At 33.4% G+C, this 72,089-nt stretch overlaps 2 protein-coding genes and 1 long non-coding RNA gene across 8 annotated transcripts; all 3 read left to right on the top strand.

The window, feature by feature from the left end:
• The first annotated feature begins 24,563 nt into the window (after positions 1-24,563).
• Positions 24,564-30,210, top strand: LOC107422114 (uncharacterized). 4 transcript variants are annotated; one of them, XM_016031522.4, is made up of 10 exons: positions 24,564-24,639; positions 24,791-24,915; positions 25,583-26,140; positions 26,246-27,604; positions 27,686-28,010; positions 28,120-28,378; positions 28,478-28,694; positions 28,911-29,275; positions 29,422-29,563; positions 29,991-30,209. In XM_016031522.4, exons 2-9 carry the CDS (start codon positions 24,802-24,804, stop codon positions 29,531-29,533), a joined length of 3,309 nt encoding a protein of 1,102 aa, XP_015887008.3. In that variant the 5' UTR covers positions 24,564-24,639; positions 24,791-24,801; the 3' UTR covers positions 29,534-29,563; positions 29,991-30,209. The 4 variants fall into 4 exon arrangements, with proteins under 4 accessions (XP_015887008.3, XP_024931419.3, XP_048332703.2 ...); XM_048476746.2 differs by lacking the exon at positions 24,564-24,639 and having other exon boundaries at positions 24,715-24,915; positions 28,120-28,152; positions 28,258-28,378; XM_025075651.3 differs by lacking the exon at positions 24,564-24,639 and having other exon boundaries at positions 24,714-24,915; positions 29,988-30,210.
• Positions 30,211-33,390: 3,180 nt separating this feature from the next.
• Positions 33,391-35,494, top strand: LOC112489262 (uncharacterized). 2 transcript variants are annotated; one of them, XR_007241830.2, is made up of 3 exons: positions 33,391-34,007; positions 34,100-34,203; positions 34,786-35,494. It is a non-coding gene; the product is annotated as an uncharacterized LOC112489262 (long non-coding RNA). The 2 variants fall into 2 exon arrangements; XR_009638245.1 differs by having other exon boundaries at positions 34,100-35,494.
• A 21,936-nt stretch (positions 35,495-57,430) lies between these two features.
• LOC107434514 (uncharacterized) lies at positions 57,431-63,036 on the top strand. Of its 2 annotated transcripts, XM_060815502.1 has the most exons (10): positions 57,431-57,720; positions 58,449-59,006; positions 59,112-60,461; positions 60,549-60,873; positions 60,983-61,015; positions 61,121-61,241; positions 61,341-61,557; positions 61,774-62,138; positions 62,285-62,587; positions 62,853-63,036. In XM_060815502.1, exons 1-9 carry the CDS (start codon positions 57,607-57,609, stop codon positions 62,394-62,396), a joined length of 3,195 nt encoding a protein of 1,064 aa, XP_060671485.1. In that variant the 5' UTR covers positions 57,431-57,606; the 3' UTR covers positions 62,397-62,587; positions 62,853-63,036. The 2 variants fall into 2 exon arrangements, with proteins under 2 accessions (XP_060671485.1, XP_048333038.2); XM_048477081.2 differs by having other exon boundaries at positions 57,432-57,720; positions 60,983-61,241.
• The last annotated feature ends 9,053 nt before the right edge of the window (positions 63,037-72,089 follow it).

Below are 72,089 nucleotides of genomic sequence, written 5' to 3'. Positions count from 1 at the left end.
TGAAGCATGTTGGAGCTAATTTTGAATACTCGAAAAGCTACTTCAAAAAGGTAAAAAGAAGCTTTTAGGTGACCTTATAATAATTTAAACTCTTTTGAAGCTATAATCTTCAAGTAAGTACATCATTCTAGCTTTTTCTCTTGGAATTTTGGAGAATTTTGAAGAAATTTTGAGTAGGTTGATTGGAGTATATGCTAGCTTTGAAGTAAGGAATTTTTGTCTTATTTTTTGTTGTGTTTTGTTTGTAGAAGTCTTTTGAAGTAATTCGAACGATAAATTTTGAAAATTTTGGTTGATACTGGCATCTTAAGTTGTTGTGGAGCTAAATAGTGCTTGAGCTTGGATTGTGTAATGTAGTTAAGTCTAAACTTGTTGTTTGGAATCATTAAAAGCTAGGCAGAATTTTGTTAAAGTTGTTGCTTGATTTTGAAGTGTGGTTTTGCAAATTTTTAAGGAAATTTTGAAAATGGATTTGGGAAAATCAAGTTCTAAAAGGAGAACTATGTTAAGTTACCAAAAGGTACCTTATGTCCATATTCCTAACTTGTTTTTGACTGTTGAAGTATATGAAATATATGTGGAGCTTGGAAAGAAAAGTTTTGTAATAGAAAGAGGACTTAGATTGAGAGGTAATAAGCTTTGAATCTTGATTGCCAATTGATACGAACCTAGGATGACCTGATCCTAAATCCATATTATATTAGCCCGGATCTAATAATGTTCAAGTTCTAATGGTCACCTTGACCCCTAACCAACCTGTGATTAGAAATCTTGGTATATAATGAAACCGCTACAATAGGTGATGGAAGGCTTATTGATAAGTCAAACTAAAACACTCATTCACTAATAGTGTTTTAGGTGTTCAAAAGAACAAAGAGAATTCAATCTCATAAATAATTTTTTGTATAAAATTCAAGCTTAATTCTTATTGAAAAATAAGCATTTAAATAAGCTACAAAGTCATGAAATAAACCCTAAAAAACAAAGGGAAAACCGACCATACGAAGTGGTTTCCTATGGTGGCTGAAATTCTCATTCCTTTCCTAATCTAATTTGGATTAATTAATTCCTTTATTTTTAATTAGGAATTAATTAATTTACAATGAAAATAATAAAATAATAACTTTCCTAAACTTATTTCTCCAGAAAATAAATAAATAAAAACCAAAAAGTAATGGTGATTTCCTAAAACAAAAAGTAGAATTAAATGAGGAAACTAAATTACTAGCTTTTTGACTAAGTTGACTTTGACCAATCTTTAAACTCTTTGAGCTCCAAATCAGCTTCTATATACTTTTTAGGATGCCAAATAAGCTTATTATGGAGTCTAACACGTTGCCCTTGCTTGGAGGAAAGAGAAAAAACCAATTCAGCACAGTACAATAAAGCCAGCAAAAACAGGCAAAATTTACTAACTGTCCGTATAATCCCTTTTACGACTTTGAAGCTGCTTTGACTTGATTCCATATCCTCTTAGACATATCTAAACATTGGAACCATTTCATGCTTCCCGGCCTCTATAATTGCACCAAAACCGCCATCCGAGTCCGTACCAGCTTCCACCATTTGTATGCTCAAGATAGGTCTTGGATCTTTAGGAATAGACACACCCTCTTGAGAATGGATTATGCCCTGGATAAATGCAGCAAGGTGATCCCTAAACCTCTTATCTTGAGCTCTAGTGATTGGCCCGATCTTCATTCGAATCGGGTTAGCACCCCAGTAGGTTGTCGGTTGTGCGGGCTCGGGTGGAATCACATCACCAATTGAGAAGGAAATTTTGGCAAGGAGATGGGAGAAGTTGAAAACGCAACTGGAAATGATATAGAAGAAATAGTAAAAGAATTTTATGCTAATGCGGCCATTAATAAGGATAATGGCATGGTTGAAGTAAGAGAGAAAGTTGTGTCTTTTTGCTATCATGCTGCTCTTTCCATTCATCCCCCTCTTTCATTCTAATTTGATGATACCCACTCCTAAGATCAATTTTTTAAAACATACAAGTACCATGCAATTTATCAAACATATCATCTAATCTAGAAATTGGATGTCTATACTTAATGGTAATATCATTTATGGCTCTACAATCAACACACATGCACCATGATCCATCTTTCATAGGAACTAGCAAAACAAGAACAGCACATGGACTCATTCTCTCACGAATGTAACCTTTGTTAAGCAACTCACTTACCAGCCTTTATAGCTCCTTTGTCTCCTTGGGATTACTTCTATATGCAGGTCTATTAGGAATTATAGCTCCCAGGCATAAAATCAATTTGATGTTCAATCCCTCAGATAGGTGCTAAAACATTAGGAATCTCCTTCGGAAAGACATCATCAAATCCTATAAAAGAGAAGAGATAGAACTTGGCAATTCAAGTTCTTTAGGTTTAGCTTGATCATTTAAATATGTATCTTTATAAATCATGACCAGCAATGGTTTCTTATCCAAAATTGCTTTATTAACATCCCCAAAACTAAGATAGAAACTTTTATTTTTCTTCTCTTTCCTCTCTTTTTCTTTTTCTTTCACGGATTCCTTGAATTTAATCTCACTATTGGCATTTTTGTAATTTGCCCACTATTGGCTTTGTCTTTCTTTTTCCCTTAACCATTAAGTTCAGAATACTTACGTTGGACCGCAACCTCGACCTTGACCTCATGAATAGATGGTGAAACTGTGGGTTCCATACTAGACCTTTCCTTAAGCTTTTCAGCCTCCCTCCTTTGTTGCATTTGAAGTTGGTCTCTAAATACCTCTCTTAGAGTTAATGGCTCCAACTTTACCTTTTTCCCTTTAAATTTAAATACAATGGAATTCCCTCTCCCATAGTGTATGGCATCCTTATCAAATTGCCATGGCCTTCCCAAAAAAATATGACCAACATGCATAGGCACAAATCCCACAATACAACATCCACATATTTATCAATGCTAAATTTCACTTTGACTTGTTTGTTTACTTTCATCTCTCCACTATCATTAATCCATTGCAATCTATGTGGTTCTAGATGTTTAATGGTTGTTAAACCTAATTTATCAACTACCACATTACTAATTGCATTTGCACATCTTCCACTATCAACTATCGTACTACAAATGTTACTTTGAATTTCACATCGGGTGTGGAAGATATTCTCTCTTTGAATTTGATCCTCATCTTTGTACACAGTTGCACTCTTCTTGCACCAAACTCAATTCAGCCTTTGAAGCCTTGAGTGTTATGGATTCCTCATGCTCTTCATCTCCAATTTCTTCATCAATAAATTTGGTTTTAGCTTCAGTTTCTTCACTTTCAGATTCTAATTCTCCATTACCTTTCAGCACCATGATTCTCCTATTTGGGCATTAACTAGCAATGTGTCCTCATCCCTGGCCCTTAAAACACACAATGTCACAAGTTCTAGAAGGTTTAGGGTCAGATTGACCTTCATTCTGGTGCTTGGACATATTTGGCCTTGGCTTCCATTGTTGGCCGATTGGTGCTTTCCCCACCTAGTTTTGGTTTTGGCTTGTTGTCATATGTGGGATTGATTCTCCAAACACTTGGATTTGACTGATACGAACCTAGGACGACCTGCTCCTAAACTTGTATTATATTAGCCCGGATCTAATTATGTTCAAGTTCTAATGGTCACCTTGACCCCTAACAAACCTGTGATTAGAAACCTTGGTATATCATGAAAATGCCACAATAGGTTATGGAAGACCTATTGATAAGTCAAAACTAAAACACTCACTCTCTAATGGTGTTTTAGGTGTTCAAAGAGAACAAAGAGAATTCAATCTCACAAATTACTTTCTGTATAAAATTCAAGCTTCATTCTTATTGAAAAATAAGCCCTTAAATAGGCTACAAATTCATGAAATAAAACCCTAAAAACAAAGGGAAAATCGACCATACAAAGTAGTTTCCGATGGTGGCCGAAATTCTGACTCCTTTCCTAATCTAATTTGGATTAATTAATTCCTTCATTTTGAATTAGGAATTAGTTAATTTACAATGAAAATAATAAAATAATAACTTTTCTAAACTTATTTTTCCAGAAAATAAATAAATAAAACTAAAAAGTAATGGTAATTTCCTAAAACAAAAAGTAAAATCAAATTAGGAAACTATAATACTAGCTTTTTGACTAAGTTGACTTTGACCAATTTTTGACCTAATTGAGCTCCAAATCAGCTTCAATATGGTTTGTAGGATTCCAAATAAGCTGACCATGAAGTCCCACACGTTGCCCTTGCTTGGAAGAAAGATAAAAAGCCAACTCAGCAAAATACAGTAAAGCCAACACAAAATACAGTAAAAAATAGGCCAAATTTGAAGCTGTCCGTATGATGCGAACCCGCCTGAGCTCGCACCACCGACAACTCACTGGGGTACTGATCCGATAGGGATGAAGACTAAACCGATCACTAGGGCTCAAGCTAAGAGGTTTAAGGACAACCTTGCCGCCTTTATCCAGAAAGTAATTCATTCTCAAAAGGGTTTGTCCATACCTCAAGATAAAATACCTGTTTTAAGTATCAGAGTGGTGGAGGCTGATACATTGGACACCCATACATTGAACATTTTATATTAGACAACCATGTCTCGGATATATGACCTCGGACTTCAGACATCGGATGTAACTTAGCTCGGACAGACATCAGTTGTCTCGGACAGACATAAGTTAGCTCGGATAGACATCAGTTAGCTCGGACAGACATCTGTTAGCTCGGAAAGACCATAAGTTAGCTCGGACATCAGGCAAACATAAGTTAGCTCGGTTAAAGACATAATTCAGCCTAGATTGAAATTAAATTAATGTTTAGTACATTCAATTTTAGTAACGTTAATAATCCTCCCAACAAGGTTCTGTTAGTGTTATTAAAAGCCTAAAGATTATTGAAACAATTGTCGATTTCTAAAATTTAATTTTGAATGGTGTGTGTTTGTGTTACCTGAGAAGGCTTTCTCTAAAAAGGTAGGTTTCTAAGGAGCCTTTGACCCACCTCATTGATACGAACCTATGACAATCTATTCCTAAACCCATATTATATTAGCCCGGATCACGATTAAGCTCAAGTTCTAATGGATTGACCTCAATTCCTAACCAACATGTGGTTAAAAACCTTGATATAATGTAGACTCCACAATGGGTGATGGAAATCCTATTAATAAGTCAAACTAAAACACTCATTCACTAATGGTGTTTTAAGTGTTCAAAAGAACAAAGAGAAATTCAATCTCACAAAATAAATTCTAATTATTATCAATGGTATGTTCTTCCTAAAAGCAAGCCCTTATATAGGCTAAAAGAAAACAAAATAAACCCTAATTACAATAGGTAAAACCGGCCATGCAATGAAGATTCCTATTATGGCCGAAAGTCACCTCCTTTCCTCATCTAATTTGGATTAATTAATTCTTTTATTTTGAATTAGGAACTAAATAATTTACAATAAAAATAATAAAATAATAAATTTTCTAAACTTATTTATCCATCAAATAAATAAATAAAACCAAAAGTAAAGGTAATTTTCTAAAACAAAAAGTAGAAACCAAATTAGGAAAGTAGAATAGTATCTTTTTGACTAAGTTGATTTTGACCAATCTTTGACCAATTTAAGCTCCAAATCAGCTTCCATATGCTTTTTAGGATGCCAAATAGGATTATCATGGAGTCCCACATGTTTCCCTTGCTTGGAGGAAAGAAAAAAAGCCAACCCAGCAAAATACAATAAAGCTAGCAAGAAAAACAGTAAAAACCTGCCAATTTCCCTCTCATGTGTACAAGCCTTAAATGACCAGCTTAGCTTTTTCGGTCTTGACTAGTTACCATGACTTCTTAATGATATCAAGTGAATCCAAGAATATTTGAAACCATTTCCTGCTGCCCGAAATCCATAAATGCACCAAAACCGTTACCCGAGAAAGTATCGGCTTCTACCACTTGTATGCTCAAAACAGGCCTTCTATCTACGGGTATAGACAAGCCCTTTTGAGAATTAACTACTCCCTATATAAATGTTCCCACGTTGTTCTTAAACATCTTGGCTTCAGTTCTAGTGATCGGCCCAGTCTTCATCCGTATTGGGTCGGCACCCAGCGGGTTGTCAGTTGTTCGGGTTCTGGCAGATTTGCATCATTCCCATCCTCTTGAAAAGGATTTTCCTTCAAATCAAAATCATCATCAAGTCTGTAAGCATTTTCTCCAAAACTTGAAAAGGTTCGTCTCCACACGGCCTAAGCTTCGACTTTCTTTGTTTGGGAAACTTCTCCTTTCTTAAATGCAACCAAAAAAAATTCCCTGGGTCAAACACTATCATAACAAATACTAGAAATACAAGTTCATTTCGACAAAAATCACAATTTTTAATGTTAGCAAATAATCTCTTTCAATTTTTCAAATTTCCACTGAGTAAAGCTCTCAACAATGCAGATAAAGTTCTATACAACAAAAACATCTTTAAATAAGCATCTTTATAAATTATAGCCAGCAATGATTTCTTATTCAAAATTTCTTTATTAACATCACCAAAACTTAAATTAATTTTTTTATTTTTCCTTTCTTTACTTTCTTTTTCTTTTTTTCTCTTGAATTGGCCCCCACTCTTGGCTTTTTCAACCTCCCTCTCACTCTTGGGTTTCTCTTTATCTCTCACTCCACTCTAGTCCTTTTCTTGGTTTTTCCCCTCAGTTTGAGTCTTAGAATGCTTACCTTGAACACCAAACTCGGACTAACCCTCTGGGATGGATGGAGAAGCCGTAGGTGCCATATTAGATTTCTCCTTGAACTTTTCGGCCTCCCTCCTTTGTTGTATTTGTAGTTGATCTCTACACACCTCTTTGGGAGTTAATGGTTCTAGTTTGATCTTTTTACCTTTAAATCCAAAAATAATACAATTCTCTTGACCATAATGAATAGCATCTTTATCAAATGGCCATGGTCTACCTAATAAAATATGATACAAACCTAGGACCACCTGCGCCTAAACCCATATTATATTAGCTGGATCTAATTATGTTCAAGTTTTAATGGTCACCTCAACCCTTAACCAACCTGTGATTAGAAACCTTGGTGGAATGAAGATGCCACAATAGGGCATGGATATCCTATTGATAAGTCAAACTAAAACACTCATTTACTAATGGTGTTTTAGGTGTTCAAAAGAGCAAAGAGAAATTCAATCTCACAAAATAAATTCTTAATATTCTTAATGGTGTGTTCTTCCTCAAAACAAAAAAATACCTTTTATAGGATAAAAGAAAACAAAATAAAACCCTAAAAGCTAGAGGAAAAACCGGCCAATAGGATTAGGAAACTAAGCATGACCAAATCTTCTCTCTCCTTTCTTAAACTAATTTGGATTAATTAATTCCTTTACTTAAATTAGGAATTAATTAATTTACAATGAGAATAATAAAATAATAAGTTTCCTAAACTTATTTTTCCAGCAAATAAATAAAGAAAAACCAAAAAGTAAAGGTAATTTCTTAAAACAAAAAGTAGAAACCAAATTAGGAAACTAAAATACTATCTTTTTGACTAAGTTGACCTTGACCAATCTTTGACCAATTTAGGCTCCAAATCAGCTTCCATATGCTTTATAGGATGCCAAATAGGCTGATCATGAAGTCCCACATGTTTCCCTTGGTTGGAGGAAAGAGAAAAAGCCAACTCAGCAAAATATAGTAAAGCTAGCGGGAAATATAGCAAAACCGGCCAAATGGTCATTTGTGCGCACAACCCCTTTTGCATGCATTTGAAGCTACCTTGACTTGATTCCATGACCTCTTAGACATATGTATTGAATCCATGAAGCATTGGAAACATTTCATGCTTCCCGGACTCCATAAATGCACTAAAATGCTACCCGAGTCCGTATTGGCTTCCACCACTTGTATGCTCAAAATAGGTCTCAGATCTTCGAGAATGGACCCGCCTCTGGAGAATGAATTATTCCCTTGATAAATGCAGCAAGGTTGTCCCTAAACCTCTTAGCTGAGCCCTAGTGATCGGCCCTGTCTTTATCCGTATCAGGTCAGCACCCCAGCGGGTTGTCGGTTGTGTGGGCACGGACGGATTCGCATCATCCCCCTTCTCTTGAAAAGGATTTTCCCTCAAATCAAAATCATCACCTGCAGAAAAAGGAGACAAATCAGCAAAAAATGTAGCACTAACATTATACTCACCCGGCAAACCAAGTTTGTAAGCATTGTCATTTATCCTCTTCAAAACTTGAAAAGGTCCATCTCCACGTGGCATAAGGTTGGACTTCCTTTGCTCTAGGTTCAAAAACAACTTATTTTCAGCCTTGATTAGCATTCTTTACATATTGCTCGGTCCTCCTCTCAATAGTTGCCTTAGTCTTTTCATGAATCTGGTTCGCAAAATCAGCTTTTTATTTTCCATCTAGATTAGAATGCTCACTTAAAGGTAAAGGTCTTAAATCTAATGGAGTCAAATGATTAAAACCATAAACAATTTCAAGAGGAGTAAATTTAGTCACTGAATGCAAAGACTTATTATAAGCAAATTCAACATGTGACAAATATTCCTCCCAAGTTCTCAAATTTCTACTAATTAATGCTCTCAACAATGCAGACAAAGTGCTATTCACCACTTCGGTTTGTCCATTGGTTTGTGGATGACAAGTAGTTGAAAATAAAATCTTAGTACCTAACTTATCCCACAAAGTTTTCCAAAAATAACTTAAGAACTTAGCATCCCTATCCAAAACAATAGTCCTAGGCATTCCATGCAATCTCACAATTTCTTTGAAAAATAAATTAGCAACATTAGATGCATCATCAATTTTATTACATGCAATAAAATGTGGCATCTTAGAAAATCTTTCCACAATATCTAATATTGAATCCTTACCTGTCCTTGACCTAGGCAAACCAAGAATAAAATCCATAGACAAATCTACCCAAGGATAGGAAGGAATATGCTATGGATGGTACAACCCATGCGGCTTCAATGTGAACTTGGTCTTTCGGCATTTCAAGCATCTTTCACATATTTTCTCCACATCCCTCTTCATGTTAGGCCAATAAAGGATAAAATTTTAAACACACCAAAATGGCCCATTAAACCACCCCCATGACTTTCTTGAACTAGTAACTCCAAAATGCTACAATTAGGCACACAAAGTTTATTTTCCCTAAACAAATACCCTTCAAATATGTAAACTTTATTAAATCCATGTTTCAAACAGGTTCTAAATATTTCTCCAAAGTCACTATCATGCTCATAAAGTTCCTTTAATTGTTCAAAACCAAGCAATCTAGCATCTAAAGTAGAAAAGAGAACATACCTTCAGGACAATGCATCGGCAACCACATTTTACTTATCTTTCTTATAGCGGATCACATATGGAAAGGTCTTAATAAATTTAATCCACTTGGCATGCCTTCGGTTGAGCTTTCCTTGTCCTTTAATGTGCTTCAAAGATTCATGATCCATATGAATCATAAATTCTTTTGGCATGAGATAGTGCTGTCACATTTCCAAAGCCCTCACCAAAGCATACACCTCCTTGTCATATGTTGGGAAATTTAGTGTAGCTCCATTTAATTCTCACTAAAGTAGGCTATGGGCCTTCTTTCTTGCATTAATACAGCTCCAATACCTACAACCGAAGCGTCACATTCAATTTCAAAAGTCTTAGAAAAAATTGGTAAAACTAGTAAAGGTGCATTACAAAATTTTTCTTTCAACAAATTAAAAGATTTTTCTTGTACTTCCCCCATTTAAAACCAACATTCTTCTTTACATCTTCATTCAAAGGTGCTGTGATGTTGCTAAAGTCATTGAAAAATCTTCGATAGAAACTTGCCAAACCATGAAAGCTCCTCACTTGAGTGATAGAGGTTGGTGTTGGCCAATCCTTGATTACTTGAACTTTAGATTGATCAACTTTGATTCCTACAGCACTTACTACAAATCCTAGGAAAACAAGCTCATCTTTGCAAAATTCATACTTTTTCATGTTAGCAAAGAGCCTTTCTTTCCTAAAAATATTTAAAACTTGCCTAAGATGTTCTACATGCTCATCTAAGTTTCGGCTATACACTAAAATATCATCAAAGTATATAACCACAAATTTACTAATAAATGGACACATAACATGATTCATAAGCCTCATGAAAGTACTAGGTGCATTAGTTAAACCAAAAGGCATGACCAACCATTCATACAGCCCATATTTAGCCTTAAATGTGGTCTTCCATTTATCACCTTCTTTCATCCTAATTTGATGGTATCCACTCCTAAGATCAATTTTAGTAAACATGCAAACACCATGCAATTCATCAAGCATATCATCTAATCTAGGAATTGGATGTCTGTATTTAATGGTGATATTATTTATAGCTATACAATCAACACACATTCTCTAAGAACCATCTTTTTTAGGCACTAATAAAACAGGAACAGCACATGGACTCATACTCTCACGAATGTAACCATTATCAAGTAACTCACTTACTTGTCTTTGTAGCTCCTTTGTTTCTGCAGGATTACTTCTATATGCAGGTCTATTTGGTATGGAAGCCCCTGGAACAAAGTCAATTTGATGTTCAATCCCTCTAATAAGTGGTAATGCATTTGGAATTTCATCCGGAAAGACATCTCTAAAATCTTGCAAAAGAGAAAGAATTGAACTTACAATTCAAGTTCTTCAAAGTTAGCTTGATCATTAAAATAATTATCTTTATAAATCATGACCAACAATGGTTTCTTACTCAAGATAGCTTTATTAACATCCCTAAAACTCAAATAAAAATTTTTATTTTTCGTTTCTTTTCTTTCTTTTTCTTTCTCTCTCTCTGCCACCACACTTTCTCCCTCTCTCTCAGGTTTCTCACCTTGTCTCTTGGCTTCCTCTCTTTTTCTCACTCCACTCTCATCTTTCTCATGATTTTTCCACTCAATTTGTGTTTCAGAATGCTTACCTTGGACAAAAAACTTGGACTTACCTTCTTGGATGGATGGTGAAGCCGTTGGTGCCATACTAGCTTTCTCCTTGAGTTTTTCGACCTCCCTCCTTTGCTGTATTTGTAATTGGTCTCTATACACTTCCTTGGGAGTTAATGGCTCTAGCTTGACCTTCTTACCTTTAAATCTAAAAACAATACAATTCTCCCAACCATAATGAGTAGCATCTTTATCAAATTACCATGGTCTACCTAATAGAATATATCCGCCATGCATAGGCACAGCGTCACACAAAACAACATCCATATATTTATCTATGCTAAATTTTACCTTAGCTTGTTTATTCACTTTCATTTCACCACTATCATTAAGCAATTGTAATCTATATCGTTTGGGATGTTTAATATTTATTAAGCCTGATTTATCAACCACAATGTTACTAATTACATTTGTATAACTTCCACTATCAATAATCATACTACGAATCTTACCTTTGATTTCGCATCGGGTGAGGAAGATATTTTCCGTTTGAACTTGATCCTCATCCTTGTATACAGCAAGTACTCTCGTAGAAGTCAAGTTTAATTCGGCATTGGATGCATGGAGTGTCTCGGCTACACCTTCAAGTTCTTCCTCTCCTTGTTCGGTCTCACACTCACGTTCTTCACTTTCCGATTCTAGCTCACCATTACCCTTTAACACTATGATTCTTCTATTCGAGCATTGGCTAGCGATGTGTCCTCATCCCTAGCACTTAAAACAAATAATTTCTCTAAATCTTGAAGGTTTAAGATCATATTTTACCTCATTTTTTAGTGCTTGGATAGATTCGGTTCTAACCTCTCTCTCTCTTTGGTCGATTTGAACTTTCTTCTCCAACTTTCGGCTTTGTCTTGTTTTCAAAGGTAGGATTGTTTCTCTAGCCACTTGGATTTGATCTTCTGTTGTTGCAAACACCTCCAAACTGTGAGCCTACACCCCTCCTCTTAGATTGATGCTCTAATTTAATAGCCACATGCAACATCTCCTCCAATTCCACATATTGTTGCAATTCTAGTTGATTGGCTATCTCACGATTTAAACCACCAAGAAACCTTGCCATGGTTGCTTCTCTATCTTCATTCATGCTTAACCTCAGCATAAGCATCTCCATCTCCTTGTAATAATCCTTCATGGACCTACTTCCTTGAGATAAAGATTGAAGCCTTTGATGAAGCTACCTATGATAGTGTGATGGCACAAATTGCTTCCTCATGGCTCCTTTCATTTGTCACCATGTAGTGATCAATTCATCACCTACTCTCCTTCGGGTATTTTGCTCATTAGTCCACCATTGGAGTGCATAATGTCCAAACTCCATTGCTACCAATTTAACTTTCTTGGCCTCCGAATAGTTGTGACGCTAAAAAATCATCTTCATATGCTCCTCCCATTCCAAAGTAAGTCTCCAGGTCACTTTTTCCCATGAAAGGTGGTATGTTTACCTTGATGTTGCCAAGATCATCATCTACCTCCTCTCTGCTATGCCTCCCACAGTCTAGCCTCCCTTGGACAGCAAATGTTTCATCCATTCCTTCCTTGAAATCATCTCCAAAATTTCCCTCTTCAAACTCCTCTCTAGGTCGTCCACGGCCTCCTCGACCTCGACCTTGACCTCCATAGAACTCTTGCCTCAAATTTGCCACTATGAGATGTTTCTATTCATCCACCTTTGATTTATGTTGTCAAATTGAGCATTTATTCACTTCAATTGTTCCAAGACAGCCCTCATTTCTGTTTGATCACCACTCCTCATAGCTCGGGAATCACCATGGAATCCTACCGATTCTTCTTCATTAATTCTTAGTGGTGGATCTCCTCTTCTCAACCTTGAATCTTCCATGTTAGTATAAATAATGCAAAATAAAATAAATTCTCACCAAAAATCACTCCTTCATGTGTTTCATTCAATCAAGGTATTGAAACTTGTGTTTTCACACTAGTTTCGGCTTTTACCCTCTTTTAAACTCACACACTCTTGCCTTTTTCCACTCGAAGAATTATCTTAAAGTTCTAACTAAAGCATCCACAAAATGACAATTAGATCACAAGTATGTTTTAATTAAACTTATCAGCAAAACAATAGCAAAAAGCAAACAATATTGAGTGAATTTTTAAACACATAATTCTCGGCTTTTCTAAGCAAAAACAAGGTAATTTAACAAAGCAAATTTTCGGAATAAATAAGACCTGGACTAGATGGTAAGAAATTTAGGATTCAAGAATAAAAATTTAGAAAAAAAAATTTCAAACACGAATAAGAATCAATTTGAACAAAATTAAAGAATAGTGTTGGTTGTTGTTCTTGTGATTCTAGTTTTGTATCAATTTCTTTAACTAATTTTAATCCAAATAATTTAAACACCCAAAGTTCAAATATCTAGCAACAAAATAACTCTCCAGTAACTCCAAATATTGAACAAATAATCAACAAAACAGTAGTTCCAAGAAATTTCTAGTAACAAATTTCAACACCAATTTTTTTTTTTTATTTTGCTTTTTCTTCTTCTTCTTTTTTTTTTTTTTTTTTTTTTTTTACTTACAGAACATAAGACAACTGCAGTAGAAAAATACAAATTGTGTAGTTTCTTTTTTTATCTGTTCGGCTTTTTTTTTTTTTTTGAATGCAAATATTTGAGACTAAAACAGCAAATAAAAATCAACAAAAACCAAAATTAACAAAATCAATGATGAAAAAAGATAACCAACAACTAGGAAGCAAAAATACAGTAGCACGAGGAAATCCTAATTTGACTAGGAATGAATTTTTTCTTTTTTAAATATGCAGAACATGTATGATGATGGAAGCAACCTTAACCTAATGCTAAAATTGCAGATTAACACAAAAACAAATAAAGCAAATAAAGATAGATTAAACCTGAACAAAATTCGGCTTTGATACCAAATGATACGAACCTAGGATGACCTGCACCTAAACCCATATTATATTAGCCCATATCTAATTATGTTCAAGTTCTAATGGTCACTTCAACCCCTAACCAACCTGTGATTAGAAACCTTGGCATAATGAAAATGCCACAATAGGGGATGGATATCCTATTGATAAGTAAAACTAAAACACTCATTCACTAACGGCGTTTTAGGTGTTCAAAAGAACAAAGAGAAATTCAATCTCACAAAATAAATTCTGAATATTATTAATGGTGTGTTCTTTCTAAAAAACAAGCCCTTTTATAGGCTAAAAGAAAACAAAATAAAACCCTAGAAGCTAAAGGAAAAATCGGCCAATAGGATTAGGAAACTGGGCATGGCCAAATTTTCTCTCTCCTTTCCTCAACTAATTTGGATTAATTAATTCCTTTATTTGAATTAGGAATTAATTAATTTACAATGAAAATAATAAAATAATAACTTTCCTAAACTTATTATTCCAGCAAATAAATAAATAAAAACCAAAAATTAAAGGTAATTTCCTAAACCAAAAAGTCAAAACCAAATTAGGAAACTAAAATACCATCTTTTTGACTAAGTTGACTTTGACCAATTTAGGCTCCAAATGTGCTTCCATATGCTTTTTAGGATGCCAAATAGACTGATCATGAAGTCCCACACGTTACCTTGTTTGGAGGAAAGAGAAAAAGCCAACTCAGCAAAATACAGTAAAGCCAGCGGGAAATACAGCAAAACCGGCCAAATGGTCATGTTGTGCACATAGCCCCTTTTTGGATGCATTTAAAGCTTCCTTGACTTGATTCCATGACCTCTTAGACATATGTACTGAACCCATGAAGCATTGGAAACATTTCATGCTGCCCGGACTCCATAAATACACCAAACTGCTATTTGGGTCCGTATCAGCTTCCACCACTTGTACGCTCAAAACAGAGCTTATATCTTCGGGTATGGACAAGCCCTCTTGAGAATGAATTAGTCCCTAGATAAAGGCAGTAAGGTTTTCCCTAAACCTCTTGGCTTGAGCCCTAGTGATCGGCCCAGTTTTTATCCGTATCAGGTCAGCACCTCAGCGGGTTATCAGTTGTGCGGGCACAGGTGGAATATGTCAGGCATGCATAGGCACAACATCACACAAAACAACATCCACATATTTATCTATGCTAAATTTTACCTTAGCTTGTTTATTCACTTTCATTTCACCACTATCATTAAGCCATTGTAATCTATATAGTTCTGGATGTTTAATAGTTTTTAAACCTAATTTATCCACCACAATGTTACTAATTACATTTGTACAGCTTCCACTATCAATAATCATACTACAAATCTAACCTTGGATCTCACATCAAGTGTGGAAGATATTTTCTCTTTGAACTTGATCCCTATCCTTGTAAACAGCCAACATTCTCTTAGAAACCAAATTTAGTTCGGCATTGGATGCATGCAAGGTTTCGGCTTCATCCTCAAAGTCTTCCTCTCCTTTCTCAATTTCATCTCCACTTTTCTCACTTTCAGACTTCTGCTCACCATTACCCTTTAAGACCATGATTCTTCTATTCGAGCATTGGCTAGCAATGTGTCCTCATCCTTGGCACTTAAAACAAACAATTTCTCTAGATTTTAAAGGTTTAGGATCAGATTTTACCTCATTCTTTGGTGCTTGGACAGATTCGATTTTTACATCCTTCCTTGGCCGATTGGAGCTTTTTTCACCTAGCTTTGGCTTTTACCTTGCTTTAAAGGTGCGATTGCTTCTCCAAGCACTTGGATTTGATCTTCCACTGTTGGAAACACCCCCAAATAGTGAGCCTACACCCTCCTCTTGAATTGATGCTCTAATTTAATAGCCACATGCAACATCTCCTCCAATTCCATATATTGTTGCAATTCTAGTTGATTGGCTATTTCATGATTCAAACCATGAAGAAACCTTGCCATGGTGGCTTCTCTATCTTCATTCATACTTAACCTTATCATAAGCATCTCCATCTCCTTGTAATAATCCTCCATGGACCTATTTCCTTGAGACAAAGATTGAAGCTGATGCAGCAACCTATGATAGTGTGATGGTACAAATCACTTCCTCATGGCTCCTTTCATTTGTCACCATGTAGTGATCAATTCATCACCTACTCTCCTTTGGGTATTTTGCTCATTAGTCCACCATTGGTGATACGAATCTAGGACGGCCTACTCCTAAACCTGTATTATATTAGTTCGGATCTTAATTAAGTTCAAGTTCTAATGGAATTGACCTCAACCCCTAACCAACCTATGGTTAGAAACCTTGGTATAATGTAGACACCACAATAGGGGATGGAAAACCTATTGATAAGTCAAGCTAAAACAACCAATTCTCTAATGGTGTTTTAGGTGTTCTCAAAGAACAAAGAGATAATTAATCTCAAAAGTATTTTCTCAATCAAATCAAGGTTGTATTCTTATTGAAAATAAGCCTTTAAATAGGCTTTGAAAGAAACAAAATAAACCCTAAAATCTCTAGGAAAAATCGGCCACACAATAAAAAGTTCTAGCTTGACCGAATCTTTCCTTTTCCTAATCTAATTAATTAATTCCTTTATTTTTAGTTAGGAATTAATTAATTTACAAACAAAATAATAAACTAAAAACTTACCTAAACTTATTTGTTCAATAAGTAAATAAATACAAATCCAAAATTAAAGATAGTTTCCTAAAATAAAAAGTAAAAACAAATTAGGAAACTAAATATGGTAATTTTCGGCTAGGTTGATAATGACCCTTCTTTGACCTAATTGGACTCCAAATTAGCTTCAATAGTCTTTGTGGAATGCCAAATAATATTATTATGAAGTTTCTCTCGTTGCCCTTGCTTAGAAATATGAGAAAAGGCTAATACAGTAAAATACAGTAAAGCCAGCAAAGAATACAGCAAATTTTGGCCTTTCTTCCCCTTGTGCGCAAACCACTATGTTATTCGGCTTTGAAGCTGATTTGGCTGGTTTCTATGACTCATCCACCATATTAATTGAACCAATAAGAATGGGGATCCAATTCATACAACCCGACCTCCATATTGGCACTAAAAACTTCACCCAGGCCTGTTTTGGCTTCTATTGCTTGTATGAGTAAAATAGGCCTTGGTTCTTTAGATATGGACAACCGCTCTTGATTATGAATTATTCCTTGGATAAATACAGCAAGATTTTCCTTGAACTTCTTGGCTTGGGCTCTAGCGATTGGCCCCACCTTCATCTGTATTGGATCAACACCCCAGCGGGTTGTCAGTTGAACGGTCTCGGGCGGATTCGCATCAATTGGAGTGCATAATGTCCAAACTCCATTGCTGCCAATTTAACTTTCTTGGCCTCCGAATAGTTATGACAATAAAAAATCATCTTCATTCGCTCCTCCCATTCTAAGTAAGCCTCCGGGTCACTTTTCCCCATGAAAGGTGGTATGTTTATCTTGATGTTGACAAGATCATCATCTACCTCCTCTCTGCTATGCCTCCCATGGTCTAGCCTCCCTTGGACAGCAAATGTTTCATCGATTCCTTCCTTGAAATCATCTCCAAAATTTTCCTCTTCAAACTCCTCTCTAGGTCGTCCACGGCCTCCTCGACCTCGACCTCCATGGAACTCTTGCCTCAAATTTGGGCCACCATAAGATGTGTCTGTTCTGTCCATCCTTTGGTTTATGGCCTCCTCGACCTCGATCTCAACCTCCATGTGCATCAATCCTTGTATTCGGCCCACCTTGAGTATTTTCCACTCTATCCAATCTTTGGAGTTATTCCAAGATCGCCATCATTTCGGTAGGTTCACCTCCATTTCCCAATGTTCGAGAATCTCCTTTGAACCCCACAGATTCCTCTTCATTAATTCTAAATGAACCATCTCCTTTCTTAATCCTTTAATATACCATGTTAATATAAAAAACACAAAAATCTCACCAAAAACACTCCCTCACGTGTTTGCACACTAGTTTTGGCTTTTACCCTCTTTTGAACTCTCTTGCCTTTTTCCACTTAAAGAATTATCTTAAAGTTCTAATTAAAACACACACAAAACAGCAGCTAGATCACAAGTATGCCTTAATTTAACTTATCAACAAAACAACAACTAAAACGAACAAATACCTAGTGAATTGTCAAAACCGAGTTTCGACCTAACTAACCAAAAATGAGGTCTAATATCAATGAAATTTTGGAATCAATAAATACTGGTCCAGAAGAAGCCAAAAATTTAAGGATAAAATTTAGGAAAAAGATTCAAAAAATGAACAAGAAACAATTCGAACAAATATGGAGTAGTTATTGGTTGTTGCTCTTGTAATTTAAGTCTTTATATCAAATCTTTCACCAATTTTAATCCAAACAATTTTAGCACTCAAAATTAAATTTTCCAACAACCAAATATTGAATAAATAGACAATAACTCAGCAACTCCAACAATTTTCCGGCAAACAAATTCAAACTTCAAACTTCAACCAAAACTGGCCTTTTACAAATTTTTTTAATCTTTGGCTTTTCTTTCTTTTCGTTTTTTTTTTTTTTTCTCAAACACTCACAGAATATAAACTCAACTCCTGTAGCAATAATCACACCAAAAATTGCAATTCCAAAGCCAAAAACTTCACCAAACCTGAGACCACACTTCAAACAAAATCAAATTGCACAACTTTTTAGGATTTATGCAATATGCTTTCAAATCTCTTCTTTCTTTCTTTTATTTTTTTTTGAATATATGAATTCAAATAATTAAGATTAAAACAGAAAATAAAAAAAATCAACAACAAACCCAATTAACAAGAGCAATGGTGAAAACAACCAACAAACTTGGAAGCAAAAATACGGTAAAACAAGGAAACCTAATATGACTAGGAATAATTTTTTTTTTACTGTAGAACATGTATGATCTAAGACCAATCTCAACCCAATGTTCAAATTTCAGAATAACACAAAAATAAATAAAACAAATAAGATAGATCAAACTTGAACAAAATCTTGGCTCTAATACCAAATGATACGAACCTAGGTCGACTCGTGCCTAAACCTATATTATATTAGCCCGGACCGAAAAATTAAGTTCAAGTTCTTATAGTCACCTCAACCCCTAATCAACCTATGACTAGAAATCTTGGTATATCCAAGATGCCACAATAGGTGATGGATGTCCTATTGATAAGTCAAACTAAAACACTCACTCTCTAATGATGTTTTAGGTATTCAAAAAGAACAAAAAAAATTATTTCTCACAAATATTTTTTTGTAAATTATGTAAGCTAATTTCTCATTAAAAATAAGCCTTAAATAGTCTTTGAAAGAACAAAATAACACCCTAATAGAATAGTCAAAACCGGCCATAAAGATTAGGAAACCAAGCTTGGCCTATTGTCACCTTCCTTTCCTAAACTAATTTGTATTAATTAATTCTTTTACTTTAAATTAGAAATTATTTAATTTACAATCAAAATAATAAAATTATAACTTTCCTAAGTTTATTTTTCCAGAAAATAAACAAGTAAAAATCAAAATAAAAGATAGTTTCCAAAAACAAAAAGTCAAATTCAAATTAGGAAACTAGTTAACTAGTTTGACCACTAAGCTATCTTTGACCAATGTCCAGCTTGTCAGGGCTCCAAATCAGATCCCATATGCCATGTAGGATGCCAAATAGTATTAACAATGATTCCCATATGTTTCCCTTGATTGGAACAAAGAGAAAATGCTTAATCACCAAAATACAGCAAAGTCAGCGACAAAGACAGTAAATTTGGCCAACAAGCCCTTCCATGCGCAAGTGGATTCTTTGGTTGCTTTTGATTCTACCTTGACTTCATTCCATTACCTTTTAGTGATATCAAGTGATTTCAAGAAGTGTTGAACCCATTCCTTGCTACCCGGAGTACACAAATGCACTAAAACACCTACCCGAGTCCATATTGGCCTCCACCATTTCGATGCTTAAAACAGTTTTTGAATCTTCAGGTATTGACAAGCCCTTTTGAGAATTGATAACTCCTTGTATAAACCCATCCAGGTTGTCCTTAAATCTCTCTTGGCTTGAGCTCTAGTGATTGGCTCGGTCTTCAACTGTATAGGATCAGCACCCCAGCGGGTTGTCAGTTGTACGGGTAGGGGCGGATTTTCATCATGGTGAGTGCCATGTGTCACCAATCAGTGGATTCCATGTGTCACCTTATAAAAATAATATTTTTTTTTCTTTTTCTTTTCTTTCTTTTTCTCTCTTTCTCCCCTCCTCTCTCCCACATGCAGAAAAGCCCCATTTCTCTCTCTCTCTCTCTCTCTCTCTCTCTCTCTCTCTCTCCTTCTCCCTTTTCCTTCCTTGGTAGGTACGACACCATTCTCTCCCTCTCTCCCTCCTTTTTGAGTCACCGAAACTTCCAAAGAAAAAGTGTCGCAGCACTTGTAGGCCTAAGCCTCACTGCCACTTGCAACCGATGACCCATCATGTTGGAGGCACAGTGACGCTATTTGTTCATCAATACATCTGAGCATGAGCAGAAAAAGGGCCATGGAAGCCGACGATGAGCTTACCATCCGCTCACCGAATTCTGGCCATTTTCAACCAATTTTTCCTCAATTCAAGCTCATTTGTGGTGTACAAAGAGATGAGTTTGGTAACAACTTCTAACGGGAAATCTAGCCACCACCGGTGATGTCGAGATCAACGGAGGTTAATTTTGTGTTCCTCATCCTTTTGGCTTTCCATTGGCACCTTATTTATGAATTATGTTGGTATATTTAGAAAATTGCCATTTTTGTACCTAGGAAAAATAAATTTAACTATTTTATTTTTGTATTGAGTCCTCTTGGTTGTATCAATCCTTGAAATATATATGTATGTATGTATATATGTGTATGTATATGCTTGTGTTTCGATAAATATATATATATATATTTGTGCTTATGTTTATATACATATAGAGTCCGTCTATGGTGCGGACGTCCACACGTTTTTATCATGTGGACCTCAGTATTGATGATGGTTTTTTAGACGAATATTGAAGACGGTTTCTTCATAAACTGTCATCAAGACATTGTCATTCTTGAAGTCTGCACCACAACACAATGCGGACCGTTCGCACCATAAAATTTCCTTATATATATGTATACATATGTGTGTGTGCACATATATATATATATATAGATATAGATGGAAACACATGTATATCTATTGCTAGAGGCATTGCGTTAACATATATATCTATATATAAATAATAAAAAGTGGTTTGAAAATCGTGACTTATCATGCGTTTTACTTTTGTCAAGTCATACTGAAATAGTATAACCTAGTTGTAGTGAGGATTATAGAATTGGTGTCTAGCTTAATAAAACCCAAGCTTGCGTTATAAATAAAATAGAAAGAATAATAATATTTTGTTTATTTATTTTATTTTATTTGCTTAGTTGTTTACTTGTTTACTTGGTGAAGTTGTTATTTATTTATTTTGTTTAGTTATATACTTGGTTAAACTACTATCTATTTAATTATTTATTTATCTACCTAATTATTTACACTTCTATTTAAATTAATTTGTTAATTATTTAATTATTTGTTCATGGTAGTCTTGGTTTTAAATGTACTATTCAGTAAGGATGTTATACGATGCTTATCATCCAATTTGTGCGTAACGTAATAATATATCTATATATATATATATGTGTGTGTGTGTGTGTGTGTGTTTGTGTGTAAATATATATGTATAAATGCACATAGATATACACAGTATCAAGTTATATTTAATCATATGTACATATACCTATATGTATTATTCATAAGAATATTTGTTTATATTCACCTATATATGTATATTTATAAATATGTGTGTATGAATGTGTCTATGATTTAATATGTATATATACTTATATTATTATTATTATTATTATTATTATTATTATTATTATTAAAAGTTGTAAGCATATTTAATATTACAATAATATTAACATAGTATATTTTTCTAAAATTTTGTTTCTGGTTCTATGAATATTTATTTAAGTATTTATTCATTTATTTATTTATTTGTTTAAAATATTTAATTACATTTTAAAAATGTAATTATGGAGAGTTGAAATTTTTGTAATTATATATTTATATATTATACATGATTGGCTAGTCTGTAGATGTATCGTATAGTACTGTTATTCTATACTATTATATTATGGATTAACACACAGCTTATATTTAGTATTCCTTTGTTAGCTATAGTGAATGAGGATAAGCAAGTATTTTGTAGTGATATAGCATCAGTTACCCTTCCCATAGCCAGAAAATGACAGGTTTAGCCATTCTTATGAGAGCTACGGTGAGCGAAGATAGACAGGTATTTTGCGGTGATAATCTCATATTTCTACTGCCTACAAAACCAGCATGTTGGAGGGCCCTTATAGACAACCACATCAACATATTATATAATATATTAGGTGTATCTTTGCTACAAGTGTGCGAGCTATATAACATATTTATGAATTTGGGTTCTATTTTATCCATTTATATTTATGATTTTTTATCATTATTATTATTATTGTTATTATTATTTTATTATTATTATTATTATTATTGTTATTATTATTATCCTAATTATAATTATTATTATTTATTATTGTTATTATTGTTATTATTTGTTATTTTTATTGTAATTATTATTATTATTATTATTGTTATTATTAGTATTATTATGATTATTATCATTGTTCTTGTCGTTGTTGTTGTTACTATTGTCAACTGCACACTTATTGTATTTGTCTAAATGGATGAGTTAATGGATTTAGCAAGTATTATAGCCTTCGGATAAGTATGATAGCCTATAGACAGGTATCGGGTAGGTATCGTAGCCTTCGGACAAGTATAGTAGCCTTCGAAGAGGTATCGTAGCTTTCGGATAAGTATGGTAGCCTTCAGATAGGTGTTGTAGCCTTCGGCAGATATGGTAGCCTTCAAGCAGGTATTGTATCCTTTGAACAAGTTATCCAAATTTCTCAAGAGGTTGTAGTATTATTATTCTCATCATAATCATCATCATCTTCATCGTTTTTATTATCTTCTATCTGTATTTATGTGTTTAATATATTTGCGAGTGCTGTAAAAAATGTATGATTATAATAATTGAGTGGTGGAGGTGACCATTAGTTATAAAAATATGGATGTTCCGTGTTGAGTAAGGACTTGCAATAAGTTAGGGCTACTTGGGGTCCATGTACTAAACTCCAGAAGGGGTCCAGATACCTATAAAGGTATTTTCAATGTATTAATTATTTCCTGTATTTATATTCCTATGCTATTGTTATTAAAGTCCTGGAAATTTGTAAAGACTTATTGTAAGATGGAAGGAATAAGATGGATGTATATTTTTGAAGTAAGTTTGCTATTTAGGACATAGTTGGAGAGTCCAGTTTATAGGGGAGATGCTGCCGGATTTTCTGTAGAATTTTTGATAGTGTTTCCCCTAGTCAAAGCCATCTTGAGTTTTGGATAGACAACTCTAGAAGGGTCTTAATACTCATGTCATTGGTTTGTTTGTATCTCTTTACTATCTAGTGGTAGTTTGGGACACCTTACAATAACTGGCAGTGCTAGGTATTTCATAGATTATATTGTATGAGTTTCTTGCAGATATACATATATTGGTGATTTTACTACATTTTCATTATCACTTATATAATTATGATTGTATTGTTGATTGTTCAGCATTAAATTTATATTTCAGTTGTTTATTAATATTTCAAATTTCTTAATCATAAAATGTTCATTTTATGATATTAATTTTGGGTACAAGTTGGGTTTTATAAAAAAGATTTTTAAAATGAAAACTTTGCAAAAGAGTAAAGTTGAGGTCTTGAGAAAAAGGTTTTGAAATTAAATAACTATTTTCATATTATTATTTTATTCCACCCACTAAACCCGTTTCATAATTTTGTGTTTTTAACTATCATTTTATGTCTCAACTGACAGATTATGTTCATCACGTCCAGGCATCTTTGTTGTTTGTATGGTATTTCACTACTAATGTATTATTTCTTTTCCTTTGACCCTAATAATAGTACTTTTTTTTTTTTTTTACTGGATTCTTATGTATACATTATATTGAGCACTTTCAATATTTTGCATTTGTTCATTGTACATCTTAGATTATTCTGGTGGATTAACCTAATATATATAACTTCTATATTATTTTTTATCGATAATTTTGTGATAATTTCATAAAAAAAGTCCATATTAACTTATTTATACTGTTAGATTACATTCAATTTTATGAATGTTGTACTGGATTTTTGATAGGAAATCCGATAAAACTTCCTAAAACCATTTTAAATGTCCAAGAAGAATCCGGCAGCTGTCTTATCATGTTCGTATATCCTATGTAATAGAAGGCATGCAACTGGATACATCAAAGAAAAAGTCAAATTAATACTTTGCTTCATTGGTCGATGAAGCAATGGGAAAACATCAAAGCAAAAGTCAAAGTAATACTTTGCTTCATCGACCAAAGTAATACTTTGCTTCATTGGTCGATGAAGCAAGGGGAAAATATCAAAGCAAAAGTCAAAGTAATACTTTGCTTCATTGGTCGATGACTTCTCATTGACTGAAAAAAAAAAAAAAAAATCTTCTTTCATGGTACATTCGTTTACTACATTGACGACCTTTCAAGACTATCACTTTACCAAAGCATTTAAAAAAACAAAAAAGAAAATGCATCCCCAACAGGTATATTGGAGACTTTTTAAAAGTGAAAGGACTCTCAACAGGTATAATTGTACTATGATGTGTATTCTTTTTCAACACTGAATTGTCTTCCAATTGACTATTTATTGTACTTCCTTGGCTTCCTCTTTTCCTTTACTGGTAAGAAATTGAATTTGTTTTCCACTTTGCTCTCTCTTTCTCTCTCTCATTCAGAAGTTTGGAAAATGGAGACAGCTGAGGTGAAGAAGGAAAGAGTTGTTGCTGGTAGAGGCTTAATAGATTTTGTTTTCTCTTGGTCTCTCACGGATGTTCTTAATAGTAATTTCTATAAATACAAGGTACAATGCTCGCCGATACTGAAATCATGCATACATGAATATATCATGTTGATCATATTGCACGTTTCTTTTTATTTTTTCCCCTTATTTTTACTGTTTTTGGTAGCATTCGATCCCTAATTCGTTTGAACGAATAATATGTTTATAACATATAACAAAGTATAGAACATTGAATTTTAGTGATTGAATAATATAATCTTAGAAAGTTCTTTTTTCGTTTTTTTTCTTAATTGGAAAATGGTATGAAAGTAAGATGGTTATTTCTCTTATACATGTTATGCATCAAACTTGCTTGTTCTTCCCAAAATTGATACTATTCCATGTAGAAGGAGAAGTATGGATCAAACTTGATGTGGAAATTTAATATTGTTTTGAAAATAGTAAATAGTTTTTTGTGTGCTTATGTGAATTCCAAATAAGAAATTGAAATCATCTACATGTGATTTTCTGCATAAATTTCAGTGGACAGGAAGTTGTTTTTTTTTAAAAAAAAAATTAATTTTAGGTATTTGATTAAATGGAGTTGGTTCATATCAGTTTATGTGATCTTCTTAATCATGTTTCTCATTTTTAGAATCATGATGCAAAGTTGTATATATGTAATTAACCATAAAATCTTCATGAAAATCCACCCAAAAACATTCTGAAAACTATTGCTCCTGAACAGGTGTGGAAGATCCCAATGACATTTTCGACAGTAACAGAATACAAAAGGTCATTCATCCTCCCTCTTTTGGAGGAAACTCATGCTGATCTTTTATCATGCATGGCATCGCTCCCTCAAGCACCTTCATGTGAAATAATCTCTGTCAAAAGAATTACTAAAGATTATAAACTCCCAAAAGATTTCTTTTACAGCATTGTACTGAAACTGAGCAAGGTAAAGAAAAGTGATGCAGAAGGAACATATAAGCCTCAATGTGGAGACGTCATTGCCATAACAGATGCGAAACCAAAATCTGCTGGAGATCTCGGCAGGTCTAAAATATCCTATGTCATTGCAATTGTCCTGGGAGTGCAAGATAATCTTACTAGACTCTCAATACTATCCTCAAAGCCTATCTTGTTAGTTGAAGACAAAATGAAAGATATCAAAAGTGGAACTCTGTTTGCGATTAATTTGATAAACTTGACAACGAATATTCGTATATGGGAAGAATTGAAAACTAATGTGAAAGATCATAATCTCAATATTATTCAGCAAGTTCTTCAAACCAATTTTGTTGTAAGCCATGATCTTCTTTCTTCTTTTCTTTTTCGGAGCAATACTTAGCTAGCTCATATATGGTCGTTTTAAAGTATATTGATATGTTATACATACTGCTTGCAGGATGTAGAAAACTGTAGTATATGTCAACACCATTTGAAAAAAAAACACAGTTCAGCGTACTCAAACATTATAGCAAGAATCCGCTCTTCAGAGTTAAATGAATCCCAAAAATCCGCGGTTTTACGATGCATAGATACAAGGGAATGTCATCACCAGAATTCTGTGAAAATGATATGGGGTCCTCCAGGGACAGGGAAAACAAAGACAGTCGGTTTTCTGTTACATTCTCTTCTTAAGATGAACTGTAGAACACTCACTTGTGCTCCAACTAACACTGCAGTGTTGGAAGTGACAGAGAGGCTTCTAAAGACAGCTAAAGAGTCAATGGAGTATGATACATATAGTCTTGCAGACATAGTTTTGTTTGGGAATGGGGAGAAAATGAAGATCAAAGATCATGATGAACTTCTTGATGTGTTTCTTGATCATCGTGTTGATTTTCTCGAAAAGTTTTTTTTTTCATCATCTGTGTGGGAAGATAGTTTGATATCCACAATTAGTTTCCTTGAGCACCCGGAGAGGCAGTATGGATTATACCTGACAAATCGAAGAGTGAAAGACTATGAGGAGAACAAGGATAAGAAGAATGAAGTGTTGGGTAAGGGGGAAACAAACAGAAATCAAAGTGAAGGAACCAGTGATAAAAGCTCCAGGGACAAGAAAGACAAGAAAGGCAATAAGGTATCGAACAGTGTTATTGTTGAAATCTTAAAAGAAAAGGAGGAGAAGAAAAAAGTGGAGGATATGTTATCTTTGAAGGCTGAAAAAAAACAACCGAAGCACGAAAAAGAAAAGGAAAAGGAACAGGCAGAGGGGGACAAGAAGTGTGATGATTTTTTGACATATGAGGAGTTTATGAAGAAGAGGTTTGGCTGCATCTCGAAACGGCTATCTTTTTATATTGTGAATTTGCACACGCATCTACCAACCTCTTTTGTTTCACAACAAACAGCTAAGAAAATGATTAGTGCTTTCGATTCACTCAAATCTTTTCAAAAGTTATTGGATGAAGTGGTAAGCAGAGATAAACCAGGTGGATGCTTAAAGTTCAGTGTTGCAAGAACAGAGTGCCTTGAAGTACTAAAATCACTGCCTCAAAAATTTCCTGTTCCGGAATTTCACGACAGATGGGATATAAAAAAATTCTGCTTGGAAAATGCATGCCTGATTTTCTGTACTGTATCAAGTTCTGCGAAGTTACATGCAGGAGGAATGAGTAATGCATTAGAGCTAGTGGTTATAGACGAAGCTGCTCAGATTAAAGAATGTGAATCGGCCATTCCTTTACAACTTCCCGGTGTCCGACATGCTATACTCATAGGAGACGAGAAACAGCTGCCTGCAACGGTGAAAAGCAAGGTTTTTCAACTTTACCATAATGATTATTCTGTGTGATTTTTATTTGTTCGTTTGGTGAATAATGAAAAGATTTATTATCAGATATCTGAAGAAGCAGCATTTGGACGAAGTTTGTTTGAGAGATTGGCAATGCTGGGACACAAGAAACACCTTCTCAATGTCCAGCATAGAATGCATCCATCCATAAGCTTATTTCCAAATGGGGAATTCTATCAATATCAGATTTCGGACGGGCCGAATGTTAAAAAACAAAGTTATAACAGACGTTTCCTTCATGGAACGATGTACGATTCCTACTCTTTCATAAATATTGCACATGGAAAAGAGGAATTCGATAACAAGCATAGTCTAAAAAACATGGTTGAGGTTGCTGTGATATCTGAGATTGTTTCCAGCCTTCACAAAAGTATGTCTCTAGCAAACCAGTTGAAATTATTCATCGTAGAAATATTTTCAACTAGAAATTATTTTTACATAAAGGATACAGAATAATCATGATCTGTTTTCTGAACCAGATTTTATTGAAACAAAGGAGAATGTCACAATAGGTATCATCTCACCATACAAGGCTCAACTGTATGCAATTCAAGAGAATCTCAAAATATATAGTGATGACGACAGTAGTGATTTTACTGTAAGTGTTCGATCTGTAGATGGCTTCCAAGGAGGTGAGGAGGACGTGATAATCATGTCAACGGTGAGATGTAATGGGAATGGATCTGTTGGTTTTCTTTCCAATAGTCAAAGAGCAAATGCGGGACTAACACGTGCAAGGTAGTAGATACCTTGCACATACATAGAAAACTTTGCAGTTTTTACAGTATTTTTAGTTTTTTTGTTTTTTAATTGATAGCCAATGCTATTGCTGCACAGGTATTGCCTTTGGATATTAGGAAATGCAGAAACTTTAATAAGAAGTGGATCTATTTGGAAGAAACTTGTTCTTGATGCCAAGAAGCGACGGTGTTTCCACAATGCTGATGAGGACAAGAATTTGGCATATGCTATTGCAGCTGCGTTGGTGGATCTTAACCAGCTCAATATTTTACTCAACATAGATTCAATTTTGTTTAGAAATGCAAGATGGAAGGTATGCTCATGTTTTTGATCCTTTTTTCCTAGTTCTCGAAAGTCGAAACTTGTATTTTTTTACAACAAATTAAGTTGATAGAAAATTACAGTGTTAGCAATTAGTGAACTTATTAGCTTTTGAACGTCCATTCTGATCGAAAACACAATATTTAAAGTGATTCAAATTCGCTAATATTGATGACTGTTTTAACGTCATTTTTCATTTACAATGTAGGTGTGCTTCGATGATGCTTTCTGGAGATCTATGGTAAGAGTTAAAAACAATGAATTGTGCAAGCAAGTACTTTCTCTGCTAGAAAAGCTTTCAAATGGCTGGCGCCAACCTCAGAAGGGAAGAAACGTTATCATGCATGATAAGATTTCTTCGCAATTGTTGGAGTATTACAAGGTCAATGACCAGCTCTACCTTGTTTGGACTATAGATATTATTCAAGAAAATTCAAATCACATTCAGGTTTTGAAGGTTTTGGATATTCTGCCATTATCAAGTATAGCAGAACTTGAAAAGCAGCTCGAAATCTTATTCAAAAGCTATCAGTTGGATAAGATTAGTCGCTGCAAGTACAAATGTAATGATGGGTACGCATTGTCTGTCCTTTTCAGATTTTCACTTCCTTATTAAGAGAGAATTTTCGAAATTTTCCTTTCACAGCTTTCATAAAATATTTGTTCTTCATTTTCAAAGTGAACCTTTTGTTATTTACTGTCAAATTAAACATATGCAGGGATTTGATTGTTCCAATGAGATGGTCAATCTCGAATGGCACTGCTGAAGCCAATCGTGTGAAGGACTTAGTTTCAAAAGCACTGGCTGCACTTGGTCTTATTGATAATTAATGAAGAACACATCATCTACACCTAATAGGGGTGAGTAACTATATGAAATTTTCAAGTAAAATTTTCAATATTTCCAGGCCAGCTGTGGAAATTCGAAACTTGATATTATGGCAATTGGAATTTGAAACTCTGCCTCAATCCATACAACTTCTATCCCCTTACGTATTTCTGTATCTTTCGTTTGATTCAAGTAAGAGATTGTAAGGACTCAATAACTAGGATTATGAAAGGGTTTGTGATATATTTACAATAAAAAATACTCAAAAACTCCGAAATGAGCTTTCTCTGATATTTATGAAACCAAGATGGAAAATTTTCCACAGAATGACAATGAGTTATGATTTTCTTCTTCAAAAAATGAAATTTTAGCTCCCAATTCTTTTTTTTTTTTTTAAATAATTTGTCCTATCTCTAACTTAACATCCATTGCATTGTGGATTTTCATTTGATGCAGCAGGGGATAAAAGTTGGCAGCTATTCTGCCACTGAAAAGGAAGCTGTACGAACTGGTTGCGAGAATGTACTGCAACAAATTAAATTACTTACTATATCTTGTGAAAAATGCTATTTATTACCTTTTATAGCATTTTTAAGAGTGCTATCTTATCCATTGCTAATAAAAATTTCATCTCTATTATAGCAATTTATGAACGCTATATATTAATGCTACAAAATACTTTATGCTAGCATAATCTTTTATGTCATGATTTTAGTATTTGTAGTGTTATTTGACTGTTATGTTTACAGCTTCAATAGCATTCAGATATGCTATCTCATTTGTTTCATAGCACTCAGAAAATGCTATTTGCTATACAATCAAATTTGATAAATAAAAAATTATTATTAAAATTGGTTTAGAATGTATTTATTACATTTTTTAAATCTTATAAATTATATTGCACACTAAACTATACTGAACCGGCATAATTTAAGGACAAATTCCAAATTTTTGATTACTCTTAAAACACTAACATTTGTTCCAAACAACAATCTGTGTAAAAAGTGACATTGTTATTGGTTCCAAAAATTAAAAAAAAAAAAAAAATAGATGCTCATAAAAACTATCATTTGAACATCAACCTAACATCATCTCATAATGGTCCTTTGAAAAATCCAAGTCCTAAATGTGTCATTATCTATTTTCGATAAAATAAGAAAATTATATTGATGTGGTGGCGGAGGATATCATTATAAAATAGAGCATTAAATTGTTTTTTAGTTTTATTTTTGAATAAATAAAAAATATATACTAAAATGTAACATATTTGTTTATACCATAATCTAATTAATTTGAATATTCACTAAACAATAGATTTGTTGCAAAAAAAAATTCGAATTAAAATGAAAAAAAATATATTTTTGAACAAATTTTAAGGAACAATATAGTTTAAAAACTTGTGGAAATCGTAATAAATTGATTGCAATTGTATAGAACAATAAATAAATAAACATAATCCTTTAAGCAAAAAATAAAAATAAAAAAAATAAAAAAGAAAAATTTCATTTTGTTAGGATTAATCAACAATGTAAATTGAAAATTAGAAGAAAATGAATAGATAATAAAATAAGAAAATTATTGTTTTGTAATTATGCGATCATTTTTATTAACTAATTGTATTAAATAATTCTATTTAGAATTAAATATAAATCATAACTAAGTATTTTTTTTTTTGGCTGAAAATCATAACTAAGTATTATGTTACTAAAATTTGCAGATAAATATTTTGATTATATTAAATAAATTACTGTGGTATAAAAGTATGAAATTCAAAAGAAATAAATAAGTAGAAAATGTTAAGAATGGGGGAAATGAAAAGACATTGAAACAGCGGTTGGGTAAGAAATTCAGATGCACAAATAATCCTTTATTAGTCTTTCATTTAAAATAAAATAAAAAAAAAGGAGTAATCCTTTATTAGTGAAACACTAAAATAAAAGTGTAGGCCGGATCCATGTGTGGGCCATCTTTTTTAAAATTATATTTGAATCAATTCAGAAGTTAATCAAAAAAAAAAAAAAAGATTAGAAAATATTAAGAAAATTTGGGAGAAATTGAAAAAGTGATTGGTTAAGAAATTCAGATGGACAAGTAATCTTTTATTAGTCTTCCAAAAAAAAAAAAAATGAGTAATCCTTTATTAGTAAAATAATAAAGGTAGAAGTAAACTAAAATAAAATTGCAGGCCTAATCCATGTGTGGCCTCTGCCCTTTTAGGTCCCTTAGATCCTTTTTTAAAATTATATTTGGATTAATTTAGAAGTTAATTAATATGTTTATTTGGCATCCCTAAGTATAAATTACTAAACAAAGTTCCATGTAATCAATTATTACTATAAAAAAGTTTAATTTAAACATTTATTGCATCCACTTACAAAGAATGAATATTATTTATATCTTCAATATATAATAAGTTCTTTTTTTTTTTTTCTTTTCTGATAATCAAGTATTAGATAATATTTTAAGTTTTGCGTTGTTAATGTTTTTTAATAGAGTTTCTATTTATTAATTTTACTCAATAGCTAATTTCTTTAAGGAATCACATAAAACTTTTCTTAAAATATTAGCATTAGTTAAATTGGAACAAATTTGTCTATATATATATATATATATCCATATTTTCTATATCATATTTTTGCTTAGTAAAATCATTATTTTTTTTTAACAACATTTTTATCTAATAAATTGTTACTGATATAATATAAAAAGAAAATTTCAAAATTTGTATAATTATACATTATATTGTATTTAAAGTATGATATATGAAAGGAAAAATATATATACTATAATCTTTCTTCCTTTTTGAAAAAATGTTACATTAACATTGCCCCCCAAAACAAGGCATCTTGACTCCTCCCCTACCCTAACAATTATCACGTTATATTTATTATTATATACATATACACTATGTGTATATGTATGTAACTTGTAAGCCTATATTTAGCCCAAAAAATATGTATGTAACTTGTAAGCCTATATATTTAGCCTATATTTATAAAATATCTCATCAGAAATTATTTAAATAAACAAATTTGTCCAAAAATGTACTATAAAATGCCACCCTTTGAGAAAAAATATTATTTAATTTTCTTTATTTTAAGATATATTTATTTGTATACGTTAACTTAAGAGTAAATTATACAAACTCCTTTTATTTTTATTTTTTATTTTTTTATTTTTTATTTTTACTTTAATGCTCTACATCGGGGGACTTTTATCTTTATAAAAAAAATAAAACCTTTTTGACCATAAAATTTAAAACTTCAACTAAGAAGAGAGGATTCCGTTAAAAAAAAAAAAAAAAAAAAAAAAAAAGGGGAAAATTTTTCAAAAACAGAGAATGTGTGTGGGTGTTATTAAAAAGCTTTAAATTAAAAAGGAAGTTTGCATAATTTACCCAAATCTTTATTGCTTGTTAGCCATTATCAGTTTATCACCATCCTTTTATTTCCCCAAACCTTTTGTCCTAATATCTATCCAGTCAGGGGCCTATACTTATGCTGTTTGCGGGAATTTTTTTTCAAAAGAAAGAGAAAAAAATATGAGACATTATAAAAAGGAAAAGGAAAAGGAAAAACAAAAAGATATACAGATTGGACAATTGCTTGGTCGCACTAAATTTCTGAATCAACAATATATATATATATATATATGTATGTATGTATGCATATAAACATAATATAAAATTATAATATAAAATAAAATAAAAGTGGCGGGAACTCCATAGTTGATAATTTTCAAAACCTACATGTGCGTCACTTTTTGGCGCTCTCTCTCTTTTCCCAAAATCACCTTTTCTCTCTCTCTCTCTCTCTCTCTCTCTCACTCTCACACATCTGGAAACACCCCCCCCCCCACCCCAAAAAATAAAAAACCTCCAATTCGCGAAGAATCCATGGCGACTCGCTCCACCGACTCAGAAACCACCAACCAAACCGGTTCCGACTCGGACAAGGCTCGCCACCCACTCGCCATAGTCTTCTCAGTCGGCCGTCTGATCCGTCCTCCAAAGCTCGCTTCACGATGCACATCTTTCTCCATTTCTTCCGAGCTCATCCACTGCCTCTGCTCTATCCCCGAATTGCCTCTGTCCTTAACCGAAGATCTCTACTCTGCACGGTCTTCCGATGCCTTGAAACCTTTGGCTGACTCGACGGCGAATTCAAAAAGCAGAAGGAATGAAGAATCCACATGAGAATCCACAAATTTGATGGGCCAGAAACATGGAAATAGGGGGCATAGGGCAGAGTCCAGTATAGTGGTGGTGGGGTTTTACTGAGTTTTAGGGTTGGAAGTGCGAGAAACAATGGCAGCTCCAATTGCCGGAAGATCGACGGTGGTGGTGTGTACGCTGTTCAGAGCAACAACCACCAATCCAACAGCGTCGGCAAGTAGACCTTCATCGTCGCCTCTCTCTTCGATTCGCTCAGCTTTCAGGCCTCTTCAATCTCGAGTCTCTTCCCCTCCTTCTTCCAGGTACTTTTTATTCTTCTTCGATGACTATATTTCTCTATCTATATATGATTTTTTTTTTGTTGGCTTTATGAATTATGATTTGAATTTGGAAGGTTGGTATGACGAGAATTGGCTTCTCTTAGACCCATCCACACTGCCATTGCATAGGCTTGCCTTGTCTCCAAGCTCCCCGCCGATCCCACCACCTATATGGAAGGTCTTTCTCTCTCTCTTTTTACACATATGTCCAACTTTTGCTTTTGAATACAAATTGTTGCGCATTTTCTAATAATTTTCTGATATTTTAGTGAGTATGAAAAATTAAGGCTATAATCCTTGTCTTTGTGACCGTGCACAAATTCAAATTGAAATCTTTGCTAGGAACTTAGATATTCCTCAACCTTGAATCTGTTGCTTTTAACTTTCCCATTTTGGTTCACGGCTCTGGGGTAGTTTGACATTGCACTTGGGCTTTAGGAAGTTATAGTAGTAATATATATTTAACTCACGAAGTCGATAAATAACCATTCCCATTCTGGCATTGCTAAAGAAATTTTATTTTTCATTAACAAAGAATACCATCTCAATTGGAAATTATTCTCATCAAATATAGCAATGTTGCACTTTGTAAATCTTACGGATCTGAGCTGGATTTATTTATTTTAGTGGGAAGTATAAGGTTTAATTCACTGTTAGTTTAAATAGCCTTAAGAGTGTAGTGCAGACCTTAGTTTTTCTTGAATGATACTGATATATTTACTCCTTCCCCTTCCTCCTGCCTCCCGCTTCCTGCCCCTAGCACCCCCAAGACTTCTTCATTCCAGTTTTAATGTGTAGTACCGAAGCAGTCAGAATGTGGCTTAAGAAGCGGAAACGCCTCGTATGGTACTCTAAATTCATGCCTCCGGCCAAAAGAAGATTCATCTTTAGCCTTCGAGATTTTGATTTTTTTCTCTCTCTCTCTCTCTCTCTCTCTCTCTGTGGAAGTTCAAAACGCAGTAAGAAATGTGATTTCTCAAAGGTACTACTGAAGTGATTTGTGTATTTAATTATTTATTCTTTTTTTTTCTTAATTTTAAAAATTGTTTTGAAAATTGAGATCTGGAAATATTTTACTCATAGGTCAACTAGGTTGTAATTTGATTGTAGATCAATAATTTTTTGGGGGAATTGGCATGTTTGGCTTTGTATTTGATTTATGAAAGGAGCAAGGAAAGAATTATTTTTGGAACCCCTATATTAGAGAGCTTGATTGCCTCTGAGAGAGGGGCCAATTGGCCGTGAAATATTCTCTTTTATGGTTAGATGCTGAACTGGCTTATCTTACTGGCAGCCTTACAAATGTACTTTATGCTGTAAGATAGTTTTCTTCATGTATATTCATTTAGTTTAGACACTGTTAGATAGTTGAAATTATTTTAGTTATTTTATTATTTTTAGCCAATTGTTGTACTAGGTTGGTTTCATTTAATTTCAGTTATTATATTTTAGATTTAAAAATTTAAGGATGAAGTTCAAGTTTAATGCAATGGAGTACAAGCGCTTAAAATTATTACAGTGACAAGTTCAATGCAATATTTTCTTTCACAATTCCACCTACACTCCTACTTGCCACTGCCATCTATACAGTTAACTACACTTGTTTATAGATTTTATTATCTATATTTGGATACATTTAAATCATTGTATTATGTAATGATAATTATTTTTATGTAAAGTCAATTATAGTTTTTATAAATATTATTTAAATATTTTGATTTGTGAAAATTTAATAATTTGCTTTGCATATTGGTTATTTTTTGCATTACTTAATTAATTTAAGATTTATTAATATTAATATTAATGCAAAGAATTAAATGTTTTGCATTACTTGATTAATTTAAGTGATCATCAATGACCAAATAATTTGGTCTCAAAATGTTAGTTTCAAGGACTAAAATATCGGTCACTTATAATTGTGAAATTGGTTACTTATATAGTTTTATGTTATCAAAATGTTATTTTTTTAGAGATTTTCAGAAACTAAAATTTGGTCATCAAAACAAAAAAAAATCTGGTCGTTAAAACTGAAAAGTTTTAACGATCACATATCTATTGGTTATTAAAAATAATTTGTTATAACGTTTAAGTGACCATGCAGTAATTATGTTTTTCTGGCTGCTAAAAACTTTTAACGATTAATATATGGCTTTCTGCAACAAAAAGCAATGGTTGTTGAAAGGTTTTTTTAAAGTAGTGTTTATCGAAGACATCCCTTAAAACTCCAATGTGCTATTAGATCTTTTACATTAAATAAGACAAAAGTTAATTTCAATATTACACAACATAAGCAAAAAAATATATGAGAAAAGACTATTGCAAAGATCGAAAAGGTGGGATTAATGACTTCTTCATAACGCCTTAGCACCCTCAATTAACAGCAATTTAGTTTACACCCAATTTATACTAAATGTTTTGAGCTAGCAAATGATGCGTAAAGAAAGTCTAAAAACATAAAATTATTAATGTCTAAACCAGTTTTCGATTTTTATCCGTTAGTTATCCAAGGATCTCTATATACCTTGGAGAGCGTGCCTAACAAGAAAAGAAAATACAGAATTTCTGTTATGTCCTTGAAACCCCAGAACAAATGACCCATCACTTTCAATCGGGTCAGCCCAAGACCTAACCACCACCTCCATTGGATCTTCACCGAATCGACACCTCACTCGATGGAATCAGCTCATTTGTGTTTTGTCCTTCCAATTGCCCATTAAAAATCCGATCGACAGCAAAAATCCATGGCAAGCCATTGCCAGACACGTTTGGATTGTGCCTCAGATGCTAGCAAGTGCAACCCATGAAGTTTTTAGCAATTTGTCGAATTTTTAGCCATTCTGTCCAACCCATATCTCCCTCCCCCTTAATTTTGCACACTATGAACTCATTTTCAACTTCCATTTGTCAAAATTTTTTATGGGTTGGGAGATCCATTAATAATAAGTTTGGTTGAAACTTTTCTTGCATTTTGTTCACAATTGTTGGAGTATTACAAGGTCAATGACCAGCTCTACCTTGTTTAGACTATAGATATTATACAAAAAAACTCAAATCATATTTAGGTTTTGAAGGTTTTGGATATTCTACCATTATCAAATATAGCAGAACTTGAAAAGCAACTTGAAATCTTATTCGAAAGCTGTAAGTTGAATAAGATTAATCGCTGCAAGTACAAATGTAATGATGGCTATGCATTGTCTCTCCTTTTTAGATGTTTCACTTCCTTATTAAAAGAGAATTTTCAAGTTGTTCTTTTCACAGTTTACATAAAATATTTGTTCTTCATTTTCAAAGTCAACCTTTTGTTCTTTACTATCAAATTAAACATTTGTAGGAATTTGATTGTTCCAATGAGATGGTCAATCTCGAATGGCACTGCTAAAGCCAATCTTATGAAGGACTTAGCGTGAAAGCATTGGCTGCACTTGGTCTTATTTATGACCCTAAATTTTATCGAAACTTTTCTTGTATTTTTCAATCACTAATGACACTTTTGGACCAATGTGATTAGATCAATGTGTTACCCATCTCATGGGCTTTCCATTGATATATTACGTGATTTGATTAATTTTGTCCTTTTTTAGGTCATTTAGTTTAATACGGGATAAAATTGGAGTATGTTTTGATAATCTAGGATCAAATTGATGTTCAAAATGTATTCATAGGTGTTAATAGGACCCATTTAAAGGTTCAATTTCATAAAATTGGCATTCATGTTAAAAAGCTCAATTTTAGGTATCGAGTCCTAAGGCAATATAATTAGATCATTCAATATCCAATTTATATAATTTTAAAGTGGAATAAATTATTTCAAGACATGTGGTGTGTACCAATGATTTTAGTGTAGTGTTGGATTCTAAGAATATTATATTATATTAGAGGCACCCACACTGTGCTTGGAGGCAACCCTATGAAGGAGCAAGAATGAGTAACAACGATATGTGTAAGTAGTTTATATTTTAAATGGTTTTGGGCATATTAGAATGATAATTGCATATTAGAATGATAATTATATGGTTTGATTTTTAAATGATTATTTTATGCATATGTGAATATCTACTTTTACATATATGTGTTATCATTTCATGTGACTTTTAACAACATTTGAAATGTTTTCAAATTTTATTGAGCTTATAATGAACTTATGAATCTTGGTATTTAAACATCTTTGTATTAAAAGTTGATGTACTAGTCCTATTGAAAAATATTTGGTTTTGAGAAGCGGATTGGAGCCTGTATCTATATATATATATATATATATATTTGTTTTTTTTTTTAAGCATATTTATGCATTTTAATTTCCAAAGTGCTAATAAATGGTTTATGGTCATATATAATTCATCATTGCTATTTATATTATGTACTCACGTATAATGTCAGGACCCGTCCAGAATTCCTCCTTCGGAACCCTAGACAGCCCTGATCCCAGGGAAATACCACCGAACCTTCCAACGGAAAATCCGGCAGCACCTCCCCTAAGGGATTTACTTACCACAAATTTACCTGCACTGAAAACACACTTCAAAAATATCCCCTTATTCCTCCCACAAACTACAAATTGGTTCCACAAATTTCAGCACTTCAAAACAAAAATACAGTAATCCAGTGCAAGATAAATACAACAAGAGCGAAAGAAATAGTACAACTGCAATAAAGAAGAACAGGGTACTTCACGAAGTAAAACAGCGATGAAGATCGAGTCCGCTCCGAATGAACACTGACAACCTGGTACCTAGAGGAACGGAATTTAAGAGTGTGAGATGCTAATCATCTCAGTGAGCGACCCTACTACTATACAATATAATACCATGGTAATAGGTATATAAATAATAATTATTTGGAAATAATATTTTCTCTCAAAACCCTTACAATTCTCTCAGTTGGAAAGGTTCCCCTTTTAAAACATTTTCACAAAACCCTTTATCCATATTCCCCGAAAACCAAGACATCAATTAAATACCAGAAGCGGTAACAATTATATTTTTAATTCCAATTCAGTTTCCAAACATTTTATTTTTAAAACACAGTTCTGAAAATCATTTGATGCACCCACTATATACCAGTGGCGCCAGAGTACCCAGCGTCCCGAGGTACTGCCAGACAGGAGGTTATAGAGAGAAACCGGCATACGGTCGCGTGGCGTCCCACTGCGCCGCTGCTAACCTGGTGTCCCGGCCAAAGGGGGGTGGCCGCCCTCTCCGATGGCATCCACAGGACACCCTCATAATATCAACCGCGCGCTACTCACACCCACCTGCGCGCTAATCACATCACCTGCGCGCTAATCACACCCACCTGCGCGCTAATCACAACCGTGTGCACACTAACCATATCACATATACCATATCACATAATCAGAACACCAGTACGTGCACGGTGCATCTAAAAATTATAAAATCCATAAATTTAAATCATAAAACAAATTTCACATTTTTCATAAGCATAGCGGGCATAATCCATCCGCTTGAACCGGGAAATTCTCCACAATTTCCTTATAATTCATACCATAAATTCCATGATTTTCAAATCCACCAACTCCCAAATCCATCAATTCAAATATCCACATTTTTTCCAAGCATAAATAATTTCTCGAAATATCATAATCAAATCCCATAATATTTTATGGGCATATTTCATAAAAATTGAAATCACCAACATAACCAAATATTTTCCTTGAAATATTTGAAAATCAAATCGTGCCCAATTTACCATTAAAACCACACCAATTTCAAAATCCTCAAAACCATAAAATAATTCCACACGGCATAAATTTGTAGAATTCGCATTTTCTTAAATCCAATAAATTCATAAATAATTCTACAATAAATCCAATAAATATTTGGCACATAGAAATTAAATTCCAAATATTTAATTCACACATAATATATTCATCAATTAAATTCCCCAAAATTAATTTGAAGGTGGGTCACTCACCTGGAGCACGCAATTAACCCACGATCCACTACGGGATCAATTCTACGACTCACCGGTGCTCCTAGAACAAAATTCACAGACAGTCAAATAAATTAATATTTTATTCGGGTAAATAATACCCGGTACTCGGGGGGTCAAAACACAAACGATATCTAGAATTTACGAGTTATATACCGAATCGAAGCTCGAGTGATGCTAATCACAGATCCGGTCTTAATTTTCGATGATCGTACCCGACGAGGGTTGAATTTCGTCGGGAAGCTTTCCGGGTTTCGGCTCTGCAATTCTCCCAAACCGTCGCGAATTGGCGGAAACGGAAGTCGGATTTGGGTTCAGGAGGTCGAACACTGCGGACTGGAGCTGGCCGGAATTTTCGGGTACTCGCCGGAACAGTATTTTCCGGCGGGCCGCCACGGTCACCGGCAACGGTCACCGGAACAGTATTTTCCGGCGGTGGCCGTTGGCTGTGAAATTTTGCAGATTTGTAGATCGTGAGGAGAGCAATCCAACGGGACCGACGGTGAGCAAAACGGAGGTCGGACGGCGGAGAAATCACAGTTTGAAGATTTCCGACCCCTCGCCGGAAAACGCTCCGATCCCGGCGCGTCGGTGGTCCGATGGCCGTGATTTTTGGTGGGTAGGCCGGACTTGAGGAGAGGATGATGGGTGTATGGCGCGTGTACTGTATATCGGTCGGAATAGTGCCGATTCGCGGTGGCCGGCGGTGGAGGGGGAAAAATCGCCGCCAAACTTCGGACGTCCGATCCGGGCGCGTCCGGCGGCCGTTCGCCTTGAAATTTGGAGGTTTTGCCGGAAATGAGGTGGGCAATCTGGCTGGCCGGTGCGTGTACAGTAACTAGGCCGGAAAACGTGAAAATGACCGGCGGCCGGTGACTCTCTCTCTCTCTCTCTCCTCTCTCTCTTTCTCTCTCTTCCCCGAGTGTTTTAACAAATAAAACCCCTGTGTGACACTGTTCATGCCACGTGGACCAATCAGAAGCTGACACGTGGCATTTTACTGTTCACCGACCCAAAAAACATTAAAATAATACGGTATCCGGTAAACTTCAAACGTCCATAACTTTTTAACCGGATGTCCGTTTTGAGCGTGCCGCTAGTCTGTGAACTCGTATCGACGAGCCCTTCACAACCATGCATGAGTCAAAGCTCAATTCCCCATAAACAAAAAGTCAACTCCGGCACCCCTTGGACAATTTAGACCGCAACTTGTTTCGTCCATAACTTTCAAACCGTAGCTCCGTTTTCGACGTGCTACCAGTCTACGAACTCGTGGCATCGTGCACTTCGCCACGGTACCCTAGTCAACTCAAAATTCGCACCGAGTCAAAAAGTCAACTTTTGACCCCCTTCGGTCAACGGTCAACGGTCAACCTCGGTCAACGTGCACGGATTCCGGTGCGATTTGGGACGGGGTGTTACATATAATGTTTTGGCATGAAATGTTAATTTGAAAGTTTTGAAATACTAGGTTTATAAAATCATTAGAGAAATAATTTAAATAAATAAATTTATTTTTGGATATTAAATTTCAACATATGGTATAGTATTTGTTTTTAAAATGGAAAAGCATGATCTTTCATGAATATTGTATTGTTAAGTTTTGATTGGATTAGTATGCTATGCAATGCAAGTGAATATACTATGTAACTCCCTGAACCAAAGTGTTCCTGAATTTTTTGCATATTGAACAAGTTTGACTGGAGTAGATCAAGATTGACAAAGTGGGTCTCATAGTTGACTTTTTATTATGGGAGGAATTTTGTTTTAACCAAAGCACCATTATGAAGTACGCATCATCCCTAATTCATAGACAGGTAGCACACCAAAATCAGAATTGAGATTAGACAGTTATTATCAGAATAATGTACGGACTAAACTCATCGAGTAAGCCTAAGGTTGACTTTTTGTTTTATGAATTATGGTTTTGACTTGTATACCTTTGTTTAGTGCTTGTCAACACAAGTTCATAGATTAGTAACACACTTAATTTAGACTTATGGTTAAAAAGTTATATACTTATAAAATTTTAATTATTTTTCTAGAATTGACTTTACCAGGTATTTTTGAACAACATGTGACATGTGCAAGTCAGCACCCCAACCATTACCATGGGTGCACGATGGCACCATGGATGGCTTTAATTAGGTCATGTGGCCTCTATGAGAGAATAGGAGATGTAAAGAGAGGGAGGGGTAAGAGAGAGAGAGAGAGAGAGAGAGAGAGAGAGAGAGAGAGAGAGAGAGAGAGAGAGAGAGAGGATAGTTTCTTTCTCCAGCCATATCATCCACCCCCGACCATCATCCAACTATACACACCAACCTATCAGACTTCCTACTCCCCAATGCATAGGCTTGCCAAATTTCACGACAACTTGGCTAGTGACGCGTGGGGATTGGAGCAACTTCTCAAGGCAATAGCCATTTGCTTTACTGACCAATTTCTCCCTTTCCAACCATTGCCTCGCCTCACCCTTAACACAGCCCTCTTTCCCACTAAAAAACAACCCAATCCCAAAATTTCAGGGTCGGAGGACCACCAATGCGCCAACACTAGTGACCTTTTTCGGCAATAGCAGTGGCTCATCAATCTCCCAACTTCGATGAGTTTCCTGCTAATCCACCATCCTATTCCACCATTTTTGACCCTCTTAAATCCAAATCCAAAATTCGTTTGACTCAATTTGAGCTTGTTTATGAGACTCATGAACATTAAGTTGACGAAGTCTTTCTAGCGAGATCTAGCCCCCCCAATTATAATCTTCGACAAGTAAGACCCAATCCGTGATTCTTATATCCTAAGCTTCTTTTTTGGTATCTACGTTCTAGTTTCAGTTAAGGTTTGTGTTTAAATCCCAGGATAAATTGTGTAAAATATCCAATAAAAATAATATTTGAACAGGTGTTATATTTTATGGATATTTTAGACACCCTGTATAAACCAAGGAACAAATCTCTTAGAAGATCTGAAGCAATCTGCATGTTTAGGTGAGTGATACATTTTTTGGAATTTATTTATGGGAAAAATTACATAAAATGTTGTATGAAGTATTGATTTATTTTGTGATATTTACATAAAAAGGAAATTAATATTTATGTGAGTTTTATGAATGTGTTTCTATATATATAATTTGAAAAATTGTTGGTTAAATATTTGTAATAAAAATTAGTTCTTATAGAAAATATATATACATGCATATATATTTTTGGTAAGGTATTTTTGGTAAAAGGCATGATTTTTGTAAATATGATTTAAAAAAATTAAATAATTTGTATGGGTTGATGTACTGAAAAATCCTAGTAAAATTTATAAATTGAAATTGTGGTAAAATTCGTACATCTATATTGTTTTTAGATGTACCATACAGTACTAGTATTCTGTACTTCCATTATTATTGATTAGCATGCAGGCATTGTTTAGTCATCCTATAGGAGTTAAATAAGAGAAGGTTGGCAAGAATTTTGCATTGGAAGTATTAGTCTCCTTCCCCTTAATCGCATGATGGTAGGTTATTAGCATCAATATCTTGGAACGCCAACATTTCTGATTGCAAGTATCTTCCTATATCTTTTTGTCAAAAGGTATTTAGAACACCTAGTGCCTCCTACATCACTTGGTATATAGCTTGATACATTACGTATACATGTGGTTTAGGTTTAAAATAATGTTTTTAATATATGTATATTTATTTATTTAATTTATGGTTTTTAAAATGTTTAATTAATCACTTACAAAATTTATTTAAATTTTTTTAATATAATATTTATTATATTATTTTATTTTCACCTAAATTTTACTTATTTACTTGAAAGGAGTATTTTAGGATATTTATCTAAATTAATTTTGTTTCATTGTAATTTTATTTTAATTTAATTTTTATTGGATTTTGTTTTATTTCCAATAATAATATTTAAATATTGTGAGACAAACAATTATGGGCTTTGTGAAAATAATTTTTAACAGGAATCCTTTTCAAATTGAGTAAATTAGTGATGGTTTCAAGAGAAATTTTTTTTTCAAAGTTTTATTTCTAATTAAAATTTTCTTAAAATTTCCTATTAATATTATTAACTTTAGTAATACTGCCATAAATGCAAATTTTACTTTCCATTCATCAAATTATTATTTTATTATTTTATTATTTTAATTAGTATTATTTTTATTGTTAATATTATTGTTATCATTAAATGGATATCACTCACTGGAATGATTTGTATCTCATTGGTTTTATTTGTTTTACAAACCTATTCCCTTATGTCCAAGAAACTAGTCGATTGAACCGCTTTACTATGATTTCCTTTTACTACCTCCTTATGTTGCTACATTTAAGTAGAAAATTTTCTTTTGATCTCTCTGTACTATTTTTGTTATTATTTCTCCTATTTCTATAACATTCATGTTTCTTAATTTAACCTTAGAATGCTTTGGTTTTGATTATGGAATTGGTGGCCTGTACGGTGCTATTTAAGTTTTTTTTTTAATTATTTTTGCATTTTGTTTCTTTTTTTTTTTTTTTTTCTTTATGGAGTGTTATAACTTTGTGGAATTTTTTGTAATAAAGGGAAAGGAATAAGATGATTGTAGCTTTTGGAGTTTGTTTTTTGTGCAAAGAAGTTTTGGGTAAGGTCCATTTCCAAAGGAGATGTTATTGGATTTTTTGTAAAGTTTTCGATAGGGTGTCCACTAGTCAGGGCTAGCCCTGGAATTCGGTAGGGAATCTAGGAGGTCCTTACAATTTTGGTATCAAAGCACTTGGTTCTTGAATGCCTAAAGGATTGTGCATTGTTGTGCATCCCATCTTCCAATTATTTTCTTATCCAACATTGCTGAAGCCTCTTTTTCTGAATCTTTGTTTTGTTTCTCTAGAATCTACCATGATGCACAAACTAAGCAGATGTGACTATCAAGAGGACTTGGCTGAGAGTTCTAGAAGTAGGTCAACTTTCAGAACTCTTGTCACATAATTGACTCGGGCGCTAGGAAATTCTAATACTACAGCATACACTGTGGATCTATCTAAGCATTTGGGAGCTATAAATTTCGATGGAACTGAAAGCCTAACAACGGCTATAGCATGGTTTGCCAATATGGATAAGATCCTACATGAATAGATGTAGTGTTATGATAAGGACCAAGTCAGGATAGTAGGCTTTATGTTGGAAGGAGATGCTAGAAAGTGGAGCATAAAAAAGACTAGGAGTGTCAAGACCCACTCAAGATTCCTTATCGGAACGCCAGTTAAGCCACGACTAGGGAAATCCTATAGGGCCGTTCTATGGAAAATCCAATAGCATTTCCCCTAAACGTTGAGCATGCTTTAAAAATTTTCTGCATAAAAAATGACCTTCACTATCATACCACCTTATTCCTCCCATCTTACTACAAGAGATTTCCACAACAGGCAACACTTTGAAACAAAGTATAAGAATACATACACTAGAAATAATTTAATGAATAAAGAATACCTTTAAATATTCATGTCTGCCCACGCCACCCGCTTATTACAATCATACGCCATAAAAGATAAATATAAAAACAATTATAATAATAATAATAATAATAGTACTAACAATTATAGTAGTGATACAGTCTCTCAAAACTTTGGGAAAGTTGTTCGAAGGTTACGATACTTGTTCGATGGGATAAATACAATAAGTATGCAATTGACAATAATGATGATAGTAATAATAGTGACAAATAATAATATTAATATTTGTAATAACAATAACAATAATAGTGATGATAATAATAATAACAGTACCAAATTCACAAGTAATAATAATAAAATAATAACAAATAATAATAACAGTGGTAACAACAATAGCAACAATATTTATAACAATTATAATAATCATAATAGATAATAATAACTACAATAATAATTAACCACAGCAACAATGATAAATAGTAATAATAATAAATAATAATAACAACAACAACAATAAATACTGATAATAATAGAAAATCATATTCATAAATAAATAAAATAATATTAAAATTAATAAATATGCTATGGATTCCACACATTCGCAGTGGAGGTACACCTAATGTATCATATAGCATGGTGATGCACGGTCTCATGATATCAACTGTCGCAGGTACACTACTACCAATATGGTCTAGGATGATTACCTATAGTGATACCAACCCACTAATCTTATAGATAACAGAGCTACGAGATAAAGTTATTCATCGGTTGAATCAAGTCGTTGTCTTATATAGTGATACACATGGACATAACCTAATATATATATATATAGTTGATGTACCATATAATATACTGGCGGTGTCAGATAGTACTCGGCATCCCAAGCACTATTCTGACAGAGAGGTTAAAGAGAAAAATTTGCAATCGATCACCTTGGCATCCCTCAGCACCAATTGCTAATAATTTACCAAACCAATCGTCCTTTGATTGAGAGGAGACTGGTTGATGCCTACTGAGCAAAATACGTGCCAATCCTCAAGTGCATAGCTCCCACAAGATGGCCATACATACATACATGGTAATGTAATAACCAGCCATCCTGCGACCAACGGGGGATTGATTGATGCTCTCTCTGCATAATACTTGCCTACCTCTCTCACCACAACTCACAAAGGACGAACATATATATAACTTGTGTACTAACCCATATAATAACCAGTCATCCTATGACCAAGAAGGGTGGGGTTGATACTCACTGTGCAAAAAAATTGTCAGCCCTCAAGTTCATGGCTTACACAGAATGACCATACATACTTGTGCACTAATAAACAATACTGAATAGAACACCAGTACTGTATGGTGCATTTAAATAGCATATAAAAATTTACAATATCATAAATACGAAAATTTGCTAAAATGTTATCGGGTTTGATACAGTTTTGCTAAACTCATAAAATTCCATATATCCTTTTAAAAAAAACCACATAAATTCAACAATTTTATAAAATTAATTATTATCATACTATTTTTTTTTTAAATCATAAATATAACTTTTATGTAACAAAAATATTTCAATCATATAAATTTACACAATAAAATTAAATGACAATTTCCTTAAATTTTAAAACATACACCATACTTTTTTGAAATTTTAAATAACACAAAATATATATATACACATCTATATGTACACAAATTTCAGATATAAAATATGAATAATTATATTTTAGAAAATACTAATTGGAAATAGATGATAAAACAAATTAAATACATTTAATTTAAATGTTGCTTTAAAACTTTAGGATATGAAATTTATATCTGAAAAATAGTACTTGACGCACCACACTATATACCAATGATGCCCTATGATACCCAGCGTCCCGAGCACGGTCTGGCGGGAGGTTAAAGAGAGAAACTTGCATACGGTCGCTTCGGCATCCCGACAGCGCCGCTGCTTAAACCGTCAACCCGGCCATGGAGGGGGGTGGCTTATGGCCAATATCAAACTTGCCTGCCCTCGGTCCAATGGCAACTCATGGGAGACATTATAATTTGCGCGCTCATCCACATACACAGTACAAAACACCAGTACTGTATGAGTGCGTCTAAAATAAATAATCATAATATTTTAAAAATAACAATTTTTCCAAAACTCACCGTGGGAATCATACCATTTTTCAAATTCACAATCCCACATTTTTTCTTTAATATCTCCAGTATAAATCCATCAATAACAATATACAAATAACTTTTCCCAAATTATAAAATCAATCAAATAATATTTCAAGGGCATAATTATATAATTTGAAAGCACCAAACTTAAACCAATATTTTTCTTGAAATATTTAAAATCGAATCATGCCCAAAACTAAAACTGAAATCCAAATACAATTAATTAAATGAAAACATCTTACTCATGTGTAATAAATTCAATTAAATCACAATAATAATAATAATCAAGATTTTCTTAATAAACCAAGCTTTCATTTAGCATCAATGGGCATATATATATATATATATATAAAATACAATTTTTCTACAGTTATAATTAAATTCCACCACATAAGCATATTTTCTAAATATTAAATTAACACAAAATAAATATAATTAATCACCCTAAAATAGTTTTAAAAGGTGGGTTACTCACCTCAAGCATGTGTATCAATCGAGATCCTCTGCAGGATCAACTCTACTACCCACACGTGCACCTAAAATATCCACAATACACAAAACTAATTATTTTAATATTTTAATCGGGTAACTCCCGAATGGATACCCAGGGAGCAAACACAAACGACAGCCAAAATTTATGAGTAATATACCAAATCGAAGTTTGTGAAACAAGGATTACGAATCTGGTCTTACTTTCCGGAGATCGGACTCGAGATGGCCGGAATCTCGGATTTTAGGCCTTCGATTCTCCCAATCCGTTAAGAATTCAGGAAACTGGACACCAGATTTGGATTTAGAGGGTCGGAATTAGTGGGAAAGGATGGGCGGTGAAACTGGCAACTAGCCGGAAAGTCGATTTCCTGACGAGCCGTCGTGATCACGTGAACTCATCACCGCCGACGGCGCGTCCGGTGGCCACTGGTCGTGATTTTTGGTGGGAAGATATATCGGGGAACGGTGACTCAATGGGACCGGTGGTGAGGTAAACGGAGGTCTGGTTTGGGAGAAATCGGCCGAAGAAGGAAACAAGCCGCTCGTCGGAAAACACCCCGATCCTAGCACGTCGCCAGCGATCTGGCCGTGATTTTTGGTTGGCCGGCAGGTTTTGATGGGTGGGTCATGGTGGTTAGGCACATGTACTGTTCTGGTGGCCGTAAATGGGTGAACGACGGTTGACCGATCCTTCCCCTTTTTCTCTCTTTCTCTCTCCTCCTTCTCCTTCTCTCTCCTCCCTCCCCTTCTCAACCAGTCAAAATGCCCGTGGGTGCCACTGTGCACTCACGGGTGGGTCCACTTTTTGTGAAACGTGGCATCACTGGTCACACACATACAAATACAAAAATAGTAAATGCTATCTCGGAAAAACTTCACAAGTCCATAACTTTCAAACCACATATCCAAATCGGGCTTGCCGCTAGTCTATGAACTCGTATTGATGAGTACTACACAACCATGCATGAGTCAAAACTCAACTTTGCACGAACAAAAAGTCACCTCTGTCACCCCTTGGACAGTTTGCACCTCAACTTGTTTTGATCATAACTTTCAAACGGTAGCTCCAATTTCGACGTGCTACTAGTCTACGAACTCGAGATGACATGTATTTTGCAATGGTGTCTCGGCCAACGCAAAATTCCATCCGAAACAAAAAGTCAAAATTTTGACCTTCGCGGTCAACGGTCAACCTTGGTCAATGTACAAAAATTCCGACATACTTTGGGACAGGGTGTTACACATATACATATTCATATATACGTATCTACTTATACATATATATCTATATTCATGTATATACACGCCTTTAACAAGTACATATATATTAACCCACCCACATATATAGTATTGACGACAGTTTTTTCAAAATCGTCATCTTTGTGTATAGTCTTGACGATAGTTTCTTAAAAAACCATTATCTTTAAGGAAGTCCGCACCATGACAAGATGCGGGTATCCATACCATAGACGGCCTCTATATATATATATATATATACTCACATTTACACCTATCTATATATACACATACATGCATATACGAAGTATATGTATCTACAAACATGCACACATACATATACAAAAATATGTATTTACAAATATATGTACACACAACTATGCATAAACATGTATACACATACACATTTTAACATGATTTCTATATTAAATACAATCTTTACTCAAAAATGACAAATTTTCAATATATCACCATCATTCACAAATAAGAAACCAATGGAAAGCTAAAGGAATGAGGAACACAACTCTAACCTCCGTTGAGCTCGACATCACTAATGGTGGTTGCAATTCTCTTTGGAAACTGCTACCAACTTGCCTTTTTCAAATGCCACAAATAAGCTTGAATTGGAGAGAGCGAAAGCCACCATCAGCTTTGAAAGGCTCGAACTAGGGAGACGTATCGAGAACACAACCTGAGATGGTTAAAATCCGATGGTCGGATGGTGTGTCCGCCTCCAGATTCCATGGCCATTTTCCGATACATCAATGGATTCCCGGGTGATCAAAGCATACCTCAGCAAGGTTGGCGTGATGGCTTGTTGAACAGTGGGGGCGATTCGGCCTAGGCACGCCAGAGCATGGCAGATTCACCGGAGGAAAAGAAACAACCACCGTCGGCTTCCCACACCTGATCTCGGCACGTTGTCGACCTGCTGGCAGGTCCTAAAATTTGGCAATTGAGCTCACCGGCAACTAGGCTGTGCTACCGATCGATGCATGTCACTAATTGGTGGTTGAAGGTTCATCAATTCCGACCAACTCGAGAAGGGGGGGGGGGGGAGATACAGAGTTTTTCACGTGTGGGAGGAGAAAGGGGGAAAGGAAAAAGAAAAAGAAAATATTTTTTATTAAGGATGACACATGGCCGTCTCTAGTTATGACATGTGGCATCTCTTTGAGAGTGACATGGCACCTTCCCTAACTCATGGCACAAGTCAGAGACTCCTTTAAATATTCTACTACCCAATAAAATCAATCTCGGAAAAGATAGTTGCGACTTTACAGACCCAAACTTTTGACCATAGGTTTAAATTAAGCATGCTACAAGTCTAGAAACTCGTAACGATGAGCACTATCACATGATACATGAGTTAACATCAAAATCTATATAGATAAAAAGTCAACCCGAGCTCACCGATCAGTTTGGGTTGCATTTTGTTTTGACCATAACTTTCTAATCTTAACTTCAATTTTGGCGTACTACTAGTTTATGAACTCGTTTTGATGAGTGCTTTGCCAAGATATCTCAATCAATACAAAATTTCTCTCACAGTAAAAGTCAACCATGGAAACCACTTGGCCAATCCTGGCAAACCTTGGTCAAACTTTGTCAAGAATGCAAATCCAACGTATTTTCTTGGATCGGGATGTTACAAGGAGACATCATACCTGGGAGCAATCTAAGAATGTATTCACCATGGAGTATTGCCTTCCTGCTTTTCGTGAGTTGAGAAAAAGAGAATTTAAAGGCTGTATCAAGGAAATATAATAGTCTCTAAGTATCAAAAGCAGTTTTGGTACTTGTATGAGTTCTGTACCACCTAATTTTGAACAATGAGAGTTAGAAGACAAGATTCATGGATGGCTTGATTGAGAATATAGCATCGAATATGTCTAAGATGGCATATATAACTTATCGAACTGTGTAAGATACTGCATTTGAAGTTAAAAGACCGAGTCTAATGAATAGATCAAGGCACAGGTCATTTGAAGGTACTTACTTGGAAGCCTTTAGTCAAGGGTCACCTAAGAGGAGCCACTGCACAAGGTCGGGCAATGTAGGATGAGATAGTGGCAAAACAAGTCCCTGAAGTAGCCTGATGCAAAGTGGTCGTCATTTTTCTCATTTAGCATGATACTTAATTAGCAGTGATACTAGCCCTTACCAAAGGTAATGTTCCACAAGAGTATAGGAGACCTTTACTAAGTTCAATTCCTGCACTTACTACTAGATGTTTGCTTAAAAACAAGCATAAAGGATACCTTGCTCATATGATCGATACCCAAATGGATAAAATAAGGTTAGAGGACGTGTCTATGATTAAAAAAAAAACAAAAAAACTTTTTGAAGGTATTCCTCGAAGAGTTACCAAGCTTACCATAAGAGAGGGAAATTAATTTTGCAGTTGATTTGGTTCAAGGCACTCTTCGTATTTCCTTACCACCATATTGAATGGCACCCACGAAGTTAAAGGAGTTAAAGGTTCAGTTGCCAAAATTACGTCGCGGTTTCACCCAACCAATTTTTACCTTTTCTAAACCAATTTTTACCCCTTTTTTTTTTTGCAATTTTTTATTTACACATGTACAAACCCATCAATTCCCAACCAATCAAAAAATAAAATAAAATCAGACAGGGCCATGCCAAGAATTGAACCTAGAACCTCTTACACTTTCAAGGAATCACCACACCATCAGACCAAATGCCTACGATGTAATAATATAACAAAAAAAAGTAATATAGGTTTAGGCTGCCTTTTTTAAAAAAAAGCGTCATCTTTTATCCTACATTTAGCGCCCCTGTTTAAAAGCATTGCCTATTCAAGTATTTAGCGATGCTTTTATAAAAAAGGGTCGCTTATTTGTGTATATAGTGATGCTTTTATTAAAAAAAGAGTTGTCTTTTTTTTTTTTTAATTTGAAAGTTGTTTTTTGTAATTTTTTTTTAATTTTGCAAATATGCTTTTTTTAATTTATAAATGAGCAATCAGAAAGACTTGTTAAAGATTAAAAAAAAAATTAAAACATGGAATAGGCGACGCTTTTTGGTGTAAAAGCATCGCCTTTTCCTTCATTTTTTTTTAAAAAAAACAAAGAGCAATTTAAGAGACTTTCAAATTTTAAAAATTGAGAGAAAAGACGATGCTTTTAATTGTAAATGAGTGGCTTGTTCTCTTAATTAAAAAAAAAATTAATACTTGCAACTTTTAAAAGCAAATAAACTACACTTAAAAGCAAATAAATAACTATTAAAAAAGGAAAAAATAAAATTTATTTGGTGACTCTTTTTGCTTTTTATGCATCATCTGTTCCATCAAATTAAGGAACAAAAAATAAAACTTCGAACAAACGACGCTTTCTGTTGTAAGTGAGTCGCTTATTCCCTTTCTAGAAAAAAAATTAGAGATTTACAAGATTTTAAAGTAAATAAATTGTACTTGGAAAACAAAATAACTAAACTACCACTTTGGTAATTTTGTTTCACATATTTTTTCTATTTATTTTTAGATGAAGAATAAAAAACTAATTAAAAAACAAAAAAAAAATAATGACATTGATGGAACAGGTGACGCTTTAAGATGTAAATGCTTTGCTTGTTCTCTTAATTTTAAAAGGAAAAAAAGAATCTTCAAAAGGATTGCCTTTTTGCCACTTTCTGAAAATTTTTGGCACGTTTGAAAATTTTTACGCAAGCCTTTGAATCCTTTTTTTTTTTTTCCCCCTAAAACTACATCAAGTACACTACCTAATAGATGTTAGATTTGGAAGCAATCTAAGAAATACTTGAAGAGTGGGATATTTTGGGTTTTATTTTTCATTTGCCTACATTGCCGTTGGGAAGCTAGGTTTTTCTGTATCGCACTCGTGGTTAGCTAGGTTTCTTCTTTCTTCATCTCTATCGTTTAGGTGAGTTTCTTTTTTCTTTGTGTTTGGAGGAGACATGTGGTGGGTTGTTTTTTTTTTTTTTCATTTTAACCGAATGTTAGGTTCGTTGGGTTTTCTTAATCTTGCTTTTGTAGATATTTTGTTTGTGATATTGCTTGACATTGTTTTGCTAAGTTCAATAAATATTTTATGTTGAAGATCAACTTGATTCGAGATGGTCTGTTATTTTAATTCACCACAACATCGTACTTTTATTGAAGAAAATGTTCTTGGCGATACTACGATGGCTCACAATCCATTTATCATACAGTTGTCAAGTGTCAATGAAAATGATAATAAGAATGAATGTAAGAATGGTTATGTTCGTAATGACTATGGAAGATATGGATAAAAAAATATCTTCCAAATAAATTGGTACGTAGATTTATTACTTATGCTTTAAGTAATATTTATGACATTTATTATTAATCATTTAATTAATTTTTTAATCTGCTTCATTATGAGTTTTCCATTTTTAATTAAAAGAAATGTGTCTCGCAAAATCTTAAGAACAATGGTAATAATCTTTAAATTTTCATTTACTAAATTACTTATTAATAATAATTAATATTTATTTATTTTGCATAAGCGTTAATAATTTTTAAAATTTTTCCATATGCAGTATGTGGCTGTAAAATCATCAACAAAAGGATGTCAACTTCCATCTCAATGACTATATATTCATGGAAGTTTAATTGATATTGCTTTTGCTTTTGCATATACAATAGTTTACCAAATTGTAAAAATATTTCATGAGATAATATTTAATATATTTGATAATGATTTTGTTGTGAAAATGTTTATTTTAAATTTTTGTATTCTAGTTATTTTAGATGAAGCTAGTTTTAATTTTTTTTTTTGTATTTTAGTTATTTTAATTATTTTGTATTTTTACTATTTTAATCAATTTTCACAAAATTAAAATAAGCAATTTTTTTTTTTTTTAAAAAGGCAACATATTACAAAAAGCTTCGCTAAAAATTAATATAAAAATTGCTAAAAACTCAAAAAATAGACGATACATTTCATAAAACATCACTAAAAACTCAAAAAATAGGTGACACATTTCGAAAAATTAATATAAAAGCCGATGCTTTTAACAAAAGCATCGCCAAAAACTCAAAAGATAGGCGACATATTTTTACTCTGTCGGTTTTTCTTTAAACTTTTAGCAACGCGTTTTATACAACGTAGGCTTTTATTTAAGATTAGGTGACACTATTAATGCGTCGCCTTCTGTTTTATGGTTTTAGCGACAGGACGTTAGGCAACACTTCATAAAACGTCGGTCTTTATTTTGTGCGACGCATTAATTGCATCATCTATCATGGTGATTCTTGTAGTGTATAGATCTTTTTGCCCTCATCATCTGAAATAAATTATCTCGGTTTTCAAAGATGGTACACAACGAAATAAAATATACCATGAAGATTTGTAAATGGTGAATTAAGTGCATTAACTTTTAGATCTGGCTTTATCTTCCATTATTATATTTGTCTATACTCCGTTACAAATTTTGACTTGCAGTGCTGTGAGCTTTTTTTTTTTTTTTTTTTTTTTTTTGTGAAAGCAGTGATGTGAAGTTAGATGGTAGGGTGCAATGGATATACGGCAGTGGACATGTTTCACGGCATTGATTTGAGAGGTTAACTATGACGTGGGAGAGGAAGAGATAGGGTTGGTGAGAAGCTATATTTTATTTTTGGTAATTGTGTTGGAAAAATGGGTCGATTTCACTTACACGGTGATATAATAGCAAAGTTAATAGGAATCTGAAATTTTTTGAAAAAAAAAATTATTTGGATGATTTTTAAAGTGAGAAATTTATGGGGTGCAGTAGAAAATAAATCTCACAATATGGAAAAATAAGATAAAAAGTTGATCCTCTCAAATATTGAGAAAATAAGATGGAAAGTGAATCCTCTCAAATAAATATCATTTTAAAATTCTCTAAATAAATTAATTTTACATATTTTTTTAAATACAATTTTACCCTTCAATTTTAATATACAAACTTATTCAATTACTTTTAAGTCATATATTCTTCTATTATTAACCAAACATTATAAAAATAATCTTAAAAAAATTTATTTACAAAAAGTTAAATCTTGGAAATCATTCAATACTTTCTCTTCTACTAAACAAGGCGTTTTCAATTGTGTTTTTCCCGTTTACTTTTTGTTTTTATTATTATTATTATTATCTAACTTATTCTTGCCTTGGGGACATTATGTAAAAAAGAAAAAAAAATTGTGGGATGGTTAAGATAATGATTAATGAGGAAAGAAGAACAAAAATAATTACTTTTGATTTATTAGACACAATAGAATATAAAATACCATTTCATTTTATAATAAATAAGAAAAGTATATCTTATCAAAAATAAAATAAAATAAAGTATATATTGAAAATAATAAAATATATGAATTTATATATTTATTTAAATAAATGAAATTAACAAAAAGGAATATAAAAACATAGGCTATGCACTAAAATTCATAATGTTAGAGTTGCAATTATTTTTATTTTTATTTTTATTTTTTTATTTTTTATTTTTCATCTTATTTTTTCGTGGCTATAAAAATAATTATACTTTTTTACAGATATTAATTAGTAAATACTCGAAAAGCTTACCCCTCATAGCCTTAGAGCTTCCTGCTAATCTCATGATAGATAAAACGTCTCGCCTTACACCTGTGCTATTTTTTTTTATTTTTTTTTTCCTTTTTGATAAGAAGGTAATGCCTTATACATAATCATGTTTAATTAAGAGGTTTATTTGATATTTTAATAGTTTAGTGGGTTATTTGTAAGTGTTAAATAGTTGTAGGAATTTATATAATTTAATAACCCTAATATTTTAATCTCCTCTATTTCTATATAGGAATGGAGAAGATCATGCCTAAGGCTAAAAGACAAATTCTAGTTGGACCTAATTGAGAATTGGTTATTTAGGTGTCAGTTTGTTAATATATTTTATTTAGTTTTTTTTATTTTTTATTTTTTATTTTTTCTACTAAATTGTATATAGTTTTCAAATCCAATTGTTTATTTGTAATAGCTGAATATTTCGACTAACTATAAGTTAATTGTTTATTTGTGATAGTTGAATATTTCAATTAAATATGAATTTAAGATAGATAACTGAAAATAAATAAATAAATAACAAACACACCAATGAAATTGTGTTTTTTTTTTTTTTCCTTTTATATTGGTAGTTAATTAATATGTATAGCAAACTCCAACTAATATTAACAAATAATTAAAATAAGCAAACTCATATAATTTAGTGCAAAAACAAAAACAAAAAGCAAAACCCAAACACATCAACAAACCCATCTTACCTTTTTTTTTTTTTAATTTAATTTTTTTTTTTTGTGTGTGTTTGCGAGGGGAGGGAGCAGAGCAATTTTGGGATGTACTTATAAACTTTTCCTTACCAGAGTGGTAAGCTCTTCATGGGGTCCATGTATAGTCTTGGTGAGACCATTTTTCACCCTCACAGGACTAGCTAATATCTCGCTCTTTAATATATGTGTGTAGTGTATATATATATATATAGATATAAATTCATTGTATGATGTAAATATCCATAATATAATTTTAGAATAGATATCAAGTAATATGTTTCTTGATGATTTTTACAAGCAACATATTGCCAGATATAAACATCGGTGATTTCTGCATTATAGAAAAATTATATACATAATAGGAAAACGAAGGAGTTCAAACTCAGATTTTGGTAGAGAAAACAGAGGTTTTAGTAATACATGTATAAATGTACGTATATTCCATGCAATAGAAGGCATGAAATGGGAAACATCAAAGAAAAAGGCAATGGAAAAACAACAAAGAAAAAGGCAAAGTAATACGTTGCTACACTGGTCGATGACTTCTCATTGACTTAAAAAAAAAAAAAAAAAAAAAAATCTTCGTTTTATGTGTTTTTCTCCAAGGAATCAATATTTTATAACCCATAATATTTGTCATTATGGTTATTTCATTTGTACATCTATTTTCTACATAGCCGACCTTTCATTCCAAAGTGACGTCTATTCATTTACAAAAGCATCGTAAAAAGAAAAATTAAAATTAAAAAGAAAAAAAGAAGCATCAGAATAATTGCATGCCTTTGCTAAAAATACCAATATATTGGAGATCTTGTAAAGTGAAAAGAGACTCAACATATATAATTGTTCTGTGGTGCGTATTCTTTTCTCACATTGAATTTTCTGCCGATTGGGTACTTATTCTACTTCTTTAGCTTCCTATTTTCCTTCACTGGTAAGGAATTTAACTGTTTTCCAGTTTGCTCTCTCTCTCTCTCTCTCTCTCTCTCTCTCTATCTCTCTCTCTCTCTCATACAGAAGTTTGGAAAATGGAGGCAACTGAGGTGAAGAAGGAAAGAGTGGTTGCCGGTAGAGGCTTAATAGATTTTGTTTTCTCTTGGTCTCTCAAGGATGTTCTTAATAGCAATTTCTATATGGGCAAGGTACAATGCTCACCAATAATAAGTCATGGATATGTGAATGTATTATGTTGATCATATTGCACTTTTTTCTTTTTTCTTTTTTTGTCTTTTTTTTCCCCTTCTTTTTGCTTTTTTGGGTAGAATTTGATTGCTAATTTGAGTATGAATGAAGAATATGCTTCTTCACATGTGATTAAGCATAGAACATTGAATTTTAGTGATTGAGTAATATAATTTTAGGAAAATTTTTTTTTTTTCCAAATTGGAAAATGATAAGAATGTAAGATGGTTATTTCTCTAATGTTCTGTGTCAAACTTGCTCTGTTCTCAAAAATTGATAGTATTCCATGTACATGGAGGACTATGGATCAACTTTGACTTGGAAATTTAATATCGTTTTTGAAAATAATGGGTAGATTTTTTTGTGCTTACTTGAATTCCACATAAGAAATTGAAATCATCCGAATTTGATTTGGAAATTTAATATTGTTTTTTTAAGTAATGGGTAGTTTTCTGTGCGCTTATTTGAATTCCAAATAACAAATTGAATTCTATGTGGTTTTCTGCATAACTTTGATTGGACAAGAAGTTGTTGGTTAATTGCAGTTGGTTCTTATGAGTTTATGTGATTTTCTTAATCATGTTTCTCATTTAAGAACCATGATGAAAAGTTCTAAATATGCAATTAACCTTAAAATCCTCATGAAAATCCACCCAAATACATACTGAAAATTATTGTTCGTGAACAGATGAGGGAGATCCCAATGACATTTTCGTCGGTAAAAGAATACAAAGAGTCATTCATCCTCCCTCTTTTGGAGGAAACTCATGCTGATCTTTTATTAAGCATGGAATCGCTCCCTCGAGCACCTTCATGTGAAATAATCTCGGTCAAAAGAATTACTCAAGATTATAAACTCCCAAAAGATTTCTTTTACAGCATTGTACTGAAACTGAGCAAGGTAAAGAAAAATGATGCAGAAGGAACATATGAGCCTCAATGTGGAGACGTCATTGCCATAACAGATGTGAAACCGAAATCTGCTGGAGATCTTGACAGGTCTAAAATGTCCTACGTCATTGCAATTGTCCTGGGAGTGCAATATAATCTTACTAGACTCTCAATACTATCCTCAAAGCCTATCCTGTTAGTTGAAGACAAAATGAAAGATATCAAGAGTGGAACTCTGTTTGCTATTAATTTGATAAACTTGACAACGAATATTCGAATATGGGAAGAATTGAAAACTAATGTGGAAGATCATAATCTCAATATTATTCAGCAAGTTCTTCAAACCAATTTTGTTGTAAGCCATGTTCTTCTTTCTCCTTTTCTTTTTCGGAGCAATACTTAGCTAGCTCATATATGGTCGTTTAAAAGTATATTGATATGTTATACATACTGCTTGCAGGATGTAGAAAACTGTAGTATATGTCAACACCATTTGAAAGAAAAACACAGTTCAGCGTACTCAAACATTATAGCAAGAATCCGCTCTTCAGAGTTAAATGAATCCCAAAAATCCGCAGTTTTAAGATGCATAGATACGAGGGAATGTCATCATCAGAATTCTGTGAAACTGATATGGGGTCCTCCAGGGACAGGGAAAACAAAGACAATCGGTTTTCTGTTACATTCTCTTCTTAAGATGAACTGTAGAACACTCACTTGTGCTCCAACTAACACTGCAGTGTTGGAAGTGACAGAGAGGCTTCTAAAGACAGCTAAAGAGTCAATGGAGTATGATACATATAGTCTTGCAGACATAGTTTTGTTTGGGAATGGGGAGAGAATGAAGATCAAAGATCATGATGAACTTCTTGATGTGTTTCTTGATTATCGTGTTGATTTTCTGGAAGCGTGTTTCTTTTCATCATCTGGGTGGGAAGATAGTTTGATATCCATGATTAGTTTCCTTGAGCACCCGGAGAGGCAGTATGGATTATACCTGACAAATCGAAGAGTGGAAGACTATGAGGAGGACAAGGATAAGAAGAATGAAGTGTTGGGTAAGGGGGAAACAAACAGAAATCAAAGTGAAGGAACCAGTGATAAAAGCTCCAGGGACAAGAAAGACAAGAAAGGCAATAAAGTGGAGGACAGTGTTATTGTTGAAATCTTAAAAGAAAAGGAGGAGAAGAAAAAAGTGGAGGATATGCTATCTTTGAAGGATGAAAAAAAACAACCAAAGCACGAAGAAGAAAAGGAAAAGGAACAAGCAGAGGAGGACAAGAAATGTGATGATTTTTTGACATATGAGGATTTTATGAAGAAGAGGTTCGGTTGCATCGCGAAACGGCTTTCTTTTTATATTGTCAATTTGCACACGCATCTACCAACCTCTTTTATTTCACAACAAACAGTTGAGAATGCTTTAGATTCACTCAATTCTTGTCAAAGGTTGTTGGATGAAGTGGTAAGCAGAGATGAACCAGGTGGATGCTTAAAGTTCAGTGTTGCAAGAACAGAGTGCCTTGAAGTACTAAAATCACTTCCTCAAAAATTTCCTGTTCCGGAATTTCACGACAGATGGGATATAAAAAAATTCTGCTTGGAAAATGCATGCCTGATTTTCTGCACTGTATCAAGTTCTGCGACGTTACATGCAGGAGGAATGAGTAATGCATTAGAGCTAGTGGTTATAGACGAAGCTGCTCAGCTTAAAGAATGTGAATCGGCCATTCCTTTACAACTTCCCGGTGTCCGACATGTTATACTCATAGGAGACGAGAAACAGCTGCCTGCAACGGTGAAAAGCAAGGTTTTTCAACTTTACCATAATGATTATTCTCAGTGAATTATGAAAAGATTTATTATCTATAGCATTCTTAGAACTTAGTATTTTCAGATATCTGAAGAAGCAGCGTTTGGACGAAGTTTGTTTGAGAGATTGGCAATGCTGGGACACAAGAAACACCTTCTCAATGTCCAGCATAGAATGCATCCATCCATAAGCTTATTTCCAAATGGGGAATTCTATCAATATCAGATTTCGGACGGGCCGAATGTTAAAAAACAAAGTTATAACAGACGTTTCCTTCATGGAACGATGTACGATTCCTACTCTTTCATAAATATTGCACATGGAAAAGAGGAATTCGATAACAAGCATAGTCTAAAAAACATGGTTGAGGTTGCTGTGATATCTGAGATTGTTTCCAGCCTTCACAAAAGTATGTCTCTAGCAAACCAGTTGAAATTATTCATCATAGAAATTTTTTCCGCTAGAAATGATTTTTACATAAAGGATACAGAATAATCATGATCTGTTTTCTGAACCAGATTTTATTGAAACAAAGGAGAATGTCACAATAGGTATCATCTCACCATACAAGGCTCAAGTGTATGCAATTCAAGAGAATCTCAAAATATATAGTGATGACGACAGTAGCGATTTTACTGTAAGTGTTCGATCTGTAGATGGCTTCCAAGGAGGTGAGGAGGACGTGATAATCATGTCAACGGTGAGATGTAATGGGAATGGATCTGTTGGTTTTCTTTCCAATAGTCAAAGAGCAAATGCGGGACTAACTCGTGCAAGGTAGTAGATACCTTGCACATACATAGAAAACTTTGCAGTTTTTACAGTATTTTTAGTTTTTTTGTTTTTTAATTGATAGCCAATGCTATTGCTGCACAGGTATTGCCTTTGGATATTAGGAAATGCAGAAACTTTAATAAGAAGTGGATCTATTTGGAACAAACTTGTTCTTGATGCCAAGAAGCGACGGTGTTTCCACAATGCTGAGGAGGACAAGAATTTGGCATATGCTATTGCAGCTGCGTTGGTTGATCTTAACCAGCTCAATATTTTACTCAACATAGATTCAATTTTGTTTAGAAATGCAAGATGGAAGGTATGCTTATGTTTTTTTATCCTTTTTTCCTAGTTCTCAAAAGCCGAAACTTGTAATTTTTACAGCAAATTAAGTTGATAGAAAATTACAGTGTTAGCAATTAGTGAATATATTAGCTTTTGAATGTCCATTCTGATCGAAAACACAATATATAAAGTGATTCAAATTCGATAATATCGATGACTGTTTTAACATCATTTTTCATTTACAATGTAGGTGTGCTTCGATGATGCTTTCTGGAGATCTATGGTAAGAGTTAAAAACAATGAATTGTGCAAGCAAGTACTTTCTCTGCTAGAAAAGCTTTCAAATGGCTGGCGCCAACCTCAGAAGGGAAGAAACCTTATAGTACATGATAAGATTTCTTCGCAATTGTTGGAGTATTACAAGGTCAATGACCAGCTCTACCTTGTTTGGACTATAGATATTATTCAAGAAAATTCAAATCACATTCAGGTTTTGAAGGTTTTGGATATTCTGCCATTATCAAGTATAGCAGAACTTGAAAAGCAGCTCGAAATCTTATTCGAAAGCTATCAGTTGGATAAGATTAATCGCTGCAAGTACAAATGTAGTGATGGGTACGCATTGTCTCTCCTTTTCAGATATTCACTTCCTTATTAAGAGAGAATTTTCAAATTGTTCCTTTCATAGATTTCATAAAATATTTGTTCTTCATTTTCAAAGTGAACCTTTTGTTATTTACTGCCAAATTAAACATTTGCAGGGATTTGATTGTTCCAATGAGATGGTCAATCTCGAATGGCACTGCTGAAGCCAATCTTGTGCAGGACTTAGTTTCAAAAGAACTGGCTGCACTTGATCTTACTGATGATTAATGAAGAACACAGCATCTACACCTAATTGGGGGGAGTAACTGTATGAAATTTTCAAGTAAAAATGACAATATTTCCATGGCAGCTGTAGAAATTCGAAACTCGATATTATGGCAATTGGAATTTGAAACTCTGTATCAATCCATACAACTTCCATCCCCTTACGTATTTCTCCATCTTTCGTTTGATTCATGGTAAGAGATTGTAAGGACTCAATAACTAGGATTTGAAAGGATTTGTGATATATTTACAATAAAAAAATCACTCAAAAATTCCGAAATGAGCTTTCTCTGATGTTTATGAAACCAAGATGGAAAAATTTCCACAGAATGAGCAATGAGGTTGATTTTCTTCCTCAAAAAATGAAATTTTAGCTCCCAATTTTTTTTTTTTTTTTTTAACAATTTGTCCTATCTCTAACTTAACATTCATTGCATTGTGGATTTTCATTTGATGCAGTAGGGGAGAAATGTTGGCAGCTATTCTGCCACTGAAAAGGAAGGTGTATGAACTGATTGCGAGTATGTACTACAACAAATAAACTTACTATGTCTTGTGAAAAATGCTATTTATTACCTTTTATAGCATTTTTAAGAATACTATCTTATCCAATGCTAAAAAAAATTTCATCTTTCTTATAGCATTTTATGACCGCTATCTATTAATGCTATAAAATACTTTATGCTAGCATATTCTTTTATGTCATGATTTTAGTATTTGTAGCATTATTTGACTGTTATGTTTACAGCTTCAATAGCATTAAAATATGCTATCTCATTTGTTTCATAGCACTCAGAAAATGCTATTAGTTATACAATCAAATTTGATAAATAAAAAATTATTATAAAAATTGCTTTAGAATGTATTTATTACATTTTTAAATCTCATAAATTATACTACACACTAAACTATACTGAATCGACATAATTTCAGGACAAATTTCAAATTTTTGATTACTCTTAAAACACTAACATTTGCTCCAAACAACAATCTTTGTAAAAAGTGACATTGTTATTCGATCCAAAAATTTAAAAAAAAAAAATTAGATGCTCATAAAAACTATCATTTTAACAGCAACACTAACATCATCTCACAATAGTCCTTTAAAAAATCCAAGTCCTAAATGTCTTATTCTCTATTTTATGGAAGACATCCCTTAAAACTCTAATGTGCTTCCATTAGATCCTTTACATTAAGTAAGACAAAAGTTAATTTCAATATTACACAACATAAGCAAAACAATATACAGAGAAAAGACTATTGCAAAGATCGGAAAGGTGGGATTAACGACTTCTTCATAACGCCTTAGCACCCTCAATTAACAGCAATTTAGTATACACCCAATTTATACTAAATGTTTTGAACAAGCAAATGATGTGTAAAGAAAGCCTAAAAACACAAAATTATTGATGTCTAAACTAGTTCTCGATTTTCATCCGTTAGTCATCCAAGGAACTATATATACCTTGGAGAGCATGCCCAACAAGAAAAGAAAACACTTTCTGTTGTGTCCCTAAAACCCCAGAACAAATGACCCGTCACCTTCAATCGGGTCAGCCCAAGACCCAACCACCACCTCCACTGGATCTTCACCGGATCAACACCTCTCTCGCCGGAATTAACTCATATGCGTTTGTCCTTCCAATTGCCCATAAAAAATCCGGCCGACAACAAAAATTCATGGCAAGCCATTGCCAGACACGCCTGGATTGTGCCTCAAACGCTAGCAAGGGTAACGCATGAATTTTTTTAGCAATTTGGCAAATTTTTAGCCATACCATCCAATCCATACCTCCCTCCCCCCTAATTTTGCACACTATGAACTCATTTTCAACTTCCATTTAGCAAAATTTTTTATGGTTTGGAGATCTATTAATAACAAGTTTGGCTAAAACTTTTCTTGCATTTTGTTCACAATTGTTGGAGTACTACAAGGTCAATGACCAGCTCTACCTTGTTTGGACTATAGATATTATACAAGAAAATTCAAATCACATTTAGATTTTGAAGGTTTTGGATATTCTACCATTATCAAATACGGCAGAACTTGAAAAGCAGCCTGAAATTTTATTCGAAAGTTGTAAGATGGATAAGATTAATCACTGCAAGTACAAATGTAGTGATGGGTATGCATTGTCTCTTCTTTTCAGATATTTCACTTCCTTATTAAAAGAGAATTTTCAAGTTGTTCCTTTCACAATTTACATAAAATATTTGTTCTTCATTTTCCAATTGAACCTTTTGTTCTTTACTATCAAATTAAACATTTGCAGGGATTGATTGTTCCAATGAGATGGCCAATCTCGAATGGCACTGCTGAAGCCAATCTTGTGAAGGACCTAGTGTAAAATTACTGCTACACTTGGTCTTACTGATGACCCTAAATTTTGTCGAAACTTTTCTTGTATTTTCCAATCACTGTGACACTTTTGGACCAATATGACTAGATCAATGTGTCACCCATCTCATAGGCTTTCCATTGATATATTATTTGCTAATTTTGGATGTGATTTGATTAATTTTGCCCCTTTTTAGGTCATCTAGTTTAATACTGAATAAAATTGGAGTATATTTGAATAATCTAGGATCAGATTGATGTTGGAAATGTATTCATAAGTGTTAATAGGACCCATTTAAAGGTTCAATTTCATAAAATTAGCCTTCGGGTTAAAAAGCCTAATTTTAGGTATCGAATCCTAAGGCGGTATAATTGAATCATTCCATATCCAATTTATATAATTTTACAGCGGAATAAGTTATTTTAGATAGATGATATGCACCAATGATTTTTGTGTAGTTTTTGGATCCTAAGAATATTATATTATATTATAGGCACCCACACTGTCCTTGAAGGCAACCCTACGAAGGCGTAGGAATGAGTATCAACAACATGTGTAAGCGGTTTATATTTTAAATGGTTTTGGGCATATTAGAATGATAATTATATTGTTTTTACTTAAATGGTTATTTTATGCATATGTGAATATCTACTTTTACATAGATGTGTCACAATTTCATGTGGCTTTTGACAACTTTTGAAATGTTTTCAAATTCTAGTGAGTTCATAATGAACTTATGGATCTTAGTATTTAAACATCTTGATATTAAAAATTGATTTACTTGTCTTATTGAAAAATATTTGGTTTTGAAAAGCGGATTGGAGCCTGTATATTTTTTTAAGCATATTTATGCATTTTAATTTCCAAAGTTCTAATAAATGGTTTATAGTGATATATAATTCATTGTTACTATTTATATTATGTACTCACGTATAATGTTTTGGCATTAAATGTTGATTTGAAAGTTTTGAAATTTATATAAGGTTTTTGGTTTATAAAATCATTAGAGAAATATTTTAAATAAATAAATTTATTTTTGGATATTAAATTTCAACATATGGTATAGTATTTGTTTTTTAAATGGAAAAGCATGATCTTTCATGAATATTGTATTGTTAAGTTTTGATTGGATTAGTATACTATGCAGTACGAGTGAATATACTTTGTAACTCCTTGCACCAAAATGTTCCTGAATTTTTTGCATATTAACCAAGTTTAACCGGAGTAGATCAAGATTGAATAAATGATCTTATAGTTGACTTTTTATTATGGGAGGAATTTTGCTTTGACCAAGGCACTATTATGAAGTACGCAACATCCCTAATTCATAGACTGGTAGCACACCAAAAGCGGAATTGAGATTATAAAGTTATTATCAGAATAATTGTACGTACTAAACTAATCGAGTGAGCCCGACGTTGACTTTTTAATTTTATGAATTATGGTTTTGACTTGTACACCATTGTTTAGTGCTTGTCAACATAAGTCCATAAGCTAGTACACACTTAATTTGGACTTATGGTTGAAAAGCTATAGACTTATAAAATTTTAATTATTTTTCTAGAACTGACTTTACCAGGTATTTTTTAACAATATGTTACATGTGTAACATGTCGGCACCCCAGCCATTACAATGGGTGCACGATGGCACCATGGATGGCTTTAATTGGGTCATGTGGCCCCTGTGAGAGAAGAGGAGAAAGAGGAGAGACAAAGAGAGGAGAGAGAGAGGAGAGAGAGAGAGGGTAATTTCTTTTTCCGGCCAGACCACCCACCCCTAGCCATCATCCAACTACACACACGAACCAGTCAGACTTCCCACTCACCAATCAACAGGCTTGCCAAATTTCACGACAAATTGGCAGGTGATGCGTAGGGGTCAAAGCAATTTCTCAGGGCAATAGACATTTTCTTTACTGACCAATTTCTCCCTTTCCAACCACTGCCTTCCCTCACCCCTACCACAACCTTTTTTCCCACCTAAAAACCAACCAAATCCCAAAATTTTGTGGTCGAAGGACCACCAATGCACCAACACTGGTGACCTTTTTAAGCAGTGGAGGTGACTCATCAACTCCCAACTTCGATGGGTTTCCTACTAATCCACCATCCTATTCCACCATTTTTGGCCCATTTAAATCCAAATCCAAAATTCGTTTGGCTAAATTTGAGCTTGTTTATGAGACTCATAAACATTAAGTTGATCTAGTCTTTCTGGTGAGATACAGCCCCCATCATCCTAATCTTCAACAAGTAAGATCTAATTCGTGATTCTTATATCTTGAGCTTCAGTTTTGGTATCTACATTCTAGTTTCAATTGAGGTTTGTGTTTAAATCCCAAGATAAATTATGTGAAATATCCGATAAAAATAATGTTTGAATGGGTGTTATATTTTGTGGATATTTTAGATACCCTGTATAAACCAAGGAACAGATCTCTTAAAGGATCTGGGGCCATCTGCATGTTTAGGTGAGTAATATATTTTTTGGAATTTATTTGTGGGAAAAATAACATAAAATTTCGTATGAAGTATTGATTTATTTTGTGATATTTACATAAAAAGTAAATTAATATTTATGTGATTTTCATGAATGTGTTTCTATATATAATTTGAAAAATTGTTGCTTAAATATTTGTAATAAAATTAGCTCTGATGAAAATATACATATATACATACATACATACATATATATTTTTGGTAAGGTATTTTTGGTAAAAGTCATGATTTTTGTAAATATGATTTAAATAAATTAAATAATTTGTATGGGTTGATGTATTGAAAAATCCTAGTAAAATTGATAAAATGAAATTGCGGTAAAATTCCTACATCTATATTGTTTTTAGATGCACCATACAGTACTAGTATTCTGTACTTTCATTATTATTGATTAGTATGCAAGCATTATTTATTCAACCAATGGGAGTTAAATAAAAGAAGGTTGGCAAGAATTTTGCATTGTAAGTATTAGTCTCCCTCTCCTTAATCGTAAGATGGTAGGTTATTATCATCAACATCTTGGAGTGCCAATGTGTCCAATTACAAGTATCTCTTCCTATATATTTTTGTCAAGGGGTGTTTGGAACGTCTAGTGCCTTCTGCGTCACTTGGTATATAGCATGATACATCAGGTATACATGTGGTTTAGGTTTAAAATAATGTTTGTAATGTATGTATATTTATTTATTTAATTTACGGTTTTTAAAATGTTTAATTAATCACTTACAAAATTTATTTAAATTTTTTGAATATAATATTTATTATTTTATTTTATTTTCACCTAAATTTTACTTATTTACTTGAAAGGAGTATTTTAGGATATTTATCTAAATTCATTTTGTTTCATTGTAATTTTATTTTAATTTAATTTTTATTGGATTTTGTCTTATTTCCAATAATAATATCTAAATATTGTGAGACAAAAAATTATGGGCTTTGTGAAAATAATTTTTAACAGGAATCCTTTTCAAATTGAGTGAATTAGTGATGGTTTCAGGAGAAATTTCTATTTTCAAAGTTTTATTTCTAATTAAAATTTTCTTAAAATTTCCTATTAATATTATTAACCTTAGTAATACTGCCATAAATGCAACTTTTACTTTCCATTCATCAAATTATTATTTTATTATTTTAATATTAGTATTATTTTTATTGTTAATATTATTGTTATCATTAAATGGATATCACTCACTGAAATGATTTGTATCTCCTTAGTTTTATATGTTTTACCAACTTGTTCCCTTAACTAGTGTATCAACCACTCTACTATGATTTCCTTTGACCACCTCCTTTTATTGCTGCATTTAAGTAGAAATTTTTCTTTTGTTCTCTTTGTATTATTTTTATTATTATTTCTCCTATTTCTATAATATTTGTGTTTGTTAATTTAACCTTAGAATGCTTTGGTGTTGATTATGGAATTGTTGGCCTATACAGTGCTATTTAAGTTTATTAATTATTTTTGTGTTTTGTTTCTTTTCTTTTCCTTTTTTTTTTTTCTTTTTGGAGTGTTATAGTTTTGTCGAATTTTTTATAATAAAGGAAGAGGAATAAGGTGATTGTAGCATTTGGAGTTTGTTTTCTGTGCAAGATAGTTTTGGATAAGGTCCATTTCCAAGGGAGATGTCATCGGATTTTTTGTAAAATTTCTGATAGGGTGTCCACTAATCAGGGCTGGCCTTGGAATATGGTTGGAAATCTAGGAGATCCTTACAATTTTGGTATCAGGGCACTGGTTCTTAAATCACCCCAGACGGTATTGGTGCCATGATATCAACCGTTGCAGGAACACTGCTACCAATACCGTCTGGGGTGATTGCCTACAGTGGAAGTCTGACACACTAATCTCGTAGGCAGCAGAGTTACGAAATGAAGTTATTCATGGACCAAATTAGGTCGTTATCTCCATATGGTATGATACACATGGATATAACATAATATCTATATATACATATATATATATATATATGAAAAATTCACTTGATGTACATACATTATACTAGTGGTATTAAACAGTACTTGGTGTCCCAAACACTATTCTAACGGGGAGGTTAAAGAGAGAAACTTGCAATCTGTCACCTTGGCATCTCGTAGTACCGATTGCTAATAACTTGTCATGGCTAAATCAATCGTCCTCTGACAAAGGGGAGGGTGGTTGATGCCTACTGACAAAATACTTGCCAATCCTCAGGTCCATAGCTCCCACAAGATGGCCATACATACATACACGGTAATCCTAATAACTAGCAATTCTGTGACCAATAAGGGGACGACTTATGTTCTCTCTACATAATTCTTGCCTACCTTTCTTACCACAACTCATAAAGGATAAATATGTATATAACTTGCATGCTAATCCATAACATAACCAGTCATCCTACTACCAAAGAGCGGCAGGGGGGGGGGGGGGGGGGTTCAATGCTTGCTGTTCAAAAAAATTATCAACCCTTAAGTTCATGGCTCACATAGAATGACCATACATACTTGTGCACTAATCAAAAATACAATATAGAATACCAGTACTGTATAAAAATTTACAATATCATAAATACCGAAATTTGATAAAATACTATCGGGTTTGATATACGTTTGCTAAACGCATAAAATTCCATATATCCTTTTTACAAAGCCACATAAATTCAACAATTTTATAAAATTAACCATTGTCATAATAATTTCTTTAAAATCATAAATATAACTTTTATGTAACAAAAATATTTCAATCATATAAGTTTACACAATAAAATTAAATGACAATTTCCTTAAATGTTAAAACACACACCATACTTTTTTGAAATTTTAAATAACACAAAATATATATATACACATCTATATGTACACAAGTATATATACTCATCTATATGCATTCATATATATTTGCACACACACACATAAATATATACATATACAACCTTCCAGCAAGTATATACACATTCATATATTAACATATACTTACATATATATACACAAGTATACATACATACTTATATATATGGTCGCCCATACATATATGTATTCATATATACATATCCACATATACATATATATACATGTACACATACAAACCTTTCATAAGTACATATATATTAACCCACCAACATATATATATATATATATTATGTGTGTATACAAAATCTTTCAACGAATATATATATATATATGTATATTTATAATGAAATTCTATAGTATGAACATCTGCATCTTGTTATGGTGTGGACCTCCTCAAAGACGATAATTTTTGAAGAAATCGTCATCTTTATATGTAGTATTGACAACAGTTTCTTCAAAACCATCGTCTTTGTGTATAGTATTGATGATAGTTTTTTAAAAAATCGTAGTCTTTCAGGAGCTCTGCACCATGACAAGATGCAGACATCCGTACCATAGATGGCCTCGATATATATATTTACATTTAGACCTATCTATATATGCACATATACGCATATACGAAGCATATGTATTTACAAACATGCACACATACATATACAAAAATACATATTTACAAATATATGTATACACAACTATGCATAAACATGTATACACATACACATTTCAACACGATTTTGATATTAAATACAATATTTACTCAAAAATGACAATTTTTCAATATATCAAAATAATTCACAAATAAGAAACCAATGGAATGCTAAAGCATGAGGAACATAACTCTAACCTCCATTGAGCTCCACATCACAAATGGTGGTTGGAAGCCTTATCGGAAGCTATTACCAACTCACCTTCTTCAGATGCCACAAACAACCTTGAATTGGAGCGAACAAAGGCCACCATTAGTTTCAAAAAGCTCAAATTAAGGGGAAGGATAGAGAACACAACCAGAGATGGCCAAAATCAGATGGTCGTACGGTGTGTCCGCCGTCAGATTCCATGGCCATTTTTAGATGTGTCAATGGCTTCCTTGGTGATAGAAGCATACCTCAATAAAGTTAGCGTGATGGCCTGTCGAACGGTGGGGGCAATTCGCCCTAGGCGAGCCGAAGTGTGGCAGATTCACTAGAAGAAGAGAAACAACCATCGTCAGCTTCCCACGCCTGATCTGGGCACATCACCAGCTTGCCGACAGGCCCCAAAATGTGGCAATCGAACTCATCGGCAACTGGGCTATGCTGGCGATTGATGTATGTCACTAATGGGTGGTTGAAAATTCATCAATTTCGACCAACCTGAGAAGGGGGGATGGGGAGAAAGAGAGAGAGAGAGAGAGTTTTTCACGTGTTGGAAGTGAGAGATGGAAAGGAAAAAGAAAAAGAAAAAGAAAATAATTTTTTATTAAGGATGACACATGGCCTTCTCTAGTCATGACATGTGGCATCTCTTTGAAAGTGACATATCTCACAAGTCAGAGACTCTTTTAAATATTCCACTAACCAATAAAATCGGTCTAGGAAAAGATAGTTGCAACTTTATAGACCCTAATTTTTCGCATATGTCTAAATTAAGCATGCTACTAGTCTACACACTCGTAACGATGAGCACTATCACAAGGTATGTGAGTCAACATCAAAACATGTTTAGATAAAAAGTCAATCCAGGCTCACCGATTAGTTTAGGTCGCATTTTGTTTTGACCATAACTATAATCTTTGTTCCAATTTTGGCATAATACTAGTTTATGAACTTGTTTCGATGAGTACTTTGCTAGGGTATCTCGACCAACACAAAATTTCTCTCATAGAAAAAAGTCAACCGTGAGATCCACTTGGTTAATCTCAGCAAACCTTGGTCAAAAATGCAAATCCGGGGCTTTTTTGGATCAAGATGTTACAAGGAGACATCATACCTAGGAGCAATCTAAGAATGTATTCACCATGGAGTATTGCCTTCCTGCTTTCTATGAGCAG

The sequence above is a fragment of the Ziziphus jujuba genome, chromosome 3, assembly GCF_031755915.1.
Source record: "Ziziphus jujuba cultivar Dongzao chromosome 3, ASM3175591v1".
Taxonomy (NCBI): Eukaryota; Viridiplantae; Streptophyta; class Magnoliopsida; order Rosales; family Rhamnaceae; genus Ziziphus; species Ziziphus jujuba.
The sequence above is the reverse complement of the archived record's forward strand: the minus strand, read 5'-3'. Positions and strand labels throughout refer to the sequence as shown.

Excerpts from the sequence above, each read along its gene's own strand:
- LOC107422114 (XM_025075651.3), top strand. The coding sequence starts at position 24,802 with ATGGAGACAGCTGAGGTGAAGAAGGAAAGAGTTGTTGCTGGTAGAGGC. Across the intron at positions 28,011-28,119 it reads TGTTTCCAGCCTTCACAAAA|ATTTTATTGAAACAAAGGAG; the intron begins GTATGTCTCTAG and ends TTTCTGAACCAG. Across the intron at positions 28,695-28,910 it reads TTAGAAATGCAAGATGGAAG|GTGTGCTTCGATGATGCTTT; the intron begins GTATGCTCATGT and ends TTTACAATGTAG.
- LOC107434514 (XM_048477081.2), top strand. The coding sequence starts at position 57,607 with ATGGAGGCAACTGAGGTGAAGAAGGAAAGAGTGGTTGCCGGTAGAGGC. Across the intron at positions 60,874-60,982 it reads TGTTTCCAGCCTTCACAAAA|ATTTTATTGAAACAAAGGAG; the intron begins GTATGTCTCTAG and ends TTTCTGAACCAG. Across the intron at positions 61,242-61,340 it reads GCGGGACTAACTCGTGCAAG|GTATTGCCTTTGGATATTAG; the intron begins GTAGTAGATACC and ends ATTGCTGCACAG.